The sequence below is a fragment of the Pituophis catenifer genome, unplaced genomic scaffold (genome assembly GCF_029215685.1).
Source record: "Pituophis catenifer annectens isolate HBS135680 unplaced genomic scaffold, rPitCat1.0.hap2 SCAF_6, whole genome shotgun sequence".
Lineage (NCBI taxonomy): Eukaryota > Metazoa > Chordata > Lepidosauria > Squamata > Colubridae > Pituophis > Pituophis catenifer.
In genome coordinates, this window is record NW_027256886.1 from 67,203,145 (window position 1) to 67,272,990 (window position 69,846).

The window sequence follows — 69,846 nt, forward strand, 5'->3', positions numbered from 1 at the left end:
CCCAGCTCACTTAGGCAGTTACCAGATGTGTCTGCAACTCTACTTGGGACATGAATTGAGCCTTGTATAGATATGTCCATAGCAATCAAGACCTGAGATGATGGACAGCATCAGCATGATCATTTTTGATTGACTAGATGGACTGTTCCCATTTTATGCTTAGAAAAGCAAGATACTGATTTTGGATTTTGAAGAAACAGCATAAGAAGTTTACCATACTGATGCTTTTGAATGTTGGCATTGGAGAAGACACCTGAGACTATTGTGGACGGCTGAGAAAACAAACAAAAAAGATCAGGAAACACATCAGTGCAAAGTACTCAACTGAGGCATAAATGATTGAGCTTAAATTATCCTCCTCTGAATACAGGTAGTCCTCGACTTACAACAGTTCATTTAGTGACCATTTGAAGTTACAATGGCACCGAAAAAAGTTACTTATTGACAATTTTTCACACTTATCAGCGTTGTTGCATTCCCTGTGGCCATATGGTTTACATTCAGATGCTTGACAACTGACTCCCATTTATGACAGTTGCAGTGTCCCGGGGTCATGTGATCCCCTTTTGTGAACTTCTGACAAGCAATGTCAACAGGGAAACCAGATTCACTTAACAACCATGTTACTAATTTAAGAACTGCAGTGATTCACTTAATGAATATGGTGAGAAAAGTCGTAAAATTTCCCACTTCACAATGTAAATTTTGGGCTCAATTGTGGTTGAGGTAGTTGAGGACTACCTGCCTATGATGCAAAGACCAAGCTCTTTGGAGAAGGTTCTAATGCTGGGAAAGGTGGAAGGAAAGGAAAGAGAACCAGCAGAAAGGTGAATGCACTGAATTGAAGCGATGATGAGTCTACCATTAGAAGATCTGAAAAACCAGGTTAGGGAAAGATTGACATGGAGAAAAATCTACCTATGTGGCTGCTAAGAGTCAGCAACAACTTGATGGATCATAATCTTTGAAATATGGATTTTCATAGCTATGGTCTTCTCACTGACTATTATCGGTTAAGTTTCTTTTTACTTACCGTTGTGAAAGAATTATATAAAGTCACAAGATTTAAAAAAAATGAAATCTGGGTTGCTGCCTTATAAAACTTGGAAGGTAATAAAGTACTGTAATAGTTTCTATATTCAATTAAGTCTGTCAGTCTATTAAAGAATTCTCAAGTTGATGAATGTAATGGTTTTAACTGAATACGTGAATAATTAATTTATTGACCAAATGGGCAGGAATTTCAAGTTAGTTAAACTATAATGGAACACATTAACGATTTGGCTTATGAATAAAAGGCATTCTATTGTCTGATAGTTGGAACAGACATTACTTTCAGAATAGGAAAAGAGGAATCTTTTCTGAAGATTTATATTTTTTAAAAAAATATAGAATGATCCTACTCAGCTGCTGGAGTATGCCACCCTAGAGGAGTTCACCATTATCAATACCTTATTGGTTGAACAACAATAGAGATGAAATAAAAATGAAGAGTTCTTTGCCCTTTTATTTTCCTTCTTTAGTCCTTTCTAAATTGCTTTGGTTTAATTTGGACTCAAATTCAGCTGGTTCGGGGCTATGAAGTGGAGTTGGAACACTGAGATGGTTTTGATCTTTCGGCCTCTCCCAACAAATTCTCTATCCAATCTTTAAATTGCCAGGATTTTGGAAAAAAGAAGCCATAGAGCCTGGGGAGAAAGTTGACTATGTCAACTATGACTTGACTATGTCAAGATCATAGGTCATATTTTTATAGAGGGACTTTGACCAATGAATGCTATGGTTCCCAGGGAATAGGATAGAAATGTAAGAATGCTTTCTCATGTATGTCATTCTGTATATAATAGTGCTCCCTGAGCTTGGTTGTTTTCTTGCAGACATTTCATTAACAAACTAGGTAACATAATCGGTGCTAATAGGGGGATGGGGTTTGCTCTCATTTTATATGTTAGAGGTTTGCTCTGTCAGTGTTGGTAAGAGTGGCTTTAGTGGTTCCTTGATTGAGCTGTTGTTTACTGTTTGCTTGTTTGGCAGTTTCTTGATTGCGGTATTGTTTGTTTCTTGATTGTTGGTCTAATGTTAATCTTGGAGCTAATAGTTTTATCATGTTCTCTTATTCATGTGTACATATGAACTTGTTCATGAGTCCAAACAAACATGCAAAGGAACCTTTTTGAGAAACATGCCATGCTCCTAACAGTGACCGAGGATACAAATTAATTTAAAGGGTTAAATTAATTCTACTGTAAATATTTTAAAGAAAGAAGACTGTTTATTTTGTACATCAACAGTTTGGAACAGAGAAAGGAGCACTGTGTTCCAAATGCAACAGTAAGAATTGAGTTGGGGAAAAATAGACATGCAATAGTTTTTCTAAAGGAGTAGAAAGGCCATTGTTCTCAGGCCAATATGGAAAATGCCAAGGCAGGGCTTGGACTTTGTACATAGGAAAGCCAAGTGTCAGGGAGACAAGAACCAGAAAAATCAGAAATGACTTTATTTCCTTGTGGGATATAGAAATAGTGGCATTTATGGTGAGCACAGGCCACCTTCTGGTATCTCATACTTTTTACCTCATATTTATTTTGAACCTTCTGGCTCTCATTCTTTTCACCTCAGACTTATTTTGTGAGTTGGTAGTATGATGCCTGGTATTAACATCTAAAAGAATTGTTTTTCTGTGGGAGATGATGGGGCCATTGAGTGGGAGTGAACCACTATAAAGGATCTTGGAGCCAAAATGATTTGGTTGAAAAAAAAAATTGAAGAGCCTGAGGAAAGAAGCAATTAAAATTAAATAAGGGTGTACATATGGAGCTCACTGAACTTGACAGAATACTCTGCTGACATTTTGATTAGGAAGCTAATGAAATGTGGGCTGAATGAAGTGACAATTCACTGAGTGACTTTCTGACTTGAAAACGTCAGGATTTCTTTATGTAATCCAAGGGAGATATTGAATGGCATGCCACAAAATCTTGCTCTTGGTACAATCCTTTTTAATGTCTTTTATTAGTAACCAAAATCAGGACCTGAGGGGAATGCTTATAGATCAGTGATGGCTAACCCTTTTGCCGTCACGTGCCAAAAGTGGAGATTGTGCAGGGGGGTTGCGCACATGCGTGCCCACACCCATAATTCAATGCGCCCCGCGCCCCCTGCTTTTGGCACACAATAGCAAAAAGGTTACCGGGGGCCCAGTAGGCCTGTTTTTCGTCCTCCCCAGGCTCCAGAGGCTTTCTTGAAGCCTGGGGAGGGCAAAAACGGCCTTCCCCACCCCCCCAGAGGCTCTCCGGAGGCCAGAAATGGCCCGTTTCCCAACTTCCAGTGGGCCCGGAAGGATTGAAAATCAGCTGGGTGGGGGGCAGGGGGGGCAGAACCGGTTCGGTGACATCATATCGTCACCGCTACCGGCTTGGCAGAACTGGGCCGAACTGGGAGGAACCCACCACTGCCCTGGTTTAGATTCAAGATTGATGGTTCAAAATTTAGATTCAAAATTGGATGGTCTGAGGCATTCTGAGGTGCTGTTTTAATCAACTAATTTATTTTTGACCTTTTATAAATGAGTCATGCTTTTTTGCTAAGATCTAAACTGGCTAGTTTCCTGGAGCTTAGGATAGCATCTCTATATATTTTAAATTTTCTTGGGGAAGGTTCTATTGTTTTAATCTGAAGAGCTCTTTGTTACCATGCAGGCTTCTGCTTTATTGTTTCTGCCATTCTTCTCAGAGCAAAATGGAGACTTTAGCCCTGAAGATGTCAATAAACTTTGAACAGCAAACTACACATGGATCTAAAATAGTCAAAGGTAAATTAAAGTTTGCAATCTAGACCTCAGTAGGAATTGGTGGTATCCAAATCTGCTACTTTGGAGATCTTCTGCCTAGTGGGAATGTCTCCTTACTTTCTTGTGCTCTTGTTCCATCTGCCAATTTAGAGCGAGATCTATATTAGAGGAAGAATATGTTATAAAATGCCATCAGTCTTTAGTGGAAACTGGAATTTTCCTTCATAACTCAATGAATTGAGGAAAAACAGCATTTAATTTAATAAATAACATTTAGTTTAACAAAGAATAATCTTAACATTCTGAATAATTTATTTTACTACTATAATCTTTATTTGAGCTAAGATCTTTTAAGGGCCAAAATAGCAATATTCCCATACTTAGTATCCATAGGTTCAGAAAAGCTCTTGGTTCCTAAGAAACCTTTAGGGGGAAAACATTCATAATGGTTAACCATCAAAATATCTCAGTAAGGAATTAGCATGATTAGTGGATTAATTGTGTTGCCTGGAAGGGGAAAGGAAAAGATTAGGACTGAAACAGAAAAGTCACAGCCAGTGGATTCTTAATAGAAGCACTCAGCAATTCAACCTTAAGTGGGATGGCAGAATTTCATTCTTGCAATTTTGGGCTAGTTTTCCACCATAATTTCATATTATATGTATTTGCTTGATTTGTGCAAGCAAGCATGTTGAGGAGGTTCATACATGATCATACATAACGTGGGGTGTTTTTTGTGGGGCTGCCTTCAAGTTAGGCACCAGATTACAAGTCTCTGCCATTTTCTTGGCAAAATTTTAGAAGGGTTTGCCATTGCCATTTTTTTAGGGCTGAGAGAGAATGACTGGCTCAAGGTTCCCCAGCTAGCTTTGTGCCCAAGTTGGGATTAGAATTCATGGTCTTTGGTTTCTACCCTGGTACTTTAACTACTACCCCAAACTAATTCTCATAACATGGTTAGTGTGACGAATTGTAGTTTACACTGTGAATCTATTCCTTATTTGATAGTCTAAGAGTCAATTTTTCTCTCCCTTCTCCCCATGATTTTGCTACAGCTATTATTCAATTAACGACGTTAGCTAAATGCTTGTCAGTACAGACATATCAAAACTATCATGCACTGTTGCGGTTTGGCATTGTTTTTCTTTTTTTACTTCATTATGTTGGACTATGTAGCAGTAAAAGCATACATACAGCAGTACAGTATTAACAAAATAATGCAACATCAAAATTATAAGAAAGAAAAGGGGGGGGGGGGGCGGGAACAACTTCATTAGCCAGAGTTTGGGGACAAGAATATGTTCCATATTCTTTTTTAAAGGCAAACATTTTCATGCACTAGAACCAGTGATGAAATGTAAAATTTGTTCCTACCAGTTCTGTGGGCGTGGCTTGGTGGGCATGGCTTGGAGGGGGGATCATGTGACTGGGTGGGCATGGCCAACTTTTTTTTCACTTTTTTAAAGCATTTTTTTACTACTGGTTCAGGTGAATAGGTAGTAAAAACATGCTTTAAAAAAAGTAAAAAAAAGGCTCCGACGACCACAGCTGGGCCGCGCGATGGTCAGAACCTTTTTTAAAAAAAAATTTTAAAGCATTTTTTTTACTACCTATTCATTGGTAGTAAAAAAATACTTTAAAAAAGTAAAAAAAAAAAGAGGTTCTGATGATCGGGTGGCACAACTGTGATCGTCAGAACCTTTTTTTTTAGTTTTTTTAAAGCATTTTTTAACTACCTATTCACGGAACTGGTAGTAAAAAAATGCTTTAAAAAAGTAAAAAAAAAGGTTCCGACCATCGCGCAGCACAGCTGATTGACAATCTGATTGACAATCAGCTGTGCCACACGATTGTCGGAACCTTTTTTTTTTTTTTTTTTTACTTTTTTAAAGCATTTTTTTTTACTACCGGTTCACCTGAACTGGTAGTTTTTATCACTACCGTTTCGCTCCGGTTTGGGCGAACCGGTAGTGATAAAAACTATGGGTTCAGCTGAATTGGTAGTAAAAAAATGCTTTAAGAAGTAAAAAAAAAGAGGTTCCATGATCGTGCGGCACAGCTGTGGTCGTCAGTAGCATTTCACCATTGACTAGAACCCAACTTATCATGTTCAATGCGTTTCTGTAAAAAGTGCCACAAGATTCTTTCTGTGTCATTGCAATAGACAAGCCCAGCTACCTTTCAAGAAATTGTGAATAAAGGAGCATTGAAGAAGAACCCCTAATCTGGAGCATACGGTGGTCTGAAATGATTTAGAGGGTGGATTCCATGCCAATATTTTCTCTTTTCTTAGTTATGCCAAAGTGAGGCTTGGAGACAAGATCACAGACTTGTTAAGTTGCTCCAAGCAACCATCTCTCTCCACCCCACCTACACACCCGAAACTCTGAAACTGCACTTGTGTGCTAGAGGAACTCAATATATTGTTCCTTTGCATGTTGCTCCTTCTGGCAGTGGAACAAAGGCTCTGCGGAATGATAAATGTGCTATTAGACTGCTTGGAATTGTTAGGCTCTAATTGCAGCCTAACAATTTTGTATTGGTCTAGAACTCTGGGATTTTGTTCATTGGATTGTCTATGTACCACAGAATTTCCCCGGTGATTTACAAAAGCAATACTGACTTTGATCTTTACATTTTGAAAAGACTCTTGAGAAAACTGCACAGGGCTGGCCACCGGCCAGAGAACACAGCCCAGCTCCCTTCTTACCCCTGTTCAACTGTTGGCATAGCTGCTGGAAGTCAAAGACAGAGTTGTCAGCGGAGCTAGACAGAAATATGAGTTTCACACTATAAAAAACTAAGACAGGAATCCTGTTTTTAACGGTGCTCGCTCTCGCCTGCAGATATCCCTGCGGATTATTTGTATGGCGGTACAAATAAATATTAATAGAATTATTTATTCAGTGCTAGGCAGTCAGCCAGCTACTGTTAAGTTCAGCTGTGCCTCATTAATCAGAAAGATACAATCACTGCATAGATCAGAAGGTGTCCTGTTTAATGCTCAGGAATTTATTTTTTTTTAAAAAAAGAGGTCATACAATTCTTACAAAAATCCTGGGTGGGATGGCAGACAGGGGAGTGCTGTGGGCTCTTTGACATCTTGCAATCATTTGAAGACTTAGTGGCAGCTGGGAAAATGCCAAGTTTTGACATTCCAAATCCTTTCATGACAGATAGAGGGCTTCATTGTGGGTCAAAGTGACCCAGCTTTGCAGCTAATGCTGGAAAGAATTAAATTTCATTGGCTTGAAGATCATAGTAGCAAAAATAAATACATGCATAAATCATGGCATGGTGGAAAAATGAAGCAACTAAAGTTTTTGGAGGGAAAAGATCCCCGTTGTACTTCTCTTCTGAGTGTCAGATGATCCCTAAATCATCTTCAGCTCTCCTTGCAGGGAAGAGTTGGAAGTCATTTCTTGCCAGTTATATTTGGACTTACACCCTTTCAAATGAAACAAATATAGCACTTGATGAAAGTTTTTTATGGAATCACCATACCTAAATATAACCAACAATTTCTACCAAAGTTTAGAAAACAATGAATACGAGAATATTATGGGTTGAAAGCGGACGACAATTGAAAGTTCCTAATTTTTTTTTTTTTAAGTTAAATATTGTGATGAGTCAGTTTGGTCAAACATTTAAGGCCCTGAACAGAGATCAGGGAGATCAGAGTTCTAAGCCTTCCTTTTGGCTTGGAAGCCAACCGGGTGATCTGGAGTGAGTCATACTAGGTAGAAGGCAATGGCAAACCACAGTTGAAACTTCTCTTATAACACTACATGGAGTAAGAAAATATTTAACACTGCAGAGCTCTCCAAATATGGCTTGGGATTGATTGTTAAAAAAAAGAAGTGTACTCTTCAAATTTTGGTAGAGATGGAGGGAAAAGGGAAAAGCAGAAAAGATAGAACTCTTCATCTTTAATGAAGTTTCTCCTTGTTTTGTTTGTTTGCTTGCTTATGAGCCATCAAGTTGGTGTTGACCAACATTAGATAAGAGTTTCTCCAGGATTATCCATCCCTAAACGTGCCCCTCAGGCCTCTCAATGGTGGATTGAGCTACCCATTTTGCTGCTGGTCATCCTTTTCTTTTCTTTCACCTGTCTGAATAATATAGACTATTCAAGAGTTGGGTCTGTTGCATAATGTGTCTAAAATATTGTATTTTGAACCTGGTCATTTGTGTCTTGAATGAGAACTCTGATTTGTTCTTTGATTTATGTCTTTATAGTTTTGGCTATCCATGGTATTATTCTCAGAAGTCTTCTCCAACATCAAAATTCAAATGCATCAATATCTTTTCTATCCTATTTCTTTTTCTTCTGAGTCATGGTGGCACAGTGGTTAGAGTGCAGTATTGCAGGCTACTTCTGCTGACTACCGGCTGCCTGCAATTTGGCAGTTCAGATTTCTTCTTCCAACCCAACATTCCTCAATATATATTAAGCATTTAAATTGAATAAATTATGTGAGAGTATCTGGTAAACTTGTTTTCCTACTTTGAGTTAATTTGGTTTGCCACTTTGAATGTTCCTATCCTGTGTAGGTTTTTCCTGAAGGCAATGAGATGTTCTGGGAGAGTTTCCTATATATATTCCACAAATTGAATGGTTGACACAAATGAATTACTTTCTCTAATCAATGAAGTACATACTGACTTATTTTTATTTCCTTATTTATCACATTTTGGGAGTACCCATCTCCCTCACAGATTTATGGAATTGGTTTTTTTTTTTTTTTTTTTTTGCTTTCTCAATGTGTATCAGCAATAATGACTTTTATTCCTTGGTCTTTTCTAAAACCATCTGGTATTTCTTTTTTTTTAACCTAATCTGCCTTAGATGATCCTAAGCATTATTTTGGTAGCATTTGACATTAAGGATGTTGTGTCAGCTTGCAGACTGTCTTAATTCTCCTTTCTTTGATATTGGTATGCAGATTGAGCTTTTCCAAACTGCTCGCATCTGTGTCATGTTCCATTTTTGATGGCCTAGCTTAGTTACAATTTTTATTCTTCTTTTATTTCTTGCCATATTTTTGTAGATAATATATTGATTTTTGTAGCTTTCTATCTTGATAATGACCAGAACTCTGATCTACTTCATCTTCCAATATTATAGGTTCTTGTAAATAACAAATATTTTTCAAGGTATTTTGGATGTTGACTTCCCTATTGCATAGAATTTCAATATACTCCTTCCATTTTGCTTGATCTATGAATCAGTTACAATTTGTCCATGGCCATCCTTTAGTATACCAGTTTGAGGTTGGAACTTCCTCCTGACTTAAAAGTGCTTTTTCAAAAGGCAATTGGACTGTTTTTTCCTTGAAGAGGAAGATGTTTTGCTTCTTATCCAAGAAGCTTCATCAATTCTGAATGGTGGAGGTTGGATTAGTTCTGAAGGATGGTGTGGAATGGAATGATTAGTTCTGACAGGATGCTGAGTGAGGAAGGAATGGAAGGATTATCAGAACTAATCTTTCCATTCCCCCCACCCCCCAATCCAGCTTGAACTGATGAAGCAAAACATCTTCTTCCTCTAGAAAATAACATAGTCCAGTTGTCTTTTGAAAAAGCACCTTTGAGACAACCATGACTGGATGATTGAGAATCTCCACAGATAGTTAATCTTCTTCTGAATAAAAACTTCTTTTGGAAAACTGTCTCTGTGTCTGTTTCCATCTTCAATGTCATTTTAATACTGCAAAACCACTCTCTGAAACTCTTTAGGCTCCTTCCAGAGAATTTGTTCATGGCTTTGGCTTCTCTTTTGTTCTTGACAATTTCCACAATATGTTCTGACATCTAGATTTGTTTCTTCAGTATCCTGCTTTGGCACTCTAGGCAATAAACTCTGCCTACATTTTCCTCTTCCTATTTCCAGTTTGGATATTCTGTTCCTCAACCACAAGGAGCACATCTGTTCTGTTGAATTCAGATTGAATTAACTACTTGGCAATCTTCTCATTTTCTGCAGCAATGGTTGGAGCCTAATGTTGGATAATTGTCATATTAAAGAGGTTAGATATTATTTGAATATTGATTGCATTTTTGTCAAGTATGGTCTTTGCTACTAATAGATCTCCCAAATCAACAGATATTAGCAGACACAACCATGCACAACAAAATAATCTCAAAACCATTATAAAGCTGATGTTGCATAAAACAAAGTACTTGCAGAAAAAGGAATAAGTAATAAGATTTTTTTTTGTCCGAACTACTGACTTGTACAAATTCCCAGAGAAAGCAGCGAAAGGAGCCATGGTGGTGTAGTGGCTAGAAGGCAGTATTGCAGGCAAACACTGCTCACAGCCAAGAGTCCGATCCTGACCAGCTCAAGCTTGACTCAACCTTCCATCCTTCTGTGATCAATAAAATGAGGACCCAGATTGTTGGGGGTAATATGCTGACACTGTAAACCACTGAGCCTGCAATACTGCATTCTACCTACTGTGCCACCACAGCTCCCAATCCAACCTTCTATTTTCAGCAGTTGTCATCCAAATATATTCACGAAAAGAATATCCTGGAGATAATGCTTGGCTCTAGCCTGGGATACCTCGAGGAGATCGTGGCAATAACTTTGGACATGAATCTCAGGTTTTAAGAACCATTTTGGCTATTAGCTATCACACTTGAAGGTAAGAAATAAAAGCTGGAGCATTTACTATACATTGATTACATTCATTTTTATATAAAAAGTTGCTTAATTTATTTTAAATCTTGTATAAAAAACAATATGGTGTTAGAAATGTGAAGATGCGTAACTTAAATATATTAAAACAACTTTCTCGTTGTGTCAAAGTGATTTGTTTTTAATCAAGTAACAAATCCAAATTTGTATTATTAAACATTCAATCTTCTTGTTTAAATTGGAGTTATAAACACATACTAGCCAAATCTATCAATCTGGTATCATATACATGCAATTTAAAAGTTACAGTTGGTCCATTAAATCTAGATAAATTTAAGATGGTAAGATAGCAGCCTTTGTATTCTTATACAATCAGTTCTGTTCAATTGTAAAAATCTTGAATATTTAACACTGGAAACCCTGTAAAAATAAATCTTTATCTGTAAATGGTATTATCAAAAACATATTGGCCTGTGGGCAATTATTTACATGATCTTAAATTAATAATTTATTCTGAAAAGGAAAATCAAAATAATATTTAATATATTTTTAAAACATTATTTGTTTCAATTGTCTCAGATAAATAAGTTACAATTTGTTATTAATTGAAAATAAGCTTAACTGATCATGAAGAATACAATTTCTATATTGCACTTCCCACTGGAATATAGTGCATATAAACTATACCAATTGTGAGCAATAATAATTTACTCTGAACCTCATCCCTGTAGTGCAAACAATTTGAGGTGATAGAGATTAATTCTTGATGGTTGTCTATCTTAGATTAGATGACTGTATAGCATCATATATTTGATAGTTCTGACAGGTTGCAAAGATTAAGACTTTTATACAAAATTTCTATAAGAAAGACTAAACATATTTCTATACAGAAAAAAGAATGCACTCCTTAAAAAACAACAACAGTTCACACAGTTCTAAGTAAGACTGTCACAGTATTGAGAGATTGAAACATAAGAAGCTTTAAAGGCACAGTAGAAAGCAGGTGCTACATCCGCTATGCTTTTTAAAAGTTGTCTTATTCTAAACCAAAGCCTTCTGCATTTGAAATCCCAATTGTCAACTTTTGCTTCAGTTCCTTTTTTGTCTTGTATGGAGGCAGGCAGAGCTGGTTGAAGCAAGTATGGGCAATAGGTAACCTAAAATATAAAAAAGAATATATGCACATTAAATACTAAATAATTTAGATGTCTATATTAAGACGTGACAACAAAGGATGAATGCTCATAGAACAGAAGTAGAATTTCTTTACCAGCAACTGACAGCTCTGAAGCGTACAATGTTTAGCAGTTCAGTATAATTTTACTTCAACCCTCCTGATACCGGGGAGTAGCTAAATATTATGATGGATCCCCTAATCATGGTCAATTGCAATGGGGAGCAAAGGACAAGATGTGCATGATTTCATCAATGTGCAGTCATGAGACTTTTACTCTTGCATCAGGCAACAGGATACCTGTACAAGTGTAATCATGACATTTATGGAGTAACCTGCCCATGTCAACATTTTGGCATCATCACATTTGCTGAGATGGTACTAACCCTATTTTTGATTTAGCGGTGGAGAATAAGGGGATCCACTTTTCAATCCACTTTTGTGGAAGGATTGAGTAGGAGAGAGGAGCAGAATGAATTGGGTCTTGGCCCTTGAACATTTTTTTTGCTTTCATTTATTTTTAGTGAATTCCTAATAAACAGTTTTAAATATTTGACCGGGGGCCTGGGCCATTTAAAGATGTCCAGATAGGAAGTAAGCAAGCAACACTTTCAATGACTCCTCACTGGCTTACATGCATTAATTTCATTCTGTAATATCTGATTACAAGCCAGAATAATAACAGTATAAGCCAAAGTTTTTACCAGTTTGTGGATGCTTCACTCTTTGAAATTTTAAAATTAAGGTCTCCCATTCCTCCTACGGGTACTCTGTCACTTCCTGTAGCAAAATGTAGAAGCTTTTTTTGAAGTTCAAGAGGAAATTCGAGTACTACTTCCCAGAAATTCCTGAATTTTATACAAAACAGTGTCAGTTCCAACTCAAAATCAGTTTCTATATTTTTGATTAAAGAGTTAAAGAAAAAAAAATACCGGATAGTAAGATCAGTTTTCTGATAGCCATCATACTGTGTGTGTTTCTGGAGAGCATGCATATCCAACTCAGGACTTCCACATACCAGAATTTCAACTTCTTCAGGATGAAGCAGCTGCAAAATAAAATGGATTGTATAAACTGGGTGAATATTTTTCTTTTGTAGTATTTGAGTTTTCTTAATCTTTCATTTCAGACTTAACAAAAGGCAACCTTATAGGGAAAACAAGGAAAATATAGATAACACCAGCAAAAATTATTATTAAATTAAGGTTCAGGCTAAATATAAAATTTCGTAACACTGGATTTAAATTCTGGTTACATGAATAAAATAATTATTAATTAAACAAAGATACAATATTTGTCAAATTCAAAGTTGCTTATAATCAAAATTTCTTCAGTGCAATCTTACCAGTAGCTTTACACTCCAGTATGCTAGATTTAAACTAATCTAGTTACACTCACTGCTAAAGACTTACCAGTAAATACAATCTTATGTTTCTTAGTTATATAAATAGATTAATCATCAATTTGTTTTCTTTTGGCAATTGTGGTTAGAGCAAGAGTAAGTAACATCTACACTGAAAAAAAAAATCATACTTTACAAAATGACAAGCTTTTCATTTTTTCCCTGTAAGCGTATCTTTCCTACAGCAGTAATTTAACCAGGGTTTTCTAAGGTGAACATTCAAGTAATGTATACTAATTTCCCCGTCTATCAGAACTTCAGAACCAGACTGAAAGTACCTTTGGGGGGAGTTTTAAACTTTGAATGGTCGCTAAATGACATGTCATAAGTCAAGGACTATATGTATGTATAGGTATTCTCCAAAACATACCACATTTTAACTTTCTGTTCAATATTTTTTTATTCTTACCATCAATGCATAGGAAGCACAGACACTGTGAAATCCATAATAAAATGCAGCAAACTGTTTGTAGATTGATTTATTGAGAAGAAAGTCTACATAAAGCTGCACATACTCTGAAAAAGAAAATAGTTCAGATTTTCTTTTAGCCAGTATTAATCACAGGTGTTTACTGCAGTGGATTTGAAACTCTAATATTCAGTATTTAAAATTAGTGCATTATTATCAGATGTAATTTTGAAAACAGCTCAAATTAATTCAAATAATTTTTATATTATATTATACTATACCTTTTCTATTTTCATTGGTAACTGGTATTTTATCTCCGCCAGGCTTTAAGTCATAACACTTTATGACGCCAAATTCCTCTTGAAAAACCTGATAAAACAAGATATTCTAGTGAAATGCAGTGACAAACTAAGATTGGAATACCCCATTGGAAATTAAATCTGCTAATTATTTTGGCCAATATTCTTTTTCCCTTCACAATATTGCTGGGAGGTTAAAAGCAATCAGAAGATGACTTCCGGTGGCTCCGCGAAACGCCGACAGAGCTCCTTTTAGGAGCTCCAGCCCCGTGACTCGGTATAGCCGCTAGAACAGCGAAAATCAGCTGTCTAGCGGCTTAAAAACTCTCCCCCAGGGAAAAGGGGGAGAGAAGAGCAGAAGGGTCTGGGTAGAGCTCCCCTAGACCTCCAGGCTTTTTTTTTTTAAGCCTGGGGTTTGCAGGGTGAGAGCTCCCTGAAAGCCCTTCAGAGCTCTGGAGCCGGGATGAGTCTGCTTAAAAATAAGCAGACCGAAGCGTCGCGACCACACCAGCAAAGCAACTAGAAAGATTATAAAGAATTTGGATTTTGGATTTTGGATGCTGGCAGAGTTAATCCAGGAGACTAAAAATGCAAGTATTGTATGTTAACTCCGTTTAAAAGGGGAAAGATGGCGCCTTAGGGCGTGAAAATGAAACTTATAAGTGAAAGTCCTTGTTAACATCAGTAACATTGTTAGAGCTATCGGGTTATTCAAGAAAAAGATTTAAAGTGGAAGTGGAATGGAAAAGACTGTGGTATTGATTTTAACTAACTTACATCCTTAATTTGCGTGGAAATAATTGGAGTTAATGACCTGATAGCCGAATTAATACAAACATAAAGAGACAATTGAAAAATGGCTGAAATTAAAGATGGATTATATGAGTCAGCAAACTTATAAATAGTGACTGCGAAGGACTTAAAATATTTTTTAAAATCTTTTGCTGTTGAGATAAGACAGATAATTAAAAGAACTATTCAAGATTTTAAATTGGAGAATAATAATGACTTGCTGTCTGGAAAAGAGGAAGAAATTAATCAGGATAATGTGCCTTTGGAGGATAAAAGAGACATTGTTGGGGCTAAAATGGAGGTTATTGTACCGAAAACAGAGGTTCTGGAAGAGGCTTCCATTCAATTAATTGAGAAACAGCAAGAAGACTCTTTCCTGCAGGTTGATAAATATTTTGACAAGTTTTGGCTCTACAGACAGAATCAATATATAAGGAACAAACTGATGGACTACAAATGCAGGAAGAGTAGAAATGGGGGCTTCAAATTAAAGGAAACAACCCCAAGAAGAGAACAAATTCCAAAAACACACCAACTACAATTTCAAACCCAAAAATTTTTGAAAATAAAAGCAGGGGGAGGAGCAATGCTGAAGAAGAAAGTATTATTGAAGAAGAACTGGAAAAAATATAGAAAGAAAGAAAGACTGGTCATATTTTGGAGATTGTCTCATGATGTTAAAAGATTTAATTAAAGTTGAATAACTTTCTGAATTTTATTGTAGTTTTAAAGTATTGAAGTTTAAAGGTGGATAACTTAAAATTTAATGGATAACTTTTTGAAAGTTTTGAAACTTATATTTTGGAGAATGTTCTGCTAATGTATTAAGAGATTTTAAAATGTTTAAAATAAGATTATGGTTTTTTTTCCTTTTTTTTATAAATGTGAAATGTGATAAGAGAATTTATAAAAGGAAGGTTGAAGTATAATTTTTAAAAGGGGAGTTAACAAGTGTGAGAGAGTTTTGAATTCTGTAATAGTTAGCATATTTTAGCATATGTTTGTTAAATGCTATATCCTGTTTTTGCTCTGGGAAGTCGGGGGGGGAATGGGGAAGGGGAATGGGAGAGGGGGGTTGGGTGGGGAGAAAATGAAGTATGATAATTGATTGTGTAGTGTTTGGTTGTTTGAATATAAAAAATAAAAAACTTTTGTTATAAAAAAAAAAGGCAATCAGCCCCTTAAGAAAAAGTAGAATATAAATCAGTGGTGGGTTGCTTCCGGTTCTGTCTAGTTCTTGCGAACTGTTGGTAAAAGCGATGGGAGGCTCTGCCCACCCGCCTGGATGTCACAATGGACGATCTACGCATGCGCAGAAGTGCGTGCACGTGAGCAAAGCGAGCACGCACATGTGCTCCCGTTGCGAACCGATAGTAAAGGTAAGTAGAACCCACCCCTGATATAAATGTAATACAGGTAGTCCTCGATTTACAACAATTGAGCCCCCAAATTTCCATTGCTAAGCAAGGCAGTTGTTAAGTGAGTTTTGCCCCATTTTACAATCTTTCTTGCCATAGTTGTTATGTGAATTTCTGCAGTTGTTAACTTAGTAACACATTAAGTGAATCTGGCTTCCCCATTGATTTTGCTTGTCAGAAGGTTAAAAGGGGGATAACATGATCCCAGGTCACTGAAACCATTATAAGTACATGCATGTTGCCAAACATCAAAATTTTGATCACATGATCACAGAGATCGTATAACGGTTATGTGTGAAAACAGTCATAAGTCACTTTTTCAATGCCTTTGTAACTTCAAGTAGCCACTAATTGAATGGTTGTAAGCCAAGGACCACTTGTGCCTATGTACAAAGAAAAAATGTGTTACTCAGAATTTCTGTCAGAATGTTAAGCCTTTCAGTCAGTTCATATGAGATTTGGTAAATGTGTACATTTCTATTAATTCTAAGAGAAATTAAAACTCATTTACATACAAACAAGGTATTCCTTGGCTGTAGCTACAATTATTTTTCAATTCTTAAAATGGTATTTGCACTAACATTTATTTCATGGAAAAGGTGTTCTGAGCTGTAAATGGACAGTAAGTAGAGGCTATAATGCCTTTCAAGAGCTTAGTGAAAGATGGAATGATTAAAAATTGAATGCAGCCAACCAGACTAAAATAAAATCTGAAATCATTAAATAATTTTGGCTGACTTGCTGCCCCCAGCTTAATGAAGAAAGGATAAAAAGCAAGAAGCTAAAAAGAAAGATTAATAGCCAAAATATTCTAAATGATTGTAATAAATCGCTTGGGAATATGGGAAAAACTAAATTTGGATAATATAGAATTTTGGACAATGGGAGTATATTTTGAATGACAGTTTTCATTTCCATCTTTATTCTTAAGCTAATTAAATGCTGCTGTTGTCAGAAATAATACAGAAGTGTTTTCCAAAATAATATTAATATAATTTACAATAATGTATAATGGAGGGAACAATTTAATGGATCCCTGAATTTAGCAAGGGGGCTGGATTAGACAATTATATAATAGATAATTATATACCGTGTTTTCCCCAAAATAAGATCCTGTCTTATATTTTTTTGAACCCCAAAATAAGCATTTGGCCTTATTTTTGGGGAGATCTTATTATTTTGGGACGTGTGGAGCAAGATGGGGCTCCTCTTTCCATCTTACCTGATTTCCAGTTCTGTCTCCCTAATCCTAACCAGAGGAAATGGCAGGGACAGACTGCACATGCGCTTAAATATTTTCATTAAGGGCTTATTTTCGGGGAAGGGTTTATTTTTGGGAAGGTCTTATTTTTTGGGGAGGTCTTATTTTCGGGGAAACACGGTAGTTATAACCTGTTAGATTCCTTCCAACTCAAGCATTCTGATTTTATTAATATACCTGGAAGGTTGAATAAAAGTCTTCTTCAACATTCCCTTCATAGGATAGCAGCTCATTTAATCCATGAGCTAACTCCTGTAAGAAATTTTTTTGAAAATTAAAATACACAGAATGTCCTTCTTTCCTTATGAATCCTAGAAATGTTATGTAGATCACCTGAGTAGCCACAAGCATTTCATATCAGAAATTTCCTTTTCAAATGGGTTAGTGAAGGCCACCCATTTTTACTTTCTGAATCAATGTTTTGTAAAAGTAAAAAAGTGGAAATTTATTGTATATTTAGTGTACACATTAGTTCCTACACAACTAATACTATATACAGATAACACCTATTGTTTGATGGTATGAAAGGCATCATCGCAGGATGTATGTAAAACTGCATAAAACATCTGCCTATCTCTCCTTGGGAAGGACATGGCAGGTGGATAAAAATGCCAAATCCAGTCCAAACATTTGGCTGATGATGTGATGAACCATAATGTATTAAATTTATATGCTGCTCAGTTCCCAGCAGCTCTGGGAAGTTTTGAACATCAACCCATGCAGAAAAACCCAATGAAAATACCTCTGCTCCCAATTACCTATTTAAATACATTTCCATTATGTTTTCTTATTTTAAAAATGAACACTCCATAAACTCCTTATTTTAATAACAAATGCTTCTTTGAGGATACAAGATCTGGGCTGCACGAAGTTCTGATGACCACAAGATAGCAACAAAGAGATACAGAAAATTTAACTTTACTGCCATTTGTTGACCATCAAGTTTTTTGCAGTCCAGACCTAGTTGCCCAAGTATTATAGCTTTCATAAAACATTATTTTTTATTTATTTATTTATTTTTATATGCCGCCCTTCTCCGGAGACTCAGGGCGGCTTACAATGCGTTAAGCAATAGCCTTCATACTTTTGTATATTTTATACAAAGTCAGCTTACTGCCCCCACAAACCAGGTCCTCATTTTACCCACCTTAGAAAGGATGGAAGGCTGAGTCGACCTTGAGCTGGTGAGAATTGAATTCGCAGTAATTGCAGGCAGCTGGATGTTAAATGCTGCCTTAGTAGGAGGCATAGCCTCCTACGCCACTCAGGCTCCTGAGAATAGGATTTCTCCTATGGAGCTTTAAAAATGCAGCATTTTTATTAAAATCAAGAATAGTAATTAATTTGTTTGACATATTTTAATGCTGTCAAATCCCAACAATTCAAAGAATGCTAGGGTATAAATCTAGGCTGCTTTAGATCTAGACTGCCATTTGATGAAAGTAAGAAACGAGTGTATTCTATATCTGATTGCTGCCATGTAGTGATTATTCAGTTTTGCAGCACAGAATTGCTAGCTCTAAACATTAACAGCTTTCTGTAAATACAGTATTGGAATGGACCATCGGCAACCCTTTCATTCCAAATCATCCTAATTGCACATTATGTGCTCAATGGCAAATGTTTTCCTGAGGTGGATGATAAAGCCTCTTGGACAGGATTACTAAATGTTGTTTCTGATACCTAATATATTGAAAGTAGATCTTAGGTATTTGTTCAGCTCCTGCAAAAATGGTTAGGTTTGTTTTGTGACATTACATTAAGAAAGGGTTTTATGTTGAACCTACACATGTACATGGCAATCAGAGTGGACTCTTTCATTGCCATATTTCTTTAATGCTGATTTTATATTGTTACTTGTATATGATCTGAAATTTAGAATACTATGTGTTGACAATTTAGTAGGAAATTAAAATGACTACTGTATAATCCTGGAGGCACCAAATTTCTTGAGTTTATTCAGAGCCAGTGCAACATTCCTAAACTGATTACCAAAGGAGCCCCCTAATCTGTAAAAGAGTGGAATCATGTATCTCCTGTTACTGAAAGTGCTCATAGTTCCTCTCCAGGAATTATGCTGAAAGGGAAAAAGCCCATGTTTTTATTACCCTGTTATAATGTATGAGTAGTTCAATTTTTGGCAAAACATCAGATGATTGCTTACATGTGTGAAAGAGCTATCATCAACTGAGCATCACAGAATCTTAAATTGCCTGACACTTTCTCAACATGAAAAAAATAGTTTAGAATTGTAACTTGTTCATGATTCAGTTGCAAATATTATATACTGGTAGTTATTTGAAGACATTTCTAGATAAAATATGTGTCATGAGGAGTCCTTGATGTTCTCTGAGCTTGCTTGTTTTCTTGCAGACATTTCATTATCCAAATGATCAGTGCTAGTGAGGAGTGTGGTTTGCTGTCAGTTTATATTCTGGTGACTTGCCCTGCCAGTGCTGGTGGATGTTTTGAAGGGTTTTGGTTGGCATGTATGCTATGCTGATACCATGAAGTTGTAGTAGTCTGTTGGTGGTTCCTGAGATATTCTTGATGCATGGCAGTCCAATTCTTTTTAGGGTTTGCATTGGTTGTGCTGTATTGGGTTGAGTGATCAGGGACTTTTTGATGAAGTTGCATAGATATCCATTTTGTTTGAATATGTTATATAGACGCTCTATTTCCTTTTCATGCTGTTCTGGATTGCTGCAGTGTGTTTGGGGTCATCTAAATAAAGTCCTTACGCAACTTACACTTAGGTAAGAAAAACCAAAAGCACACATATAAATTGGGGGAAACCAGCCTTAATAGCTGTGACTGTGAGAGGGAGCTTGGAGTCTTAGTGGTCAATCAGCTAAATATGAGCCAGCAGTGTGCAGCGGCAGCTAAAAAAGCCAACACAATCCTAAATTGCATTAACAGAGGGATACAATCAAGATCAAGTGAGGTACTACTAATACCACTCTAAAAAGCCCTAGTAAGACCACACCTAGAGTACTGCATCCACTTTTGGTCACCACATTATAAAAAAGATGTTGAGACTCTAGAAAAAAATGCAGAGAGCAACCAGGATGATTAGGGGACTGGAGACTAAAACATATGAAGAACGATTACATGAACTGGGCTTGGCTAGTCTAGTGAAGGACCAGGGGAGACATGATAGCCGTCTTCCAATACTTGAGGGGCTGCCACAGAGAGGAAGGGATCAAGCTCTTTTCCAAAGCACCTAAAGACCAGACAAGGAATAATGAATGGAAACTGACCAAGGAGAGATTCAACTTAGAAATGAGGAGGAACTTTTTGACAGTGAGAACAATCAACCAATGGAACAGCTTGCCTTCGGAAGTTGTGGGAGCTTCATCACTTGAGACTTTCAAGAAAAGATTGGGCTGCAATTTGTCAGAAATGGTGTAGGATCTCCTACTTGAGTGGGGGTTGGACTAGATTACCTATAATGTCCCTTTCAACTCTGTTAATCTGTTAAATTTCTCTTGTGGGAGGTTGGGTTGTTGCTTTGATAGTGGAGCACCTAGTTAGGCTGGGTTTTTCTGTAGACTTGCATTTCTAGTTTGTTTTTTGGTATCTGCTGATCAGGATATCCAGGAAAGGTAGTGAGTTATTGTTTTCTTCTTCTCTAGTAAACTGGATTCCTTTAAAAATGTTATTGATGGTTCTGTGGGTGTTCTCTAATTGGCCTTTTTTATTGTGGTAAAGGTGTCATCTACATATCTGATTGATATTTTTGATTTATTTATTGGTTCAATTTATTGGTTCAATTTATATGCCACCCTTCTCTGGAGACTCAGGGCGTCTTACAATGCATTAAGCAATAGCCTTCATACATTTGTATATACGGGGGCACCGTTTTGCGGTGGTTCTCCTCCTATCTCTCCGACCGGTCGCAATCCGTGTTGACAGGGGGGCAGCGGTCGACCCCAAGGTGCCTTGTTTGTGGGGTGCCGCAAGGGTCGGTCCTCTTGCCCCTTCTGTTCAACATTTATGTGAAGCCGCTGGGTGAGATCATCCGTGGTTTTGGGGTGGAGTTCCATCAGTACGCTGATGATACTCAGCTGTACATTTCCACCCCAGACCATCCCAATGATGCCTTGGAAGTGATGTCCCAGTGCCTGGAGGCCGTGCGGGTCTGGATGGGGAGAAACAGGCTTCGACTCAACCCTTCCAAGACCGAGTGGCTGTGGCTGCCGGCGTCCCAGTATAGCCAGCTGACGCCATCGCTGGTTATTGGGGGCGAATCATTGGCCCCCACAGAGAGGGCCCGCAACTTGGGTGTCCTCCTGGATGCGCGGCTGTCTTTAGAAGGGCATATGACAGCCATGGCCAGGGGGGCTTTTTTGTCAGGTTCACCTGATACGCCAGTTGCGCCCCTTTCTGGACCAGGACTCCCTACGCACGGTCACTCAAGCACTCGTCACTTCTCGTCTGGACTATTGTAACACTCTCTACATGGGGCTACCCTTGGGGTACACCCGGAGGCTTCAACTGGTGCAGAATGCGGCTGCGCGGGGGATTATGGGAGCGACGGGGCGCTCCCATGTGACTCCTCTCCTGCGCGAGCTGCATTGGCTTCTGGTGGACTTCCAGGTGCGCTTCAAGGTGTTGGTGATCACCTTTAAAGCGCTCCATGGCTTAGGGCCAGGATACTTACGGGACCGCCTTCTGCCACCAATAGCCTCCCACCGGCCGGTTCGCTCCCACAGAGAGGGCCTCCTCAGGGTGCCGTCGGCCAGACAATGCCGGCTGAGGACCCCCAGGAGGAGAGCCTTCTCTGTGGTGGCACCTACCCTATGGAACAATCTACCCCCAGAGATACGAGTAATCTCCGACCTCCGGATTTTTCGTCGGGCCCTGAAAACTTATTTTTTTCAGTTAGCCAGTCTGTCTTGATTTTAGGGTTAGTTTTAAAATTTTAATATTGATTTTAATTGACAAGTTTTAAATTATGGGCCAAATTTATAAATTATTTTAACTTTATTTTTAACTGTGATGTTATGTATAGATGTTTTTATCTTGGCTGTTCACCGCCCTGAGTCCGAAAGGAGAAGGGCGGTATAGAAATTTGAATAATAAATAAATAAATAAATAAATAAATAAATAAATAAATAAAATAAAATAAATACCTGCTTAGTAGGGCTTTTGCCCCCCCCCCCAAGCGGTGTTCTTTTTTATACAAAGTCAGCTTATTGCCCCCACAAACTGGGTCCTCATTTTACCTACCTCGAAAGGATGGAAGGCTGAGTCAACCTTGAGCCTGGTGAGATTTGAACTTGCAATAATTGCAGGCAGCTGATGCTATTTAACAGCAATTTAGTCTGCTGTGCCACCAAGGCTCTTGTTGTATTTGTGTACTTGTTGTATTTGTGTATTTGGTTGTATTTGTGGAAGTGCTATGGCTTCTAGATGTTGCATGATGACCTCTGCTGTAAGTCCTGAAAGAAGTGATTCCATAGGTGACCTTTTAATTTGTTGATACAGTAAATATGTCCATCAAATTGAAAGTAGGTAGTTAGGTAATGCAGTTGGGTAATGAAACATCTGCAAGAAAACAAGCAAGCTCAGAGAGCACCAAGGACCTCATGTCAATCTTGAGCTATAAATATTCTCTTTATAAATATGTGTCAGTTATGAACATTAGTGTAATTGTTCATGTGAATAGTATTTGAGTACAATGTATCCTAAAGTAAGTTACAACTGAGTTTCTTTTTTAAAGATTGCATTTTGTGCTTACTTACAATAATGCTATATTTGTTAAAATGGATAATTTTAATCATGCACCAGAAATAGAAATGGCTGTTTGATTTCGAACTAAAACAAAAAAAAAAAGTAACATATACAGCAAATATAACACCAACACACACAGTATAAACAAAGCAGAGGTGAAGCATTACCTGTTATCACTGATGTAAAATATATGCTATTTCTGGGCTTTATAACAATGCATGAATCTGCTAATGATAAACAGGAACTTTATAAAGTACAATAATATTTTCTGCTCTATAAACACAATCTGAAATTATGCAGTCAAACCACCAATACTGTACTAAAAAAAAGTTGACATTTCAAAATAACTCTTATACCTACCGGCATAACCCGACACAGGTCATCAATAGTAACATTACCAATTCCTACAGGTGTATTCAGGTCACATGGTACAATGGGAGGACTAAGTAATTTTTTGTAGCAGCACAGTGGAAATCGAATATCCAGTGTGATACTATTATAGACAGCTAGTCCCATAAGCTGGATAATGAATGTTAAGTTTAATATCATGTTCTCATTTTAGGGCATACTATCAGTTTTATTAATGTTATATGACATAATGCACATATTAAACAGGGATGATAAAAATATTACATATTTAGAATACTGACACTGCATCTAAATGTAATCTAATTTCTATAACAAATAATCCACCAACAAGCTTATTAATAAACCATGGAATTCCACCCTATCATAAGAATTATTTTCAAAAAATAATCCCAGAAAGAAACAAGCCATTTCCAAAATGTTGCCAAAAATACCATAGATCCTGGTACCCTAATATATAAGCAAACAAGGTCTGCATATAACATATCATCTGGGTGCAACATATCAAATGCCTGCTGTAGAAAATTGGTACATCTCATAGAAACACTAGGGATATGTTCATAACTGCAACAATATTTCCTGTGTCTATTCTTATATAGTGTATTTCGGTAATAAATATGAAGTAAAATTATTTAACCATGTTTGTAAAATGGAAAAACTACCAACACATTATTTTATAACCAAAGAAAAACAGGTACATTTCTTTAAAAAAAAAAAAGTACATTCCAGATTTTTTTCTTAATTGAAATTCCAGCGAAATAGTCATGTACAGTGCAAAAAAAGTTAGTGATGTTAAGATAGTTGGGGGCTTGTTGATTGCGTACCTGTCTCCCAGCTGCGTATCAACAGCCCTGCCCGGACTACTCGACGCCGTCTCGGGGCTGGTGGTGCAGTTTCCCAGACTTATTGTTCAATCTGCCATCCCTGGGTGCGGCGTCGGGGGTGGTTCGGGAGTTCATGGCTTCCATGGCAGCTATGGACCTGACTCAGATTATTCAGGGCCCGACTCATGGGGGGGGGCACACGCCGCAGACAGTTTTAGGAGCCCCTAGGAATGGTCCATTAACACATCTAATGTTGGTTCTTACCTTAAAAGCCTTTATGGCATGGGGTCAAGGCTACCTGAGGATCTGTCTCACCCCAATGAGATTGGCCTGGCCCACTTGCTCTGGCAGGAGTATGCTATGGATGCAGTCAGGAAAGGAATTTTAGTTGGTGGAGTTTAGAAAAAGAGCCTTTTTTTTTGCCATGGTTCCCCCACTCTGGAACACTGTGCTGCTTTAAGTGAGATATGCCTCCACCCTCTTGCCTTCAGAAAATGCCTGAAAACCTAGATCTGCTGATTGGCTTGTGGCCCACCCTGGAGGTGGTTAAAAAGAAGATCCCACTTCCACTCTGTTTATGTATTGTTTCCTTTCTTATCCAGTTTTTTGGTTAATGATTCACATTTTAACGTTTTCATGTTCTAATTGTTTTGTATTGCAGTTTTATGATGTGGTAAGCCACCCAGAGTTGCTCGACAGTGAGATGAGCGGCATAAATATTTAACAAATAGATAATTTTTTTTTAAAAATGTATCTTTTCAAGTAGCTGAAGGAATTCTTTAATTGATCAGTGGTTGGAAAATCAAGATAAGTAGCTGTTTTAGAATGTTGACATGCCCTAAATTGATTCTGTTAAAGATTATCTGCTTACATACACCATATGTGAATAGGCCTTTTTATGGGAGAAAGAAATACTCATAGCTAGATTATTAAACAACAAAATATTATTTGTTAATGCATATATGTAATCTATGGGCCAGTTTGGCACAGAGATTAGAAACAGGGAGACTATGCGTTCTAGTTCCACTTTAGGCACAAAGCCAGCTGCAAGACTTTGAGCCAGTCACATTTCTCAGCCCACAATAAAAAAGGCAATGGCAAAACCATTTCTGAAAATGCTACCAAGAAAACTGCAGGGACTTGTCCAGACAGTCTTCAGAGCCAAGACTGACTTAAAGGCACACAAAAACACATGTGTAATCTATTGCACTTAAACAACTGCTTTTTTGGCTATTATATTGACATATCAGCATTATAACCATGCAAATTTAAATTTTATTCAAAAAATTCCTCCTCAGTAAGGTTTTATTTTTTGCGACCAAGTTCAATCCCCACCATGACAAATCAATATGTGGCACTGAAGAAGGCTGCATCCTTTTTTGTATGTGAAATAATAATTTTTTAAAATGGGATTTAAACATATGATCCTTATTTTTGCACTCTTAAATTAAGACATTTCAAGCAAAGGTATAACTAGAGGTAGGGCTTATTGAGCGACTGCTTCATTTAATGACTTTTTGCAGTTGCAACAGTGATGGAAAAGTAACTTTGTGATCAATTCTCTCATTTACAGCCTTCTGTAAAACAAAGAAAATTTGAAGTAAGATAATAAGCACAATTGCAGATTAATTTAGTGACTGCTCTGCTTAATGACAGAGTTGCTGGTCCCAATTGTGGCTGCTAAATGAGGACTACCTATATGTATTAGTTCTATAATCCTCAAGTCCTGCAAACAACTTTTTAAAAGTATTTGGGTCTAGAATCTGGCCATCACTCAATACTGAATACAGAACTCTTCTATTTGAACATATTAATTTGTGCATATAATCTTCCTTTATTAATAAGTTGTGACAGTAAACAGCAACTAATTCTGTCGAAATAATTTATTTATTTTCATATTTGAACCATTCTGTCAAATATGAAAATAAATAAACTTTCTGTCATAACTACTGTTCATCTCCACTGTACATAAATCTATAAATACAGTCAAATGTATGCTATGAAAATAAAAAATACATTAAAAATGCAAAGAATCTTACTATGGGGTATCAGCTGTGTATACAGCACCTTCTAGTGGATAGAAAAAGGATACAGCTCCAACCAATCGGAATTCGGAGTAATTATCACAGTTCAAACTACTAAACCAATGACAGTGAGAATCTTTGTGGTATGTAAACATCCCTATAGGAGAGAATAAATGTTTTTAAAATAAAATTATATTACTGTTCTCAAAAGATACTGTGAACTATGTCTAAAATTTTCATTCTTGTCTCTCAAAAATGTTCAAGTAATGGTTTTAAATAAATGTATACCTATATCATTACAGTAAAAGAATAATTTCTCTATTCACAAATTGCATTACTAGTTTTATTTCAAATACTGAAATATAGGTCAGCTGGAGAAAACAAAACATATGCTAATTTCATTTTTAATTGAGAATTTATATCAGTTTTGTAAAATAGTTAAAACAATTGAAATGTAACATTAATATTTAATAAAATACAGTGTATACAGTATATTTCCTTAAATGTAAAGCATAACATGATGATTATAGGTATAGTGATAATAATTCTTTAAAACATTCCAAAGAAGAATTATCCATTAATACTATTTCATACTTTAAATATCTTGTCCTGAATTTCTTAATTTCTTTGAGCTTCCCTATTAATTGAGGAGAAATTGTCAATTCTCTACCCAGAAAGAGAATCTGATATGCTTTGTATGGCCCTAAAAGGCTCTGTTATTGGGAGAATTCAGGACAAGGCTATCACAAATGATCCAAGTGTGCAATAGATAGACAAACAATTAGGTGACTTAAAGGTCTTTGTTTAAAACTTCATCACAAACAAACAAGTTTGGATTCATTAATTTTTATCTTATTTGGTTAAACATTAAGTAGAACTCACCATAGTCTGGCTGAAAAATTTGCCTAATTAGAAGAAGAAACCATTCTTTTGTTAGGCCACCCATGTCAAGACCAGCTTCTCCTACAAATGTAACTTTTAATTTCTTTTTTAAATCCGCTTGCTTCCTTGTGAGCTATTGAAAACAAAATGGTGAATAGTTAAAAACTATTATCTTATAAAATGAAACAAGTTAATAATGCTATTTGAACACTGTTTTGGAGAACAGGGAATATAAATGCAACATTTATAATACAAACTAACACTCAAATGTAAAGAAAAGCAAATTTTTGTTTTAGAAGGTTCAGCTATTAGGGGTGTCATTAATCTTTCTATACAATTTCTATTTCTATTAGTAGAAATAATAGTTTTACTTTATTTAGCACAGTTCATATCCCACCTCTTTTATATATATTGTAAAAATATACAGAGAAATTGGAATAGATGTTTAATAGATTGAAAACTAAGCCTTACAAAGAGAATAATGGAATAGAGTATGTTTAACTTTAAGAAAGATAACATGGGTATATTTGCATTCATCAAGTACTTGAACAAATATAATGCAAAAAAAAAAAAAAAAAAGCTTGTTCTCCATTATTTTGTCTATGTGACATAATATTATTGGAAGGCAGATTTTGGTTGAACTTTAAGATAAAAATCCTAATAAAGAAAGCGATTTAAAGAAAGTGGAACAATTCCCAGAGAAGGTAATGATTTTCCCTTCCCGGGATCTGCTCACGCAGAGGCTAGACAGCCACTTCCTGAGGATGATTTAATTTGGAACTCTGCATTTGGCATAGAGTTGGACATGAGGTCCTGAAGTGCCCTTTGGGTTCTATGACACTGTGATTTACATGGTCTCTTCTCCATCATTTACTTTCTGTCCTCAAAGGCCAGAAATAAAGATTTCTGGACTTACCACAGCATAGTTGACCATTATATCTGAACTAGGAACTGTGGACAAATCAAAACGATTTATGACTTGGATATGGCAAGGATATCAATCTGAACCTATCAGACTGTTTTTTTTTCAACAGTTTTTAGAGAACCCATTTTGCATACCTCATCCAATGAATCACTAACTAGGTGCATTCTTCTCACTTTCACATTTAGGAATAGCATATTCATATCAGGTCTCTGCCTCCGAGATACTTTATCGACAAGGCTTTGCTGTTCCAAATCCAAAGTGGTTGTGGAAGGAAAAAAATAATGGTCATATATTGTCCTCTATGAATTATGAAAGATACTATGATACTGTAAACTAATTTTTACAACCTACCGTATTTTTCGGAGTATAAGATGCATCTACCTTTTTGATGAGGAAAAGAAGAAAAAGAAATCTCCCTCTGCCTCTGAGCAATTTTGCCTTGTTGCAGCAAACAGCAAACAGCCTACTTTACTTTCATTTTTGTTTTCAGCATAGCTTGATTAGCACAAGGAAAAAAAATCTGCTCCAGCAATTTACCTCTTTGCAGCAAGCAGCAGAGCCCTGAGCAAAACAGCTGAGAGTAAATCAGCTGAGAGTCAGGAGGCCAATCCAATCAACTTGTGCTAATTAGGCTGTGCTGAAACTGAAAGGAACTGTTTTTTCTTACTGTTTGCTTGTAAGGAGGTAACTGCTGCGAGGCAGAGGCCAAAGGGTGGGGGCCAGTGGGTGGGCAGGGCTACATTCGGTGTATAAGATGCACCTAAATTTTCACCCCCTTTTAGGGGGAAAAAGATGTGTCTTATACTCTGAAAAATATGGTAAATATCTAATACTAATGCCAATTATACATGTTTCTGCCTGATCTTAATTTTGGATAATGTTAAATTAAGCAATAGGATTTGATTGGAATAATTTTTGATATAGAAACGTATTACCAAATAACTATAAATGTATGCATTCAGTGACATAGGCATCTTTCTTCTGTGGATAGTTTTGACAGCAATTATAGTACTGATACAGAAATTAAAAATATGCTCCACACTTAGCTTTCAGAATTTGCTAGCAATTAACTCCTCCTTACAATCCTTACACCCACATATCTTATAATACACTGTAGGAAAGAGGGACACTGAAGTGAAGAATAGTTACATCTATCTGTACATGTAAAAGTACAATTCTAGCAATGGTAAAGTCATTCCACCCTGGCATTTAAAAAGAACATAATCTTTTACAGTTTGTTCCATAATTATTTTAGATAAATATCTTCCCTCTTTGATATTACAAGTGTTTCATCATACTTGTTGGCTTTAGTAGGAATGAGCTCAGCAAATAAGCAGCAGATATTATTTTAAATTCCAAGATACCTGGAAGAGTTCCCACCGCTCTATACAGAGAGTAAACCATCCCAAATACATTGTTGTAGATAATGATTTATTAAATATATATGTTGCCCAACTCGTAGCAACTCTGCAGTTAACTTAAAGCATAACTTAAGCTGTATCGTATCAGAAATCTAAATATAGTTAAAAAGAAGAGACAAAGTATCTATAATGACATTATTTCAATTTTAATAGACAATTGATTTAATAAATAAGAATGCTTACCCGTGCAATATTTATCATTTGTTGTTCTGAATCCTTTTGAATTATAGCTTTTTTTGCTGCTACAGAAATAATGAATGGATATTGACAGAAGGAAAACCTAAATGACAAAATATTGCACGTATGTGTATATATTTATATTGAAAGAAACTAATGGAAGTAATATATAAACACAATAAACTGAATTACTGTAGGTAAATATAGGTAATCTTTGATTTATGATCACAATTGCTAATTGATTCTGTTGCTAAGCGAGACAGCTAAGTGACTTTTCCCCATTTTATGACCTTTATTGCCATAGCTGTTAAGTGAATCACTGCAGTTGTTAAATTAGTAGCATAGTTGTTAATCTGGTTTGCCCATTGACTTTGCATGTTGAAAGGCACCAAAAGGTGATCATATGACTCCGGTATCCTGCAACTATCATAAATATGAGTTAGTTGCCAAGCATCTGAATTTTGACCACATGACCATGGGTATGCTGCAATGGTCGTAAGTGTGAAAAACAATTATAAGTTACTTTTTTCAGTTGTAACTTCTAACGGTCACTAAATTAACTGTTGTTAAGTTGACGATTACCCATGTTAAAAAAGCAACTTAAAAAAGAAGTTAACTGCTTAGCAGTTCATAACATATACATGTTTAGCTAATTCAAGGGACACAGATTTCCAATGCTGTATTCACTGAGTAATGTAGTCTTTCATTTCATTTTCATAGGAAATCTTTTTATTCCTATTCCTATTCCTCTACAGCTTATTTCTCTGTCTGTTTCGTCTCTGTTTATTTTCATTTGCACTTTGGAAACTTGAAATCACACAACCGTGTTTCTCCTGAAAATAAGGCCAAGCATGATTTTTGGGGTGGGTGTAAATATACGCCCTCCCCTGAAAATAAGCCCTAGTGAAGGGTTGGGCATGGGCAGCACAGAACCTTCCCCGGTCAGCTAATGGCAGCTGGGTTCCTTAATGGCAACCCGCGGATCAGCTGAGCTGATCGGGAACTGTCCCAGCGTTCTTGGCGCTCACTCGCCCGCCTCCCATCCATCCATCCCCCTCGCCTGAAAACGCCCGCCCCGCTTGCAAGATAGCAGCTGCCCGGTACATCTTTCCATTTGGTGCCCACCCAGGCACCAGGCAGAGTGCCACTCACCGACTGAGTGGGATCTCCCCTCCGGCCAGGCAGAATGCCACTCACCAACTGAGCGGTATCTCAGGATCACGATGTGGGCGAAGCCGGTGAGCACCAGGTCCTTGAGGAATCTGAGCCGCCACCATCCCAGCACTGAGGCTGGCTTCCTCTGCGGCTTCCAAATCCCAGCTGGAAGCCACTGGAAGCAAAGAGGCCGGTTGGGCCAGCCGCCTGCTGCCGAGTCTTCCGGGAGCCAGGGCAGCCACATGGACCTGGAACCATTCCCTCTCTATAGTTCCAGGTCCATGCACCTGCCCCAGCTCCCAGACTCGGCAGCAGGTGGCTGGCCCGACCGGCCTCTTCCAGCCAGGGTTTGGAAGCCGCATGGATGGCAGCGGCGCGGACTCCTCAAGGACCTGGTGCTCACTAGCTTCACCCACATCGTGATCCTGGGATACTGCTTGATTGGTGAGTGGCGCTCTGCCTGGGCGGAGGGTGTGTGTGTCCGCTGGGTGGGCACCAAGTGGCAAGAGGTGCCGGGCGGCTGCTCTCTTGCGAGCGGGCTCCCGAAGAGCTGGGCATAGGGACATGAGGACATGAGGACGCGGGCACGGCCTTGTGCGAACAGCTGACGAGCAGCAGCACAACACAGAAGCAACCATGAGCACCCCCAAAATAATAAGACCTGTGATAATAAGGCCAAGCCCTTATTTTGGGTTCAAAAGAAAATAAGACCCTGTCTTATTTTCGGGGAAACACGGTAGTTAGAGGCAACTGACTTGTACCCTATTGAAAAGCCACTGAAAATGTCAAAAACGAGAATCTTCCTTAAATAAATATTGATATTCTGGACAGTTGAAATGAAACAGAATTATTGGAGAAACCAATGTTTCTCCAGCATAATACCTTCCATGTGTATCAGACTGATGTTTCAGAATTATGGTCATTGAAAAATATAAATGATGTATTCCAGGCCATATTAAGCTAATTAGATAGAGAAAATCTAGAGCCTAAAGAATAACTTGATATGACTAATAAAGAGCACTGAAGGGGCTATTGACAGAACACCATATAGAGAATAAGTCAGCCTTAATAGCATTACAGGCAGCTATAACAGCTATAAATGACACACAAAAATGATCCTGGATATTTGATCTTCAACTAACCTCTAGTCAAAAATTGAAATACTTTTTACATTCCACACAGCATTTTAAAGTTTTAAGTACATTAAATTATTGTTAACATTTAATTCTCTCCTTTCAATGTTTAGAGAACTACACACAAAAAGATTACAATATGAAATGTCAAAAAAGGCTATATTGCTTTTATGCTAAGTTTCTTGGAAAGTTGTTTTGAAAAAAAGTCCTTTATCATTTGTATTTCAAAATTGTTCAGATTGTGCCAAATACTAAGAATAAACTGATTCTGAATACTGAAAAAACATTTACAGTTTTGTTGTGAATGGATATGCAATTTACTTTGGAAAAAAAGCACATTTTAGCTCTCAAAAATGAATTTGTTGCGAACCAAAAGCTAAAGAAAAATTGTAAGAAAATTATAATCTGGTGCAGGCTGATAACCTGTGTATCACTAATCAAGTATTGTAAGATAGTTATTTTATAAATAAAAATTACTATTAAACCTTTATTTTTAAAATAAATAATCCCTTACCTATGAGAATTTCCATAACACTGCCAGTTATGATAATCTTCCATGAGATCAATATGATCTAGCGTAGAATTATAAAAATCCGTATATGAAATAAGAGAAGGATTAGTTAGACTATTTGAAGCATCTGAAATGACATAATTTAGTTATTAGTAATAATGTTTGGCAACCTTGTTTAAAACAATGAAATTAAGACTTGTTAAAAAAACCCAATAATATTCTTTGATGCAACAATATTCTCTAACAGAAGGGATAAGTTTAGACTTTTAAAAGTATGAGTGGAACCAGAAAACTTTACATAGTTTTTGGTGGTAACATACAGGTAGTCCTCGATTTACAATCACAACTGAGCCCAAAATTTCTGTTGCTAAGCAAGTCAGTTGTTAGGAGAGGTGGCCTCATTTTATGACCTTTTTTTGCCATAGCTGTTAAGCATTTCCCACACTGACTTTGTTTGTTGGAAGCCAGATGAGAAGGTTACAAATAGTGATGCCATGACCTTGGGACACTGCAACTGTCATAAATATATTGTAATTGCCAAGCACCTGAATTTTGATCATGGGGATGTTGCAATGTTGTAACTTCAAACAGTCACTAAACAAATGGTTGTAAGTCGAGGACTACTACATGTAATTTTGATCCTTTTAATATGTTAGTAAAGATGAACTACTGCAGCATTCTTTTTTTAATTAACAGTCTCACTTTTATATTCTTAGATAACTGAAACAGGATCATTGCTATAATATATTAATTTACAATGGCATTCTTTATAACAGCTGTAATCACAAATCCTCCAAGCCATTAGAAATATTACTACTATTATAATCTCTTAAAAGTGGCTAAAAATAATTATAAAATACTATACCATATAAACACTATACATACATGTTCTGTTGAAATGTTTTCTGCTATTATGTAATATGTTAGTTTAAAGAGAAAAGACTAATTTTATACTGACATAATTTGTGATGATTTAATGCGTTATAGCTATGAGAATTCAGAAAATATTAACTGCATCTAAACAAACTTACTAAATAAAGACAAAACTTTGGTTGCTGATGGAATCCACCAGGTACACTTCTCCATAGGAGGCAAATCTTCAGGTTTTGCCGGAAACAGCCGCAAAGAAATAAATTGTATGATTCTTTCTATAATATGCTTGATTCGCTTCTGTGACATCCTATAAAATATATTAATATTGTTTTTATAATAGCAGGAGTGCTAATAGAATTCTTAGTCCTTACTTCTTAATAACAGTCCACAAAATGTTTCTATGAAACATTCATGAGGAATATAAATATTCTAGAGAAAATTTATTCAGCAGAATTATTAACCCTTTCTATGAAAGATAAGTTACTTTTTCTAACCTATTGTTGCCAATTCAGCATGTAGTTGTAACTACATAACTACATAACTACTATAAATTGGTGAATGTATGTCATTGAAATCAGTTCACATTTTGGTTTAGGCACAGAATTTCCTTGTCCAGTACTTTGAGAAAGTCATTCGGGACAGTTTTTGTTGTAATAATGAATAAAGTTTAATTGATATAAAACATAATTCATGGAGTTTATAAGTCTTAGCAAGATTTTCTTCAATAATTGTGAGTACTTCAGGGTATTTTGACTACCATACATAAATAATAACCACTTATAATAACTGAAAATATAAAACCCATAATTTTAAACAACAGAAAATAGCCTTACTTCTTAAACCAGTGAATTAGGTAGTGATGATTATCTTCGGGTAAGGCAGCAATTTGTCTTAGCAAGTGAGCAAAAATAACATATGTTGTTGTGTTACTAAACAGAGGATTCTGAAAAAGATTAAAAACACTTCATTAGTATATTGTAAAAAAAACAAAATAAACTGTCTCCAAATTATAATAATATTACTGGAATAAGTTTAAGTTATTTTGATTGGTTCTGATAAAGTATAACCCAACTGTGGATTTTTCTCATTATGGAGCAACACGTGGATTGTTTTATGATTATTTTTCTCTTAAAAAGTAAATTTCCTCTGACTCCTGGTGACTTCATCAACGAGTTCAATTTACTGAAGTAACCATACAACACCCCTAGAAGTTAAAAGGCTGTCTTTTCCTTTGCATTGAAAATAGATGGAGTATTGTATGATTCTGTCAGTGATTAATTGCTATACAAGCAACCTTACCCAACAGTGTTGTTGAGTTACGATGGAATTAAGCTAGAAACATAATAAGATGATGCTATCCCTGTTCTAATTATATCTCTGAGATAAAAGCATACATTAAATCAGTTCATTGATTTCAAAAGTGAATTAGCACAGCAATAACCTTTTAAACACAGCAGTACCAGACAGTTTGTTTTGAACCTGAACAAAATCCAGTCAAGATAAAAGCTCCCCTCAATAAATTTCACTCCGGAAGATACATTGAAGTACTAACTGCAATCATAAATTATCATACACAAATAAATGTGAATACATGTACTAGGATGTTTCAAATAGTGAAACTAATCTTTTCTTGTATTTGATGCTCATTATTGTTAGAATTCTCTTTGGACATAAGCAAAGGGCAGGACTGTAGGAGATGACCAGGCTGAGCCTAAGGCAGAGGTCAAATGCATCATCAACCATGAGTCCCTGTGCACCCACAAGAGATCTAAGTCCAGCCCACCTTGAATTCCTTTCTATTCCTACTTCCCACTAATTTCCCGACCGTTAGTAGCTCAGATTCTTGTAGGGGACCTTAAGCTTGCAATAAATCTTTTTATTCATTTGAACTGCCTGAATCTCCTCATTTCCCCGCGCTTGACAAGGACTGGCATAATGAGTGCTAGGTAAATTAACATAACTTGCAACAGAAGATGGCATACAAAGACCTTTTTTCCCCTTCTTACCTGTAGAAGAACAAAATATGCTCTGATATCATCTTTTGTTTGTGGCCTGGAAGAACATGAATAAGTGAAAAATGAAAGGCACAATCTAAGTGTGTGAATGCATGCTCAACTGTATTTAAGTGGAATTACAGCTATTTTATTCTAGCTAGACTGTGCATAAATGATGTAGTTACTTAATGCACGCAATAGATACAAACTTAAAGTAAACCGCTCCAAACTCGAATGCAGAAAATATGACTTCAGCAATAGAGTGGTCAATGCCTGGAATGCACTACCTGACTCTGTGGTTTCTTCCCCAAATCCCCACAACTTTAACTTTAGACTGGCTACTGTTGACCTCACCCCATTCCTAAGAGGTCTGTAAGGGGCGTGCATAAGAACACCAGCGTGCCTACTATCCCTGTCCTAATGTTCCCTTTAATTGTATTCATTTTATGTATTCAATTCATGCTTATACATATATATATTATCTAATACATACTTGACAAAATAAATAAATAAATAAATAAAATAATTTAAGAATAAATATAAAGGCATATCACATAGACATTAATAATCTCCGATTATGTGACAAAATTTTCCTGTTGTATGTAACACTTTGGAATGAGATTTTTCATCAGAAAGAGAAAATGTTTTACATTTGTTCATCTGAGTTTTATTTATCAAACTCACATGTTAAAAATTATATATTAATAAGCTTGTAAATTTTGAAATGCAGAGAATAGAAATATGTCACAATTTTGTACAGAGGCCTAATATTGATATCTGTTAACAGATTTATTGCAAAAATTGTAAGATCAACAATGTAACTACTTGATTCAAGTCACTTCTTCCTCTTCTTGTTCCCACAACAACCCGTGAGGTGAGTTTTGCTGAGGCTGGCCCACAGTCACCTAGAAGGCTTTCATGCCTAAAGCGGGATTGTGTAGAACTCACATTTTCCTGGTTTTTAGGCCAGCACCTTAACCATTGCATTAAACTGGCTCTGATGTCTAATAGGTTATATATTTAAAATTCAAATTCTGTGGAAATTGAAATGTCAAATGTTATAGACATATATAAAAGTTAGTTGTATTTACCCTTTCCATTCATGTAATAAGCCATTAATTATTCCTTTTAGGACACACTTCTGGATATCTTGAGGCTAGAACAAATGAAAAAGGAGTGAAATAACAACCCAAATAGATTTTTATCAGTAGCACAGTTGAAACAATTATTATTATGAAATGGTCAGATCACAATTGTAAAAATGAGAATTTAAAAACATTTACATAAAATTCCATAGATTTTTAAAGCATAATTCTGAAATGCAGAAAGAATCTCAAAATGTAACTTTTTTTCAAAATTACCGATTGGTGATCTTTTTTCTAAGTTTAATTTTTCTATTTCAAACTCACTGAATTCGTCCCCCTCCCCTTGTGTCTTTTCCTTTCTTTATAGAGATATAAACTGATTTTTGCTTTTATACAGTGGGGCAATCAATTTTCTGGAATCTATCATAGCATAGGAAAAAGCAATTTTTACCACTTTCTATTGGCAGTAAGAGATTTCTATATGTTCATATAATTGTTTAAATAGTTATGACCATTTTCAAATGTTACTTCTGAGACTGATGATAATACACACACACACATATATACATACACATATTATGTATAAAAAAGATGATAGGTAGGTAGATGGATGGATGGATGGATGGTCCTTCACTGTTTCCAGGGCCTGCGGGCCAGATCTAAGCACCCTGCGAGCCAGGAGCCTTGAGTTTGATACCCCTGTACTAAATCATAATGCTGAAAGTTATGACTAAAGGAAAAGGTGTATTTTTCTCTGATGGAGAAAGAGTAATTTATCTTTTCGGAATTTACAGATCTTTTTTCAGACTGTTTATATTTTTGGTGGCAAAGCTAGAGCACGTAAGACTAAATGACATTTAAATTAATGGACTGTGAGCAATGGGAAGCACAACCTCTGCACATACTTTGTTCCATGGTATAGATGAATAGGACTTTAGTCATACCTATTTCTCTGAACTGTACTTACTGAGCTATTAAATATTACAATTTAAAAATAATCATAGCTTTCTACACGCTCTTAAGGAGTAAACAATTTTTAGTGGAATTTTACTTTTAAATGTTCCTCATATTTATAAATCACTAAAGTATGTAATATCCCAAGAGAATAATTTCAAATGTTGCATTCTATTCAGTAGTGGGTTGCTCCCAGTTCGGACCAGTTCACAAGAACTGGTAGTAAAGCCGGCGGGAGGCTCTGCCCACTGACCCGGACATCATTATAAGTGATCTGCGCATGTGCAGAAGAGTGCATGTGTGTGAGTGAAGCGAGCGCACCAGGGGTGGGTTCTACTTACCTTTACTACTGGTTTGCAATGGGATCTGCGTGCGCGCGAGCAAAGCGAGCGCGCCTTGCTTCTGCACAGATTGCTTCTGATGATATCATGGTCAGTGGGCAGAGCCTCCCGCTGGTTTTACTACCAGTTCTATAGAACCGGTCAGAACCGGGGGCAACCGACCACTGGAGCGCGCATGCGTGGGCACGATGCAAACCGGTAGTAAAGGTAAGTAGAACCCACCCCTGATTCTAATAGTATCTACTTTTGAAGCTGGATGGCAGCGACTACTTAAAATTTCTCCATTCTAATGCAGGTAGATAAATTGCTGTAACTCAACAATGCATTTGTTGATCACTATAGCATCTTCCTGCCAAAGTAATTATTATCTTTCTACATTTTTATATACCCTATGTTGCTATGAATATTAAACTTCACAAAAATTAGGTCTTTTCATTCATATTTTATATCAACATAGTATTTTTCTCTTCTCTATTTTGCATCTCCTTTTTAGAAATGAACTGCTGACCATGCAACATAGATCAGGTTCTGGTCAGGTGAGTATTTGGAAAGAAGCTGAAAGAGGGAGAGAATTCATAAAGCATTGTGAATCAGTATGTACAGTTCTTTTTAAAATAAATACATAAAACATATAATCCCTACCAACCACTTCCAAGAGATGATAATCTTTCATTTTCCCATGCATTTTTTACAGAAATTATTTTGTTTCAATTTCAAGTGAATCATCTGTATCTCTGTCCATTTATGCAGAATTTCACAGACCCAAAAGCAAACAATATTTCTTCCAGCCCTTACAGATAAATAAAAGGTAAAGGTAAAGGTTCCCCTCACACATATGTGCTAGTTGTTCCCGACTCTGGGTGCTCATCTCTGTTTCAAAGCCGAAGAGCCAGCACTGTCAAAGATGTCTCCGTGGTCATGTGGCCGGCATGACTAAATGCCAAAGGCGCACGGAACACTGTTACCTTCCCACCAAAGATGGTCCCTATTTTTCTAGTTGCATTTTTTATGTGCTTTTGAATTGCTAGATTGGCAGAAGCTGGGACAGGTAACGGGAGCTCACCCCATTACGTGGCACTAGGGATTCGAACCACTGAATTGCCAACCTTTTGATTGACAAGCTCAGCGCCTTAGCCACTGAGCCACCGCGTACAGATAAATAGTCTGCAACTAAAGACCAGTAGTATCTATAACAATTCTGTGATGTGGAAATTAATTAAAATTCAGAAACATTTCAGTTTGAAAATATTATTTAGATATGTTAGCCATGATACAATGCTGTACAGTTGTTATTGGAAACTTATTTAGATTTGTTCTCTGTTTAAAACGAATATATGTTCAAATTCATATTGTCATTATCTTTCTCATGTAAACTTATTTCATGGTTCAGTTCAGGTTTATGTGGACAGATTAAATTATGCAACTAAGTTAAATAATTTATTTTTGAAAATAACATTACATTATAATATATAAAAATAAAATTAGCATTTATTGTTTATAGTGTTCTGCAGTGATTATTTCAAAGGCAAAAAGATATTTTAGACCAAGTGGGGACATTATCTGTATACCTTAGTTTATATTTAATAATCATTTAAAAGAACCTTCTGAGGTTTACACCATCTTTTCAGTTATAATTTAAAAACAAATGAGGCAAACTCAAAGAGATTATAAATCCTGGTAATTATTAAAGTGTACTTTAGAAATATTGACACTTACAACAACTGTATAAACTCAGAAGCTACCCAATATCTAAAATAATAACTCGAAAAAATTGAACTGTAATATAAAGATATTATAGTATTCTGCACAAGATTACAAAGTAGAAAGCAAATAATAGTTGACTTACAGCTTGAAGTAAGGTATCATAAACTGCATTCACATATTTAGCATCAATTCCACAATCTTCAATGGAATTAAAAGGAGTTTCAGTATATTTCTGCAAATTGAAATAATAAACATGAGATAACTTTCTCTAATGTATTTTCAACTTGTGTTACAACTATAATTCTTGGAATAGTATTATTTATTTTTAAAAATGTTATAATTAAATGTTTTTATTCACTTAATGGAATTTTGGGCAGCAAACAATGAGACAATACACTTAAAAACTAATATAATAAAGTTTACATTGAAAAAACAAATGAACAACAGCATCATAGCCCTCAATTCAGCTATGGCCAAAGGTACAATGAAATAAAATTGCTGTTTGTGAAAAGACTGAAGAAGGGGAGTTATGTGTGTTTCTGGGAAGAATGGTTATCCTATATTGGCGGTAACAACCAAGAACTCCTGCCATCTTGTCCATATCACATACCTCAGATGATAGAGGGGATTCTAGTGGACTTTTTTTTAACATTCATTTTGGTGAGGCAGATCCCATTCTGGTAAGGGTTGCCTGATATAATTTAATGCTAGGCCATGTAAGGCTTTAAGTGTAATGACCAGCACGTTGAATTTTGCCTGGAAATCTACAGCAATCTCAAAATGGATGTCAATTGCCATGGTGGAACTGAACAGTTAGTGCTACATTCTGCATTTTGTACCAACTGTACAAAATTCAGGGTTGTCTCTAAAGACAGCTCCACATATAAAGCATGTTGCAATAGTCTCACTTGACGTGTAAGTTACTGAGATGTGTAAGGTCCAGATAGGACTGCAACTGGTGCACTTCAGAAACTGAAGTTTCTGAAGTTCACCAGTTCAGGGTAACGTCCCGCCAATCAAAATTTCTACCTATTCTTTAAGCAGGAAGTCTCCCAAGTCTTCCACTAACTCCTTCAGTGTAATCATCTGGAAATATGGTGGGGGACAGTGGCAAGGTTAAGATTCTTGCCTCCTGAATAGATGTATATTGTGGCTCTGAAAATGCTAATCTTTCAACTTGTATTATGAATATACTCCATCTATGTTTTTTTCTTTTTGGAGTTCATACTTTCTGGTTTTTATTTATTTACAGATACAGTTGTAGTTTTCATAATATTTACAAAATATACATTTCCAAAAACACAAAGCTTCAATTGAGAAAACGACTTTGAAACGATATAAAAATAATGCATTTTATGATATTGGTTTCTTTAAAAAACACATTTTTTCCTTTAATCTATCCATTGTCTATTTTAGTTTATTTGGTTTTAATTACATAATATTATTACTGGTAACCTATATTTTACAGTATTGCTAATTACTGTTTTTAAGTCACAAACTGGAAAAGAAAAGAAAAAGCAGTGAAAACATTGCTGTTTTTACCTTAAATGTAGTGTTAACTTCTGAAAAAGAATCAAATGTTTTTAAATAAAAGTCATAGATTTCCTTCCAGTCTCCTGTTAACTTAGCTTTTTCTATGTCATCCCTAAGAAAGTCCAAAATGCAACATGTTATAAAATAATCTTATTGAATTTCTGTTCTATATATATATTAAAATGATAACAAACATTATGTTTATATAACATTAATAAAAACAAAGGTCTCTATCTATTTTTGATTAATGCTGAATAACATAAAATACTTTTCAAATAATTTGCTCAAAAACAAATGACCAGGAACAAAAAACAGAAGTTGATTAGTTTATCATTAACTGATAAGCAAACAGATGAGCAAACAGAATCTGAGTATGGATTTGAAGGATCATGATCAGCACTTTTCCTGCAAGATGCATAGCCAGAAAACTGCACATTGCTTATTGTGAATTATTGCTTCTTGGTAAGTACAGGCTGCAGCAAATATTGCAAAAAGATAAGTTCATTGAGCAAAAATGAAAAATAGTTTGTCAATGGAGTCAAGAATCTGGGAAACTTTTCCTGTAAAATGATAGTGAACTCTTGGCTAATCTGAGACCTTGAGAGGGGGACAAAAAGAAATAAAAAACCTTTCTAAGGGTAAGAAGTAAAGATGAAGATAAATGGACATGACCAGGAAGTTATTATGAGTACAATACCTATGATGTGTTTCTGCAGCTGCCTAAAAATCTAGCATAGATTTGTAGCAAATGTAAGCTTTTGTGGTTCTTAATTGAAAAGGACTATAACAGATAGAGAATGGATTTTCAAGTCAAACAAATGAAGCTCTGCAACTGAAGCTGTCAGAGAAAGCCACTCTTCATAAGAGAATCAAAGAAAGGAGCAGACCCAGTGGATTTCAATGACCAGAAATGTTTTTTTTTTAACAACAGTGGACCAGAAACAAGATATGTAAATACATATTCTTCAGCCCATAATAGCCTCCATAATAGTGTTTAGACCTTTGCAGAAGACTGCAAGTTTCCAGAAAAGGAATAAGTGACTAGTATGAACAGCAGCACTTTCAGCAACTGCAAAAGCTCTGAACAACAGAATGGATACAACTGTTATCTGTAAAGGACAAAGTGGAGAGAAATAATGGTTGATGTTTTCCTACTGTGATGATAAAAAAAATGACTGTTTGATAAGATTAACTGGTTTATGAAGCTTACTATCTTGTAAGGATGAGATTAAATAACTGTGAAGATATTACTCCAGGTATCCACATGGGAACAATAGATGATCACCCTGCTGATATGAGTTAGCAGCCCAACATGATTGCTAAAAGGCAGATGCAATTTTGATTGTATCAACAGAAGTTTAGCTTGCAAACCACAGAAAGTCAATCTGGTCTAGTGGTTAAGGCACTCGGCTAGAAAGCGGGAAATCGTGATTTCTGGTCCTGCAGCAGCCATGAAAACCAGCTGGGTGACTTTGGGCCAATCTCTTTCTCGTTTTGAGGAAACTAGGAGGAGAAAAGTATATTTAGTATGTTCGTTGCCTTGAGTTATTTGTAAAACTAATAAAGGCAGGATACACATAAATAAATAGTTCTACTATACAGCATTCTGTATTGGTGAATCCTTATTTTAAGTTTCTGAGCATTCGTTTTTATAAAAGATTCAGAGGAAACAAAACAGATGCAGAAGTTAAGAAGAATAAAAGGAAACTATATCTCATGAGAAGAAATTAAGGGAACTAGATATGTTTATCCTTGAGAAAAAATGACTTTCCAACACTTTTCTTCAGCACAAGCCTGTATGAATATGTACAGTATTTTGAAAAACCCTCTAGGCCTAGGTGAAAAAGTAAGCACTGGTTTAGTCAGAAATTTTATGTAATATTTTTAAAGTGAAAATAAATTACAGTAATTTCTGTGATAATTGGTCTATTACTCACAAAGTCCTCACCAAGTAATAATAACAATAATTACCTTAAGTAGACCATACACTGATAACTTGAACTTAGTCGTATATCAAATATGTAGCAACACTGCTTACCAAAACTCTTTCATAGTTTTTGTTTGGGTGAGACAGGAAGGTTCCAGTGGGATTGAAACTTTCATTTCTACTGGAAGTATATCCACTGAGGTACGCTTCTTTTGCCTAACACCAAGGCCAAGGGACTGTTCTTTTGCTAATTTAAAAATAAAAGAGAAAAATGAAAAAAAAATCAGTATTACAATACTCAGGTAAATAGCACATGAAAGCAGCTACCCAAAATAGTGCAACCTTGACTAAATATTATTAGAATAAATATTTATTTTAAGTTGGAATTCTTATTTAAGACTTTAAAATTAGATTATGACAGGAAATAACCACATATTTCTACAAGTCATAAAACATATTTTTTCTGCACCCATATTGAATTTGAAGAAACAATGGCAGAAAAAAGGTTATAAAATTTACTTCTGATCCTGGAAACATACTTAAGAGAGGATGTTGCTTCTAATCCTAGCCTATAAGCTGCCTCATAATTCTTTTTCATTCCAGGACTTCCTTGAAATGGGTTTAGAACTCTGCTGGGGAAGAAAACCAGCATCTTTACATAATAAACAGTTCACATAAACATATATTCTCAGTTAAAAAGCCATTATAAGAATAATACAATTTAATTAAAATAATACTGGTATATTCACAAATGATCTTATAAATGTTCTAATAATTTTTATTGGCATTGCAGAAAGGTTAACCTCTTACATAAAGAAGACAATATGATTTAGAGTTCAGTTGTCTGGAGATCTAATTGAACTATTTAAAGAACTAGAAGAGAGCAATAATATGCAACTTCCCCCAATTTTAAAGTAGTCACAATTCCTTATAGAATTCAAAGTCAGGAAAATTTAATTTCTGTAGAATTTGAGATCAAGCTGAACCCAGTTTTGATTATGTCATGTTTTCAAGGAATAAAACTAAAAGTTCTTCAAATTCAGGTATCATATGGAATACACACTTCAGATTCTAAACATTATAAAACAAAATGCTCTAGGAAATAGCTCAAGAGAGATACAAGAGTTGCAAATGAATGCCAAATCTGATTTAATGATCACATAAAGATAGGTTGCTCAACTAACAAATATGTGAATACAATGATCAAACTGTATTTCAATATAACTGCAGAATTCCATACTGGAAATAATACATTTTCGACATAAAAATGGAATGAGTGAAATTTCTTACTAACACTCAAGAATGTTTGTTTGTTTATTCATGTCAAAAACATCACAATTAAAATAAGGCATATGACATGACGTAACATTTAAAATATAATCCTATAGTCCTCATGAAAGGAGCCTCTCTGAAAAATGTGTGCTGTTACCACATTCTGGCACCTCCTAGACAGCAGTTTATAGCTAGCTAATCCTTTCAATCCAGAAGCATACGTAGCGTAGTGAGGTGCACATTTCCACCTGTGACACCCAACAATGAGCAAACCATAGAACCGCATTTTAAGTATACGATTTCATTGTTAAAAGCATTATTAGCTCCAATAATTCCAGAAAATGATATTACAAGAGGGCAAGTGCTAGACTGGGATCAATCACATATTCCTCTCTAAGCTAGTTACTAAATTTTCAGCGCTTATCAGTTGTAAGGTCTCTGGATTTCTAAACTCCTTTGTAATGTTAACTGACAGACTGCAAATAGTTGGAGATGGGTTAAGAAGGAGGTGGGAAAAAAAATATTCGTATATATACAATATACCCATTATAGCAAAATAGAGTCTGTACAGATAATCATTGATTCACAGCTATAACGGACAGGAATTTCTGTCATAACATGTGGTGGTTATAATTTGAGTTGAACCCAATTTTATGTTGTTAAGCAAATCCAGATTCCCCAGTGTGCATTCTTTTCCTGAAATCAACATAAAAGACCGAAAAATAACAATCACATCACCATAGGATGCTACAACAGGTCATACATGCAAGTCAGTTGCCAGATGCCTGAATTATAATCATGTAGATGATGTGATGGCCATAAATGTGAGTACATGCCATAAGCCACTTTTTCCAAGGACATTGTAACTTTGAATGTTATAAATTCATAAATCGAGGACCACCTGTAGCTGCTAACTCTGATGATTTGATTTCTATAAATTACTGCCAAAACAGCTAATGTACTTGGAAAACTGGTAAAATACAAGATGATTGGAGGACAGCTATCTTTAACAAGCAGATTTTAGGTAGTGAAAACTCAACTGTCATTTTTTCTAATTCTCTTTACAAATAGGAAAATTGTACGTTTAATTCCAGCTCTTAACTTTGTGATAAGTTCATATATTATATTTAAATTACTTGTAATTTGTAGTAAACTTTAAGACTCCTTTTTCTCCTACATTCCTCAAGAGATTCCGAGATAATTCATTTTATTATAAGTATGTGGTCTTGACAGAGGCAATTTGGATGTGTCTATGGAGTATGTATAAAGGTAAAAGTAAAGGTTCCCCTCGCACATATGTGCTAGTCGTTCCCCTTGCACATATGTGCTAGTCGTTCCCCTCGCACATATGTGCAACTCTAGGGGGCAATGCTCATCTCCATTTCAAAGCCGAAGAGCCAGCGCTATACAAAGATGTCTCCGTGGTCATGTGGCCGGCATGACTAAATGCCAAAGGCGCATGGAATGCCTTTGGCATTCCCACCAAAGGTGGCCCTTATTTTTTCTACTTGCATTTTTTACGTGCTTTCGAACTGCTAGGTTGGCAGAAGCTGGGACAAGTAACGGGAGCTCACCCCATTACACGGCACTAGGGATTCAAACCGCTGAACTGCCGACCTTTCGATAAACAAGCTCAGCGTCTTAGCCACTGAGCCACCGCGTCCCTGTATGTATGTATAGGAATGCCCAAATATTTAATATTTGAATTCTACATTCAAATATATAATTCAGATCATTACTATTCTGCAGTTAAACATAGGCATCCATATGGATGAAACATGTTTCATAATGTCATGATGCAACTCTGGTCTTTCATATTTGCTTTGATTATTACATTTTGTTTCACATATTTAGCCTGTGCAGCTAAAGTCCCTATTTAATAAATGTTAAATCCTTTAAATGAGGGTATGTGAAGGATAAGAATCAGAAACCACTTTGTAAATGGGCTATAAAATAAAATACTACAAAGTTCAACATTTGGCATATTCTCATGTTTGCTTATTCATTCATAATTCTTCTGTTTATAAAGACAGATTCAACTCCAGTTATTCTTATATGTAATTTTAAAAAGACTTTCCTAAACATACTAACAATTATGAAATCTTTTTTGCAATCAAAGTTTTATAAAATCTTTGGAAGAACAAGTACTGTTTGAAAACATAATTAAGCGGGTGGCAGGTTACTATTATTACTATTCATTAACTTACATATGCAAACTGAATACCATCTGTGTTAAAATTCATTCCAGTTACTGCATCCTACAATCCCTACTGAGCTATTATAACTGTACTTACTAGGAGGTTGTTTCTTACTGTGATGTGTCATGTTAATACTTCACATAAAGAGAGTTCTACAAAAAGTACTGAAAGCATTGTCAGAAAACAAATAAAAAGAACATCTTCAAATACCAAGTACCCCCTTCAGCTAGAAATGACTAAAAATTAAATCTTTTATTTTCTCACCATTTTTTATATCAGTAATAACTAATTGTTCAGGTGAATTTTCATTTACAGAATCTTCTTTCTTTTGGCTGATAGTTGAAATGAAACTGCTGAAAGGAGAAATATCATTTTTGTGTCCTCTCTCCATTCCCTGAAATTAGGAAAAATAAACAAAGTGCTTGATGATGTACTTTGACAAGTCTCCAGTTCATAGAACATTACTTTTCTTATTAGCAATGCAGTGGCAATGGTTTAGAAAAAAGGAACACATTAAAAACCTCCATATTTAAAAATAATACAACTTGGAATGCAATACAGAAAAAAAATCTATATTTCATTGAAGAATGAGAATTCATACGTAAATCAGTGCTACATATTTAATGTTGATTGATTTCAAAATGAATATGGAGCCAGGGCTGTGTTGTTACTTGGCATAAATCCAAAACTAGAATGCATGATGAAGGTTATTTTAAAGTTAATGTGAAATGGGATGGAGAGGAGACTAATTTTAATTCTTTTACTCTAAGAAATAAATGTAAGCTGCTAGGAGACCTCCTCGATTGGAATGGCATATAAATTCTACTGAATGAAATAATGAATGATGGAAAGGCAGAGTAACATACTACTTGCCAAAAATATGTATACATTTTTAAACAATGTTTTTCAGTTTCTCATATAATGGTTTGATAGGAAAAATAATGGAGAGACAGTTGTAATAGGTTGCTCTGTCTGCAGCCTTTTGAATAGATGTTAAGGGTGAACACAAAGACTGTATGAATATACATTATTATTTTCACGCACATTCTAACATCCATCAATACATTTATCCAATTTTTCACTTCTCTCATTTCCCATACCATGTTCCCGTTGTTTCTTTACAGAATATACAGAACATTCATATGGATTCCATCTTATGGAACACCATACAGATAGTACTCAATTTACAACAATTCATTTAGTGACCATTTGAAGTTACAATGCCATTGAAAAAAGTGACTTATGATCATTTTTTCATATTTATGACTGTTGCAGCAACCCCATGGTCATGTAATTCGAATTCAGATACTTGGCAACTGACTCATATTTATGATGGTTGCAGTATCCTGGGGCCATATGGTTACCTTTTGCAACCTTCTGACAAGCAAAATCAATGGGCTATCCATTCTTCCCATCTTTCCTTCCTGATCCCCAATCTTTGTAAGCAGTATTCCTGACCTCCTATCTTTTAGTCCTGTCGATGAGATGTGTGTATGTGTGTGTGTTGCAGTTAAGGAAACTGATAGATGGTAGTTGTATTCAATCTGCAAGAGCAAAGGATTGCTGGGCACGGTAAACAGATGCTATACTAAAAACGAAAACAGTGACAAGAAAATTCCTCTAAGCATATTTCCAGGCATACTGTATTTGACGTAGTTCACTTACTCATATAGTTTAGCTTTGTTGTGTGTCACATTCTCTTGGTGCAAAATATAGAAAATTGTGGAGACTTAAGTAATCTAGAAAGTAGGGAATATATTTCTTGCACCAATTTCTTTCAGATTATGGTAATCAAACTATCACTCACTCTCTTTGATACTTTCTGAGCTGGAAATTTAGTTGTAAGGCTCTTTACATAGCCCCACTCTAAGTATGGGGGAAAATCTTTTAAATGTTAAGTTTTGTTTTTCAGAGCTGGATAAAATTGAAACAATTCAGACAGATATTAGTATTTCCAAGTTGCAACAGTTGAATTAATGTCTTATTTGTTAAGTGTTATATTAGTCTTTCCTCTAGGAACTTAAGGCAATTTATTTTACTTTATTTACCTCCCCTTATTTTATTGACAAGAGTGTTTTTATGATGTAGGATTAGAATGAGAATAACTGGCCCAAAGTCCCTAAGTAGGTTTCTGTGGCTGAGGATGGCTTGAACCTGGGTCTACCTGTGTTAGTCTAGTACCTTAATCAGTATGCCACAGGCTCTTTTCTCTGTTCAAGGCTGTGGGTTTTTTTCACACAAAAAAACCTCCTTTTTACCTCACATAATTATAATAAAAATTTTGTTATGGGCAATTAAAAATAAAAAAGGAATAATTTTTAGACAGCAAAAATTTCAATTATTAGTCCCTTTACCCTTCCAGAGAATGGGTGGCTGCAGATCGAATCAAATCAGATTTCCACGGAGGACTGTAGATCTGTCTTCAAAGAGAATATAGTGGCTTTTGTATCCATAATATTTATTTATAGGTAATGAAATAGAAGTAAATGCTTGACGTACATTTTGTCCTTCCCCTAAATTAAAATTTAAATGAACATTTTAAACTTTGAAATAATTTTAGGTACACTTCAGTTACCAGCTACAGACTGCAAAAATCCAGATGACTGCCAAGATTATACATGATTGTCTGGCTTTTTGATCTGGTAATGCTAAAGTTCATGTATCAAGAAAATGTGAAAATTTATGGGGTGCTTTCAAGCAGTAAGCTATCTGAAGGCTAGATATGCCAGAAAAAGATATGTGAATATTCCCCAAAGAAACCACGTATTAATAAATGTTGTTTTTGAATTAAAAAAAAACCCACTACGTTCTATATGCTAAAAATGTACATTACTCTAAAAGCTTTAGAGGAGTCCATAATGCTCAGTCTGTGCTCTGTTATTTCAGCCTTTACTCTAAAGGAAAAAAAATGACAGAAGCTAAAGTGTAGGTAGAGTAATTATGAATGAACAATATATTTTTAATACTAAATGCTATTCAGATTCTACAAACAGCTTGAATGGGAACTAAAATTACAGTATTAGAGACAAAAGCAGAAAGATGAGGGGCAGTGAGGTACCAATTTTGAACGTGCAGTAACACTTTGAAGCCACTTCAGTTATGATCTAATATAACTGGAAGAAATTTTTAATAATCCAAGCAAACAGGAGAAGGGCATGGATAAAGTACACCTAATTGGAACCTATCTAAGCAATAAGTCATTTTAACTTGTGTGGTATGCAGGTAGTAATCATAGAAGCTCAGTTCACTAATTATGTAAATGATAATTCTCAGTTAGTAAAGGCTACTGGTTAAGATGCTGGGTTGAAGAAGAAATTCAGGTTCTGGTCTACTCTCAGCCACGGAAGCTCAGTGGGGATGGACGTTTGGCAATCTCTCTCTCCCTCTCTCTCTCTCTCTCAACCCTAACTATTTCACAAGAATGGTGTTGTGGGGAAATGGGGTAATATCAATACAGGTAGTCCTCAACATATGACAGTAATTGAACTTGCCCATTACCGTTTTATGTTGTAACGGTTGTAAAACAGGTCAGTCATGTGACCCATTTGATTTACAACCTTTTTTGTGGGTATTAGGTGAATCATCATGGCCATTAAGTGAACCAGTGGTTTGTTGGTATTGCTGAAAACAGGAAGAAAGTACTGGTTTTTGGCATAACTATTGTAAAGCATGATCATGTAACTGTGGGACAATGACAGTTACAGTCATAATGAATGGTAACTACAAGTGTTCAGTTATGTGATCACCTTTTGCGACCTTCTGACAAGCAAGATCCATGGGGAATCCAAATTAACTTAACAACTGTGTTACTAACTTAACATCTGCAATGATTCACTTAGCACCTGTGGCAAGAAATGTAAAATGGGGCAAAACTCACTTAAAAACTGTCTTGCTTAGCAATGGAAATTTTGGGTTTAGTTGTGGTCATAAGTAGACCACCTGTATAAAAGAAAATGTTAACTATGGTTTATTGAATAAGTCACATTTACTGACTTCACATACTGCACTATGTTAAAAGCTACAATGACTGACATACTTAGCCAAAACATAGCAAGGCATTACATGGTTTAATATAAAGCCATTCAGACACTCTTAACAAGGGATTTTCAAACTTTACTATATGTGGAACTCCAGGGATACATGAAAATGTAAGACAATCTAAAATGTCACTTAAACACAACTAAACAATAGAGCTTTGCCTCTTATTCAAGGGGTTCTGGATTCCACATCCTGAAAAAGTTTTAAAATTCCTAGTACTCTGAACATTGGCATAATTAAATTGAGATAGAAAATTCATTGACCCAGGCTTAGGAAGACATGAATTCCTAAGGCAAGGAAGTACTATTTTTATAGCAAATGATAAGTTTAAATTATCAAAAGTTATATCTAAGTACGGTATTCTTTAGATACAGCTAATAAAATAAAATAAAATGCAGACTTTTGTGGCACAAAAACCCACATTATAAAAACATTTAACAGTTTTATAAACATTTATTTTAATTTTTAACTTACATAACAGGTTTTGATTTTTTTAGTTATAGTATGGACAATTTCAACTCCTAAACCACTAAAAATTTTGATTTGATTAACTTTATTGCCCCCAAATTTGGCAAAACATTACATACATATTTTAAAGAATTAACTGCAGTAAGGTCTAGAAATGTGCCCTTAGAGAACTTAAATCTGAGATTCACTGATAACTAGTTTACTATAGCACAACAGTCCACACTGTTTCTGTGCTCCCATACAAGCCTACAGGTAGTCCTTCACTTATGATTGGTCACTTAGTGACCATTTGAAGTTATGATGAATCTCTCCTGGACTACTTATTACACGGTTCTGAAGTTCCAAAGGTCGCTCCCCCCAACAGTCAGGTGACCACATGCTAAACTCTTGGCATTAGTTCTGCATTTAGTTGTTCGCAGCATCCAGCATTTACATGACCATGTTTTAAAACATTTTTTTCCGAGAACTTTTTGCAGTTTTTGGCAAAAATGACTCATACTGAACAATGGACTTGCTTTATGACTATGTTTGTTTTACCACCAGAAGGTCATTTTTTATTACCATGGTGTTCACTTAATGACTGCCACAAAAATGGTTGTAAAATCAGATCAGTCACGGGGTGATCCCCTTTGTGACTGTGATGACTTACAACTGTAATGGACATTGAGGACTACATGTATCATACTTGTTTGAGTTAGTACTCCCACACAAGATAGCGGAGTGAATATTTTTCCATTTTTAGAATTTTAGAAATTATTTGAAGTAAATGAGATGCAATACTTCCTTTTTCTATATTTGTTTAATATGTTTTATAAGCATTGACGCTTGTTACCAAAATATCATTGTGTTCTTGAATCTCCATCTGTTCCTCTCCCTGGATATGCTAAAGCATTTATTTAACATAGTTGTAATTTTTACACATTTTATGGTTTCTGCTTTTGATAATTCTACTCAAACCATTCAAGAAAATAAATTTAGTATGGATGAGTATTTCAACAGACTTCTCTTAAAATTGGTGTCATATCTCCTCACGTTACAAATAAATTTCTGAGCATTTACTAAAGAAGTGACTTCAGTTTTATTTATTTGATATACTATTTGCAAAATGAAAAACAGTATAAACATTGAAATACGCAATAAATCAAATTGATGGCATTTAAAGAAGTTTGCCCAATACAGGTAGTCCTTGATTTACAAACACAATTGGAGCCAGATCTTCTATCACTAAGCAATTGTTAAGCGAGTCATCACATCTGATTTTATCACAATTTTTACTGTGGTCATTAAATGAATCCAGCTTCCCCCACTGACTTTACTTGTCAGAAATCAACTGGAAAAATCAGGAATTGCAATCACATGACCACAGGATGCTGCAACTGGTGTAAATGAGAACCCAAATTGTGATTGTGTGGCTCTGGAGGTGGTGCAAGTCGTAAATTAGAGGACAGATCATAAGTTTATCAATGCCTTCGTAACTTAGAACCAGCATTAAACAAATGGTTGTTATCAAATATACACTATTATTTTCTGTGCTAATATTGGTAAAATACTATTTTTGTCTAAATAAGGCAGAGAATGGGCTCACAGAGGAAATTATTCCCTACCTTTCCTTTTTCTACTATTGGAGGGAAGGTTAATCTGGAATATTTTCAGATGTGCAAAATTGCCAGGATTGAAGATGTTGCATTACTACTATTACCATTATCATTGCCATGGTTATTTCTACTATTCTGATCAGTCTGGCCTTATTCTTGTCATCACCTCTACTAGGTGCATTCTGCCATACTATTTAACTAGAACAACCCTGCCAAAACTATTAATTGCATTCCTATCAAAAGTCATGTAGCCATTTCTCTGCTGTAGTGAAGAGAAAAAGAAGCAATTTCTGTTTGCTAATTTATTACCTTTCCTCCCCAATAAGTACATTTCCCTTCAAAATTAAGATTCTTTAAATGAAATAATCTGGTTTTCTTAGTGAAAACAGAACTGGCTGATTCTTCATAATGTTAATGAACAAACATGCTTGTGTGGTGATGAGCATCTATCTGAAATTGTTGAAACCCCATGATATTAATACTGTAAATGAAATACCATATATGTAATTCTGCATCTTTCAACTATATCAATAGTGACTATAAAAAGAATAAGGAAAAATACATAATATAGTGTAACAAATGTCTCACATGAACTGGTCTTGATGTCTTTTCAAAGCTGGTCTTTAGAATTTTACATTGACAACATTCAAAGAACGTTCTTTTTTACATGTATTTTAGGTTTATTAGTTTCTACCATGTTTCCCCGAAAATACGACCTATTCAAAAATTAAGACCTAGTCCAATTTTTTGGGGGGACTAATATACACCGTACCCCAAAAATAAGCCCTAGTGAAGGGGGTGGGCGTGGCCAGCATAGGAGCAGCCCTTCCCTTCCCCAGTCACATCATGGCTGCTGGGTCCCTTAACTGCAGATCAGCTGATCCAGCGAGGGCCAGGAGTTCTGTCTCTCCGGGTGCCTGGAGATATTTCCAGCACACTCTTTTTTTTTAATTTGATTTATATGCCGCCCTTGTCCGGAGACTCAGGGCAGCTTACAATGCGTTAAGCAATAGCCTTCATACTTTTGTATATTTTATACAAAGTCAGCTTATTGCCCCCACAAACTGGGTCCTCATTTCACCTACCTTAGAAAGGATGGAAGGCTGAGTCAACCTTGAGCCTTGAAGAGATTCGAACCAGCAGAAATTGCAGGCAGCTGTGTTAATAACAGGGTGCGTATACCACTGTACTATCAAGGCACTCTTGCTAGCCCCAGTCCTGTCCACGGCGCCAGGCAACTGTGCAGCTGAGGGCCTCTCTGTTCACAAGTCACCTTGTGGCTATGGAGCAGGTGGCGACCACAGTTTGAAAGGATTTCCTCTGCGCTGTTTCTCTTTTGCACTCCACCCACCCACCTGCCCGCCCACCGCACCTGGGCCTGCTGGGCATCATCCGCCCCAAACCAAATGGCAGGGATGCTTTGGGACAGCGCCCTTCTAGCACCCACCGCCCTTACAAAGGCAAAGCAGGCGGGGGTCGTGTGGGGCTCCTCTGATGGCCTCCCCAGCCCCGCCCCGCTCATGTAGCCCATACACGAAATGAGAGTATGGGTTGAGTTTGGCATTTCACCTTCCTGCCTTTTGCGAACTTTTGGCTGCACACAACGAAAGCAGCAGAAGCAGTAGAAGTCTTTCTTTCTCTCCCCCAAACTCCGTCAGAAATGAGTCTTTGTGAGACTTGTTGCATCGCTGCAGCCTCTTGGAGCAGGACTCGGCACAGCTTGTTTTGCCATTGCATGCACGAACGGCAGCATCGCCACGAGCTTCATCATACTGGCACAGCTGGCATCCTACCACACGCGGCTGCGCCAATACATCAAACCTCGCTGGGGCTAGCAAGAGTGCGCTGGAAATATCTCCAGGCACCCAGAGAGACAGAACTCCCGGCTCTGATCCGTGGGCCGCAGTTAAGGGGCCCAGCAGCCATGAGGTGACCCTGCTTGCGGCCTCCTGCACCTCAAAAAAAAAAAAAAAAAAAAGACCTCCCTGAAAATAAGCCCAGGTGCTTATTTTCAAGCCTAAAAGAAAATAAGACCTGGTCTTATTTTTGGGGAAACACGGTAATAGTCTCTGATATTTGATTTTTATACTGGAATTTGGAATGGTGCATCTAACTTTGTCACTGAATTAGTTATAAGTCAACCGTATTATCTTAACTTGAATTATACTTTAATGTAATTAAAAGTTTTAACAAGAAAGATAAGCCTAATAAAAAGTAATATAAAATAAAAAGAAAAGAAAAAGACAGAAATCAGAAAATCTATACTTTTGTCTACATTTTTAAATTCAGGAATTTTCTAAACACAGTATAATTGATTCAGCGTTAGTTAGAAATACTAGTTCATCTGAGGATGTTCAGTATTTGATGAAATAATAACTAGTGATTCTCCTTCTCTGCTGCCTTTCCAGACAGCAAACTGAGTATTTTTCTGGGAGAAAGGCTTAAAGTAAAAAGCAGTTCACAAACAAATCCAGAAAAAAGGAAGATAGTTATTTTAAATATTGAACCTCACACATGAACTAATACAGCTATTAAAATATAGAGTTTCTTTTCTTTTATTTCTGTGCTAGTTGGACTGGCAAATACAGTTTGCAAATACATTATACAGTGGTTGCCATGTTCAAAATGCCTTTCTACCTTCCATCTGTTATAAAGAAACTACTTGTTCTTAGTAATATAGCACATATTAAGCTACTGATAATTGAAAGTTTTTTCCATTATGCTGTCTGTAATATTCAGCGCAATCAATTGAATATGAGTGACTATGACACTGTTAGTGAAGATCTCTACTTCAGATAATTTTATCTTAAGTATTTTTTAATCATTTAACATTGGATATAGGATGAATGTGTTTCCCCACTATAGTATAAGTGTTTTTTCCACTGTGGAGATGCTTATGCAGTCTTTTAAAAAAAGTAACAGCAAGTACCTTTCTTCCTTCCATCTGTAACAATATTCCTTGTACATCATTGACCCTTTGTTACTTGCTTTTCTTTTTTTGTGCCCTAAATGTAGGTTTTTGAAGCCTATGTATTCAGTAACCTGGAACTCTATTCCTTTTCAAAATAAGACTACAATGGCTTATTGATATTTTCCAAGCAAAAATACAACTGAAAATCCTGTAAGCAGGAAAAATGCACTTCTAAATCCAAGCCTCAGTGAGCATCAGTTATTATTCTGAGGTACTGCTGAGCAGTTGCCTCACTGATACTTTGAATATTTCCTATTTCTTCTCAGAATAAATTAGATGGAAGTGGAAATAGGCAGGAATTAACAATGCATCCATCCAATTTCTTTTTTTAATTTATTTATTTATTGGTTCAATTTATATGCCGCCCTCCTCCAGAGACTCAGGGCGGCTTACAATGTGTTAAGCAATAGCCTTCATACTTTTGTATATACCTGCTTAGTAGGGCTTTTGCCCCTTCCCCCCAGCGGTGTTCTTTTTTATACAAAGTCAGCTTATTGCCCCCACAATCGGGATCCTCATTTGACTTACCTCGAAAGGATGGAAGGCTGAGTCAACCTTGAGCCTGGTGAGATTTGAACTTGCAGTAATTGCAGGCAGCTGGTGATACTTAACAGCACTTTAGTCTGCTGCGCCACCAAGGCTTTTTTTGGCTGTAGCTGTAACTAGGCAGCTTTTGTAAGAAAGGAGATAGTTGGGCAAGAAACTGGTTGACTTGGAAAAATTATTTTTAAAAATCCAGGTATTTTTAAATTTGTATTCTTTGCTGATTTGTATTCTTTGCTTTTATCCTAGTAATTCCGGGAAAAAAATCACAAATGGGAATTGTTTTCTATAGTTTCAAATGTAACAGTACTTTGGTACTGTTATTCCTCATATCGTCAATGAATTGTTTTGTCTCTAAATGACCCTTAATCTAGTTCTAGTACATGAGTTTATTGAGAAGAGGGGGAGGGGGCTAGAAATCAGAACAAGTGACTATGGTGGAAAATAACAGCCCATGTTCAACTTTTTTTTAGAGCAGTAATAATTCCCCTGCTGTTTTTCATGACCGGCATGCATATTCCCATGGGAAGTAAACAAATATACTATCAGACTAATACATGATGCAACACACAGTAGTTCCAGAAGCTAGTTTCCTATTCTTGCATAACCTTCTGCGATCTGCATTAAAACAACAAAAAGCAAGTTCATAAAGGACACTGATTTGTTAATGGTCTAGATTAATTTTGAAGGAATCAGTGTGGAATATTATAAACTGATCCTTAACACCATAATATTAGGGACCTATCACTAGCCTGGTACTCTCCATGGTGACTTGCAGTTGAACTCACAAATCTGGAAGACATCAGGTTGCAAAAGAAGACATAAATTATAAGTTATTTATAAAAATATTTGTTTTATAGCAGTCTTCTATGTTTGGTACTATAAGCTAATTTAGATAAACTTGTGGAATCGGGTTACATTTGTTTGTTGGAGAAGTGATGGGAATCATCAGGACTAAACGGGTGCCTATTTAATATCCAAGACTTGTTTAGCAGTTTTGATGATAACTGGATTTTTGAAGTTGTTCCTGCAACTTACTTCTCACTCCAACCCTTCTAGATAACTTTTCCTTGATATTTATCCATGGGAGAAAAAAAAAAGAATGAATTAAAAAAAATCCACATAAATATCATAAAAGAGGTACTCAAGCTAGCCTAATCCACAATTAAAAAAAAAAAAAAGAGTTTGCTTTGCTCTCTCTGCTTAGATGGAATACTTAGTTTCTAATGACAGCTGAAGGGACTGGAAAAGAAGGCAAAACCAGGAGATCTAAATCTAAGGAAGGACCGAACTCTCTGCCAAGCAAAAGACCCAACTTGGCCCCATCCACTTGTCAGGAAAAAAAAACCCATTTTCCTCCCCGTATTATAGCCACTTTATGGGTGAATATGTTATCATACTCGATTCATGGTAAGGTTTAATAAACACATTTTTAGCTTCAATCCCCAAAACCCCAACTGCCCTTAAACACGGTAAACCCCCCCAACCCACCCCAAAAATCTAATAATGTATTTATGCATGCAGTCCCCTTGGGACAAGGCGGCATCTCCGAAAGAGGGAAGCCTCCTACTCCGGTTCCTTTCTGGAGCAGGGGCCGATCCTTACCCCAGAAGCCGACCTCGGTTCAAGCAGGTGAGGAACCAGTTCCTCGCCTTCTCCCACTCCGAATTTCCTTTCTTTCTCCTTTTCCTCCTCCTCCTCCTCCGCAGCTGCCACCCCTTCTTCCGGCGGTTGGGATCCCATCGCCTCCGCCGGTGGGGGATCCACGCTTTCCAATTTTACGTCGCAACCCAGCATGAGGCGTTTGTCGCCGACCGCAGGCAAGAGATCCGAAGCTGCGGCGGCAGCGGCGTTGGAGGCGGGCGGCCGGTTGGGCAGCGCCATGGCTCCCTCCACTCCTGGTTTCTTTCCTTCTCGCTCTCTCTCTCTCTCCTCCCTTCCTGTCAGCCGGCTCTGGGGCTGCCTGCCATCCTCTTCTCGCTCCGGCTCCGTTCTGCCCAGCTCGCCTCCGCCTCCCTCTCCCGCGGTTACCTCAGGCAACCTTCCGCGCTCGCCCGGAGGCGGCGGCCACTGGAGCGGGGCTTTAACGCCCCCGCCCTTATCTTATCCTTCTTTTCCCCCCCCTCCAACCTCCCGCCAAAAAAAAAAAAAAAAAAAAAAGAACTCCAATCTTGCGCGTGCCGCTTCTTCCCCGTCCCGCCAAAACCTCCCCGCTCCGTCCCAACCGCCGCGGAGATGCTCGCGCGCGCGCTCGCTCTCTCTCTCTCTCTCTCTCTCCTCCGCAGTCTGAAGAGGGCCTGACTAAGCGCTCCCTGCCCTGAGCGGAGCGGAGGCGGCCGTGGCGGGGTGGGTTTTTTTTTTGTTTTTTTTTTAGCGCGTTGGTCCAAGCAGCCCCGCGCTGGTCCAAACAGTGAAGGGAGAGGCGAGACGTGGCAGTATCTCCCTCATTGCTTCCCCACCGGGCGGTGAGGGAGGAAGACCCGTCAGTCGAATTGCCAGACTGCGGCGGTTCCTCTCGCCTGCCTCGCCCGCGACCTCCTTCAGTCCGCACTTCCCCACCCTTTCCCGCTTCAGCAGGCTTCGAAAACCCAACCCGCCATGTTTTGTTCCTGGGAGGCAAAGAGTTGAGGGCGACGAGAAGAGCCGGGTGTGTGGGAGAAAGAATCGCCCACCGGTTACGAAAACTCCGTATTGTCGGAGAGGCTTCCCGAGCTGGAGCGAGAGAAGGGAAGCTCTCATTACGCAACTGCCGCAATTCAGAGATTATTGTTATTTTTTTTGTGAATAGCGCTGTTTGACGTCACGCAGAGCGAAGGCGGACGACAGGTTGCTAGTTCGAGCGGGGAGGACGCGCGCGGTTCTTTAGCTAGGATGAAACCTAAATAAGATCACCGGTTGTCCTGCCTTTCTCTTCATTTCTTTCTTTCTTCCTTTCTCCTCTCCCCTTAGGTTTTAGTAGGGACCTACTTTGGCTTTGCATACACGGCGGCTGCAAAAATCCGGACGACCACTAGACGACTGCAACAAATTAAAGAGCTTTTTTGCATGGCTTGGCGTTGCGGTCACCTAATGGTCGCCCGGATGATCCCCTTCGGATCTGATCCGTCCCATTGAATATTGGTTAATTGGAGCGGTTCCATTTTTCTAAAAAAAAAAGAAAAAGGATGATGAATGCACTTTTATTATTTGTATATGTAGCACAATACATATCTTTGAGGCTTCTTATGAAAGTATATAAATATTTTAATTGGGTTTTATAGGGTTCACTTTTTACGAAACGGAAGACGCTTAAAATGGCAAATATTGTGTAGCACGTTTTAAATGTTAGCACATCTTTAACAGTTACCAAATACATTTCGTTTTCGTAAAAAATGCAAGTTGAAAAGTGCAGTTTCACCTCAAATCCAATAGCTGCGCTATGCAGTTAATAGAAGTAAACTTATTTTCTTAATAACTTAAGACTTTTTACGCTATAAAGATAAAAATAGTCAAGAGAAAGAAAAAAGGGTTAGAAAAAAGGTTACGAATGAAGCCAAAAGGGGAGAAAGAAGTAAAAATATAAAGGAATTATTTCCAATTTTCTTTTATAAATTATAAGTATAAATTTAACTTGACTTCTTATTCTAAGATTACAACATTGATTTCATTTTTTCTATTTTCTATTTTTTCTAATCATCAAACCTATGTATCAAATTTCATTTTTTTCTGTCTCAAACAAAGTCCTATCAGCATTAAAATAAATTAATGTGCTTTCTATAATTAAAATTATCAATTTCGCCATCTGAGCAAGTTCTGTTATCTTCAGAAACCACACTTCCATTGTAGGCATTGTCAAATCTTTTCATCGATGTGCATATAAAAGTCTTGTTGCTGTAATCATATCTAAAAACAAAGTTCCATAACTTTCTCCAGCTTTTTTTCAGTATCAAGAAAATATCTATGGCTTCTGTTGTATATTAATCTTGAAGTTCTGAATTAAAACTCCAAAGGTGTTTTTTCAAGAGGCAAGTGGACTTTCTGGTTTTTCTTTGAAGACATTTTGCTTTTTAACCAAGAAGCTTCATCAGCTTTGACTGGATGGTGGGGAGAAGCTTCCTGGATAAGCAGTGAAACGTCTTTAAAGAAAAACCAGAAAATCCAGTTGCCGCTTGAAAAAAACACCTTTGGGACAACCTGGATGATTATGAATCTCCATAGGCACTTCTGAATTAAAATATGTATTTAAATCCAAAATGTTTTAACTTTTTTACATATCCACCAAGCACAATAAAAAACTGTTCCCAGTCTTCCTTACTTCCTCTTTTACTGCTTTGGGTGTCAACAGACTTTTTCACATTTCCAACATATATTTGAAGTGATAATGATGATGAAATACAAGCAATTGTATCCAATCCATGGTTTAGCTAATAATACATTTTCAGATCTTGGATGGCTTCTTTTAGTTGTTTCATGTTCTGACTGGTGTCGGCCTTGAAATTTAAAGTATCTCTCTACACTAGATATTACAATCAAAATTTCAGCCGATTTTATCATACATTAAAAGTTTATACATTTTAGCAATAATGTCTACATCATTTGTATATAGTTCTGTTTCAAATTCATTTTACAATATTCAAAATAAAGTCCTTTTATCTACTTGAAATCTTTTTAATGTATATAATAAAACCATTGACATATAAATGAAATAAATTTCATTTTTATTTTGAAATCAGAAAATTTCAGTGTCACTAGAAGCTAACCATTTATATTTAATTATCATTTCTATAATATGTTTTTTGTGAAGAAGAAAACCTATATGAAAAAGGTATTCACCTAGAAAAATAAGACAGTAAAAAGCACTTAGTGAAAACTTGTTTAAAATGTCTCTGTTATATGATGCTGGATAGCTGTAAGACTTGCTCTCATTCTGCTCATATCAAGTCAGGATGGCAAAGAACATTCCAGATTAACAGAGAGCTGTCCAGATTGAGAGATAAACTTAGTCTTTTCTAACCCAAAGAAGCATGAACAAGTTTTGGATGTAAATTAGAAATTACAGATTTCATATTTTTGAGTTCAGAACAAAGCATACCATGTTCCAGACTTTTGCACTAACTTGGGGACAAAATGGAATGTTTTGTTTCAGTTATTTTAAGCATTCTGGTGCTTCATGACTGATTTATTTTTAAATAATATTTTTCCAAGCCAAGGAAGTCAGTGCACTAGACAATAAAATGGCACTCATAATTTCCATCCCTGTTTCCCCGGTCTGGAGCTGATTAAGTGGGGGAGGGATACAATGGGGGTGAAGAAGCAGTAAAGCATATACAGTATTATTTACTATTGGTTTTAATGTATTGTATTCTTGCATATTCTGTTGCTTTCCTTTGGGTAGCTGTTTGCAAACAAGTATTGTAATCTTTATTATTTAGGAATTTTAGTCCTGCTGAATTTTTTTATAATTATCCTCTTGGACAAATTCTGTTTAATAAGAAACATTCATAATAGTAGACCATTATCTCAATTAACTTTGTCAAGCTAGTAATAAATAAGTCTCCAAAAACTCCTGCATATTGTAACAACAGAGGCTTCATAAACTTTGATAAATTGCTTTATTGTAGTCAAATAAATAATTCATATATATAATGTACAGAACATAAACCTAATGAAGAGCACAAGATCAAATTCCAAATTTTTGTCCATCCCAAAGTTTAATCCTAAGAGTTTCTACCTACTTTACAGAGGATCTTTGGTTCTGAGATCTTGGCTATCATCTTTGCAAGTTGTAGACATCTGTTCCATGTTTACACAACAGTTCAGATTCACTGCTTCTGTTCTTGCCAGGACAATACACTATAGATCAAGAAGCTTGTTTCGGTTCCAGCTGTTACCATGGAACATTTAAGGTCCACAGAAACACAATTAGGGGAATCTGCAGCAATAGTCTTTGACTTCAAAATGGTGATTATTACCAGACAATAGAAAATAAAGGTAAAGTAATCCCTGCGGATTTTACTCCACTAGTCATTGACTATATGGGACGGTGCTCATCTCTGTTTCAAGGTCACTGAGCCAGCACTCTGAAGACATTTCCACCATTCTATGGCCAGCATAACTGGAGCTCTGTTATCTTTCCATCAAAGTGGTACCTATTTATCTACTTGCGTTTGCATGCTTTCAAACTGGGAATTTGGCAGAAGCTGGGTTGAGGACAGGAGCTCAACCTGTCACATGGTGCTTGGGTCTCGAAACCGGGCTGCCAGCTTTCCAGCATAACTGCTGAGTCACCATGCTGCCCAGACAATAGAAGCAATGTTCCTTTTTACTTGCATGCACTGTATGTGACAAAAAGAAGCAGGGCTTTGATTACCAAATTGTATCTGTTATTTTGAAGTCAGTGATCATCACTGCCAATATCCCTTCCAGAAGTTCTGATGGATCATATATTTACAAAGTCTTAGTATGGCCACACTTGGAATACTGCATCCAGTTTTGGACACCACAATATAGAAAAGATGTTGAGACTCTGGAAAGAGTGCAGAGAAAAGAACAAAGATGATTAAGGAGCTGTAGGTTAAAACATACGAAGAACTGTTGCAGGAATTGGGTATATCTAATCTAGTGAAAAGAAGGAGTAGGGCAGATATGATAGCAGTTTTCCAGTATTTGAGGGGCTGCTATAAAGATGAGGGGGGCAAACTATTTTCCAAAGCACCAGAAGCAACACAAGAACCAATGAATGGAAACTAATCAAGGAGAGAAGCAACCTAGAACTAAGGAGAAATTTCCTAATGGTGAGAACAATCAACCAGTGGAATGCCTTGCCTTCAGAAGTTGTGGGTGCCCCATAACTGGAGGCTTTCAAGAACAGACTGGACAGTCGTTTGTCTGAAATGGTATAGACCACAGGTGTCAAACTCGCCGCATTATGTTGCATTACATGATGTATCAATATTTTTTCCTTTTGCGGAGCTCGGGTGGGCATGGCCTGCATATGACACATCCAGCCTGTGGGCCTCCAGTTTGACACTCCTGGTATAGACTTTCCTCATCGAGCAGGGTATTCAACTAATTGACCTCCAATGTCCCTTCCAACTCTGTTATTTTATGTTCTATATTTTATGTTGAAATCACCCCACTTGACTGTTCAACATTCTTCATGAAAATCCTTACATGAAAATCTTTATATAATTCTTTATATCATACTTTGTCTAAATGACATTATTATATCCTGAAATGGTAGTTATACATTGTATGAGGTAATTGCTTTTGCTTTGTGGGTTTGGATTGATCAACACCATCCATATGATCAATTCAAGACATGTGGTCTTCGTTAAGCTATCTTTAGTGATAGGATTATAGGGTTTTTCTATGATCCTGGTTCAGTGAGTATGTTCTGCCCCAGCTCCGGATTTCTGAGGATATTGACACACACCAACGGTCCTTATCAAATTTATTAAGTAGCGAGAATAAACAAAACTGGCAAAGGTTGGCAACCAGCCCAGAAAACAAGATATGATAAACCAAAATACTCTGATAATAAATACGAGTTGTTTCTAGCAAGAAACTTACTAACGGCGTGTGACTTAAATAGGCTAAGGGAGTGGCCAATTATCCTCAAGCCTTACTCTTGAGGAGACCTCCTCCTCCTGAGTAGCCACTCCTGCCTTTTGGCAGCCCTGCGTGCTCGAGCATTGAGGAGAGGCTCCTCCACTTCGCTCTCTCCACTTGAAGGAGCCTCTGGAGGTTCTGAAGGCCCTGGCTGAGTCTCTGCCTCTGGCACCACATCCTCTTCAGCCTCCTCGCTGTCCGACGTGAGCGCCAGCTGCACAGGCTGCTGGCGCGACACCACACCAGCCTCCTCTTCGTCGGGATCAGCCACGATCCCTGCAGGCCGCTGGCGGGACACAACAGAATAATAGATGGTATAAGTCAGTGTTTCTCAACCTTTGTAGCTTGAAGATGGGTGGACTTCAACTCCCAGAATCCCCCAACCAGCAGTGCTGGTTGGGGGATTCTGGGAGTTGAAGTCCACCCATCTTCAAGCTACAAAGGTTGAGAAACACTGGTATAAGTGGTCTGCCAGCACTTTCCAGTCATGCTTGGAATACCATTTAACCATTAGACATAGATTGTTGTGTGGATTTTTAAGCTTTAGAAAAAATTGCAGGTACTTTAAATATTAATAAAATGCAAGAAAAAGTGCAGATACAAACAGAAATAGACAGAAAAGACATAATAATAGGTACTATCATAGATGTACATGAAACAAACATCTCAGTTCTTAAACTGGGTAAAATCTTGACTAGACAGTAATATTGACTAAAGTTGTCACTACAATGATAAAATAATAATTTTTAAGTATACATTGAAGGCATGTTTTCAATGGCTATGAAATTGTGTATATGACCGAGTCCTTACATCACAATAAAATCATATTTCAGTTATAGACCATGCCCATCCAGAATTTTTATACTTCAATGGATTCTAATTTTTTCAATGTATAATTTTAAAATATATTGATATCTTTAACTCGTATTTCTCTTCTCTGTTCGCAAGGCCATACTGATAATATTGAAACAAAATTGTGTAATCATAGAATGAATGTCAAACATATGAGAAACTGTTCCATAATATTGTATTTCTGTAATATTATAATTCTGTAATATCAGCATTATACACTTTTCTAAAGACTTATGGTTTCCCCATAATGATCCATTTGTTTTGTGTTTTTTTGGCCATTCATAGTATTTTCAGGAGTCTTTTCCAACATCAAAATTCAAAAGATAGTCTTTTATCCTGCTGCTTCAAAGTGCAACTTTGGCTTCCATACAGTATCACATTCCTTGCATAATTGTGATGGCAAAGACACATGTCACTGCATTGATATATCTTTTCCAAAGCCTTTATTGCTATCTATCAAGTGGGCATATTTCTTAATTGCTGATTCCTTTAATATTGATAATTGATACTAAAAGGCAGAAACTGTCCCAATTCAATATCTTCACTGTCAGTTCTAAAGTTGGTTGTTATATCTGTTGGTTTTCTTTATATTTAATTTGTCCTATTTTTTTTCACTGTGCTCTGTAACTGTCATTACTAAAGCTTGCAGATTATTTGCATTTTTAGCTATCAGAGGAACGTCATCAGCAAAGCACGGGATAGTGATGTTTCTTCCCCCAAATTTTAAAACAATGCTGATCTTCCAATCTTGCCTCCCTAAATGTGTATTCAGTCTGTTGGTTGAATAAATAGAATATACAGAATATATATATAGAATATGCATTTATTTATTTATTTATTTATTTATTTATTTATTTATTGAACCTTAATTGGTTAGGGTTGTCATTATCAGAAGAATATTTGGTGCAGAAATCAAAACCACCAGGAGGAACCGTATATTTTTTTAAAAATTATCTTTAATGATCTAAATGTTTCCTGGGAAGAGAACAACGGGATTGTATGTGAGTGTGTGCTTCTCTCGCTCGCGCGCCTTGCTTCTGCGCATGCACAGATTGCTGATGACATCTGGGGCAGTGGGCGGGGCATCTCACTAGGTTTACTACCGGTTCTTGTGAACCGGTCTGAACCGGGGGCAACCCACCACTGGAAGAGAGGGTAAATGGTATCTAACTGTGTGTGTGTGTGAGAGAGAGGGGGGGGGGGTGGGAATGCAAATACTGATCCAAAACTTTTTTTACATATTACTTTAGTTTAATTTTTCCATGGCAAAGATGTCTAAATCCAAATACTTTGTATGAATTAAAAAAGAAAAAGAAAAAAAAAGTGAATTAATGAAATTCTGCAGCTTCTGAAAAGAATCATGGATATATTTCATTTTGTATGGTTTTGGAAAAAAAGGTGAAGCACAGAACTAACACTTCAGGTGACAGTATTCTATTCTTCTTCATGCCATCAAGTGGCAGTCATAGACTACAGTTTGCTGGAACCATGCTACAGAAACTCCACTCACTTCACTGGGTGACAGGAAATGCATTTTTCAACAAATGCATCTAGAGGGCTACCGTTGCGCTTGTAAATGTATCATAAAACTATGATCAAGGTTATAAGAATTTTTTTGCTGAGGGTTGAGGGCTGCATCTAATTTGTGGACAGGACTGCCCAGAACCATATACCCATTTATTTGTGTTCTGTTTTGTTTTACATCCCATTTTTTTTTAAAAAAAACCTTCTCATTGTCTCTTTCTTTCAAGCAACTTCTCTGTCTTCTTTGAATCTTCACACAGCTTCAGTGACTCTCCCATTAACATGATTGTACATAAAACGACAATCTCTGCAATTTGAGATCACAATCAGGCAATATTCAGCAGTATTCTTTCCCTTTTTTTCCCAAGTTGCTATGTGTGAAGTGGTTATGTCATTGCTGTTCAATGTGAGTTTAAAAGTTCTATTTATAACAACTTTTCAAATAGCTTGTGGCTATGGTTATAAGCAACATTTACGATCTGCAACATTTAGAGCTGCAGAAGACATATACCCTCCTTATATATCCAAATACCATTAGTTTTGAAAATGCTTATTTGGCACTGAAAGATTAAGTTGAAGGTTTACATCTATTATGGCACCCAAGTTTGATTGTGTAAGTGGAATATAAAATCTTTGTCACCATACAAAAGTATTTATCCCCAAACAGAGTAACAGTTGAAGGGGCCTTGGAGGTCTTCTAGTCCAACCCTTGGCTCAGGCAAATGGTTGCCCAATCTCTTCTTTAAAACTTCCAGTGTTGAAGCATTCACAACTTCTGGAGGTAACTTGTTCAACTGATTAATTGTTCCAACTGTCAGGAAATTTCTCCTTAGTTCTAGGTTGCTTCTCTCCTTGATTAGTTTCCACCCATTGCTTCTTGTCTTGTCCTCAGGTGCTTTGGAGAATAGCTTGACTCCCTCTTCTTTGTGGCAGCCCCTGAGATATTGGAACACTGCTATCATGTCTCCCCTAGTCCTTCTTTTAATTAAACTAGACATACCCAGTTCCTGCAACCGTTCTTCATATGTTTTAGGCTCCAGTCCCTTCATTAACTTTGTTACTTTTCTCTGTACAATAAGCCTACAACATAGGTGCAGATATTTTTTATTGCAGCAGCCTTGATTATACAAAAGAGATCATAAATGCTATAGTTCAATGGTTGTCAATCTGTGCCCTGTGACCCCGGGGGGGGGGGGGGCGATGTCATCACAGGGGATCTGTAAAGCCGTGAAGAAATGTTATGGTTTAAATCTTGAATTAAGTCTTTGGTGGTCCAAGGCCACAAAAGGTATTTAAATGGGGTTGGTGGTGAAGCAAAGGTTGAGAACCACTGCTCTAGCTCCGGAGTGTCAAACTCAAGGCCTGGAGGCCAGATCCTGCCTGTGGTGTGCTTAGATCTGGCCCATGGGGCCACCCTGGAAACAGCGAAGGACCGGTCCATGGTGCCTCTGCCAGTGAAAATGGCAGAGGCTCGGGAGGCCGCAGGAGGGTTGCAGGAGGCTGTTGCAGCCGGAAATGGAGCTCGGGAGCCTGTTTTCATTGGCAGAGCACTTGGGCCACCACAGGCACCCCCCACACGAGTGACGTCGAGCTGGCCATGTCCACCCTGGCCATGCTCCCTGGCCCCCCGAGGTGAGACACATGCGGCCCTTAATGAAATCGAGTTTGACACTTCTGCTTTAGCTCATTACTTGACAGATATTTGTTCTCATTCAGGAATATGGAAGAAACAATATGATAATAATATATTTGCTCTTCCTCTTTGCTCTTCTTTCTATTTACTTTGGTCCTTTTCATTTAACTGCACTTCTCTCACCTTCGATTCCCTTCCTCAGTTTTTCTCTTCTAGGTTTCCTTAGAGTGGTACTCCTTCTTCCTATCATTTTCTGCTGTCAATGACTCTCCTGCCTTCTCATATCCCTCATTTCCATAATTCCTTCCTCTCTTCCCACTCTCAGAGCATCTGGTCCTCTAAAGTGGGTTGCTGCATGGCTAACATCCTGCCAAAGCATTGCCGTTAAACATTTCCTTCGAACTTCCTACTCACAAATCCATCCTATTAGTTGTGATGCAGTACAAGAAAAACCTGTAATCTCAGCCAATAGATCTGCAAATTCAAGCTGAATAAAGCCGGTAAAATAAGTAGAAGTTATATTAGGTATTGGCCTCTTTGCTTCCAGAAATAATCAAAATGGTTGTAGCAGAAGGTTATATAAACAATGAAGATGGTACCTTAATGTGGAGTCTTCTAACCTAGCTGCCAATATTAGTTAGTAATATTGAACATGAAGATCTGTAAACATTTCGTAGATGAATTTGTAGACTTCAGTAAAGCATGAGAAATTTCCAGAAATGGGAAATTTGTGTCTTCTAGGATTGTTAGAATACATCTGCCATTTGCTTTAGGCAGCAAAATCAAAGACAGAATGAAAGGAATTCATTTTATTTATTTATTATTTATTTGTTAAATTTATTTGCTGCCTATCTCCCCATGGGGGCTACTCTGGGTAGCTTACAACAATACAAAGGAAGAAATGATAACAGTGTGAACAGAAATAAAATAATAGACCAATAAAATAAACAATGAAAAAGAACACAATGAGGATATATCAATATGATAACAAAAAGATGGACTGGTGGAGAGCAGAGAGCAAGGGGGAGGCGTGGGGAGTCTGCCATCAATCCAGCAGCCACCTCCAGCTGTAACTCCCCATCTGTTCCCCAAGCCAACCAGCAAAGCCATGTCTTCAGGCTCTTGCAGAAGGATAGGAGGGGAGGGGAGGATCTTATTTTAGTGGGTAGGATGTTCCAAAGAGTAGGTGCTGCAGGAGAAAAAGTTCTTCTGGATCCTGATAGTTGGAATTCTTTGACCACTGAGATCTGAAGTAAACCTTGTCTACCAACATGAGTAGGACAGGCTTGTCCTAGTGGGATGATCAGTTCACTGAGTAGCCTGAACCTATGCCATTAAGGGCTTTAAAGATCACAATCAACACCTTGAACTGCACTTGAAAGCAAACTGGTGCCAGTGAAGTTCACAAAGCAGAGCTGTAATATTAACCATTTTAGGGGCTCCAAAGACTGCTCTGGCCACTGCACTTTGCACCAGCTGAAGCCTCCGAATGAATTTCAAGGTTAGCCCCATGGAGAATGCATTGCAATAGTCCAGACAAGAGATAACCATGGCTTGAGTAACTGAGTGCAGGGAGTCATGATCCTGGAAAGGTTATAGCTGTTGTACTAACTGGAGCTGTGCAAAATCTCTTCTAGTCTCTTTGAGCAGGACACGTGAGTCCAGGAGAACCCCTAGGTTGCGAACTGGGTCTGAACAGGTAGTGCAACCCTGCCCACAAGTAAGGAGGACAAACACTTGGAGCCTGAGGCTCCATGCATCCAAAGCTACTCATTCTTGCCAGGGTTCAGTCGAAGTCTATTGTCCCTCATCTCTACAGCCTCCAGGCATTGCGAGAAGGCAGAGACAGCCTCACTCAGGGCACTGTGTGTAGAGATGTTGACCTGAGTATCATCAGCATATTGATATCTCAACCTATGGTGACGGATTATTATTTAGTTGAGAGAGTGATGGTATTCACCCATCCCCTTCCACAATGTTACAGCATTGTTCTCGGTGCATTGTGGAGGATGCAAAATAACAATCAGGCTGTTAGAACAACCACCTCTTACAATTAAGGGGAAAAAAACCCATTCTGTTGGAAAATGTCAGAGAATTTCTCCCAAAAGGGGTTCTTTCAATTACTCTGCTAGCCAATTAACTAGGCAGTTTTACCAAGCTGTTTGTACACTGTTCTACCTAAAGTTCTCTCTTACTTGGATTCTTTTTTTTTTTTTGGCTTTAATTTATATGCCACCCTTCTCCGGAGACTCAGGGCGGCTTACAATGCGTTAAGCAATAGCCTTCATACTTTTGTATATTTATACAAAGTCAGCTTATTGCCCCCACAAACTGGGTCCTCATTTTACCTACCTTTGAAAGGATGGAAGGCTGAGTCAACCTTGAGCCTGGTGGGATTTGAACTTGCAG

The 69,846-nt window shown here is 36.9% G+C and overlaps 1 protein-coding gene across 1 annotated transcript; it reads right to left on the minus strand.

Moving 5' to 3' along the window:
• Positions 1–10,907: 10,907 nt before the first annotated feature.
• On the minus strand, positions 10,908–57,830 carry HECTD2 (HECT domain E3 ubiquitin protein ligase 2). Its single transcript, XM_070945236.1, has 21 exons — positions 57,444–57,830; positions 46,488–46,617; positions 42,865–43,000; positions 40,836–40,938; positions 39,436–39,525; positions 36,301–36,365; positions 35,222–35,267; positions 34,049–34,158; positions 33,374–33,522; positions 32,346–32,469; positions 29,550–29,646; positions 28,080–28,187; positions 27,021–27,153; positions 26,207–26,295; positions 23,285–23,443; positions 17,366–17,440; positions 13,700–13,787; positions 13,419–13,525; positions 12,540–12,655; positions 12,312–12,455; positions 10,908–11,590 (listed from the first exon to the last, which is right to left on the minus strand). The coding sequence occupies exons 1-21, from the start codon at positions 57,720–57,722 to the stop codon at positions 11,470–11,472; spliced, it is 2,469 nt and encodes an 822-aa protein (XP_070801337.1). The 5' UTR covers positions 57,723–57,830; the 3' UTR covers positions 10,908–11,469.
• Positions 57,831–69,846: the final 12,016 nt, after the last annotated feature.

Bases quoted from the DNA above. Each gene is read 5' to 3' on its own strand.
- HECTD2 (XM_070945236.1), bottom strand. From the start codon at position 57,722: ATGGCGCTGCCCAACCGGCCGCCCGCCTCCAACGCCGCTGCCGCCGCA. The intron at 27,154-28,079 runs GTATGCAAAATG...TGTTTTCAATAG, and splicing joins TTAGTGATTCATTGGATGAG to CTCACAAGGAAGCAAGCGGA. The intron at 23,444-26,206 runs GTATCCTTTTTC...TTCATTATCCAG, and splicing joins AATTCCGATTGGTTGGAGCT to CTTATGGGACTAGCTGTCTA.